General features: G+C 37.9%; 2 protein-coding genes across 2 annotated transcripts in view; one reads left to right on the top strand and one right to left on the bottom strand.

Moving 5' to 3' along the window:
* Window positions 1–948: 948 nt before the first annotated feature.
* IntS9 (integrator complex subunit 9) lies at window positions 949–37607 on the bottom strand. Its single transcript, XM_083127606.1, has 13 exons — window positions 37435–37607; window positions 34418–34609; window positions 33333–33535; window positions 29029–29230; window positions 28322–28455; window positions 25171–25283; window positions 23842–24022; window positions 14493–14625; window positions 7867–7969; window positions 6643–6848; window positions 4132–4317; window positions 3009–3194; window positions 949–1136 (listed from the first exon to the last, which is right to left on the bottom strand). Exons 1-13 carry the CDS (start codon window positions 37441–37443, stop codon window positions 1017–1019), a joined length of 1968 nt encoding a protein of 655 aa, XP_082983732.1. The 5' UTR covers window positions 37444–37607; the 3' UTR covers window positions 949–1016.
* An 11940-nt stretch (window positions 37608–49547) lies between these two features.
* LOC145991851 (protein yellow-like) overlaps window positions 49548–52072 on the top strand; it is a 4345-nt gene continuing 1820 nt past the window's right edge. Inside the window, exon 1 of the mRNA XM_083127891.1 lies at window positions 49548–49558. Coding sequence (XP_082984017.1) covers window positions 49548–49558 — 11 coding nt within the window. The remainder of the gene's footprint in view (window positions 49559–52072) is intronic.

Below are 52072 nucleotides of genomic sequence, written 5' to 3'. Positions count from 1 at the left end.
AAAGGGACCTGCACAGGATGTACAAAATACATTCAAATGGTAAGGACAAACTTCCTCAGCAAGAGTAAGAACCCTGACCTTCTCATAAACTAAAACCGTTTGTTAAAATATGTCGCCATCGCCCATCATACCATAAATTGTTGGGAAGATTAAAAATGTGTCTGAAGAAAGTACAATTGGCACATTTGGTAAGAATATGCTGCACGTTTGATATTACATTACATACACTGCACATTGGAGAGTCCAACCCTTGCAGCAAATGACCATGGATGAGACAGCTGTGCCCAATTGAAATTAAAAATGATATTTTTCTCATGGGAGGGATGGCACGAGGAATGTCATGCACCAATGGCGGGTTTGATAGCACGAAGCTTGTTCCCTGATGCCTTGTCCCCTCTTCCTGCTCCATGTCAAGAAGGGAAGAATGAAATGCATTCTGCAGATCCCTGGCTGGCAGACAATTACATCGCCATCTGCATCAGCAATCGTATCCATCCATTTTGGCAATAGTGCCACCTGTCTAATTTCATGCCCCCGAGTGTAATGGATGGTAGGCAGCTTCAAACATTCCTTCTTTGGAATATACAATAGGATTTGGAAAGACATTGAAAAGATATCATCCACATGTACGTGCACATATGTGACAGAAATTAACAATTACGTCTGCGATGAATTTTCCTTCCCCCCAAGAACTGCTTTTTCATTGAATTCCATGTGTAAACTTGCCATGAACAAATTAATGCAACTGCTACTTTCACCTAGTATGTCTGGTTTTGGTCTGCCCTCTGATGTTTAACCACTTTTACCAAGGTAACTTATTTGTGTGGGTTCCTGTGACTTTCGGAATGCACTCTTAATTATCTGGAAACTATAGGAAACTGTATTCCCAGTATGTAATAATACTATGAGAAAATATGTAAATTTAAACAATTAAGAAAGATATATATATATATTTGCAGAATATTTTATTATAAAAATACTATTTACACAAAGATAATACTGTGGATAAGACATCTTCAAAATTTGTTCAGACATTGAAATAAAATATCTCTAAGCTTATGCCTCAGAGTCTCTTCTCCTTCACAGAAAATGTGAGTCGCAGCATCTTCAACTGTCATCAGAGTACCCTCATTTTGCTGAAAGATAATAGTCATATTAATTTGTACATTTTTGCACATGAATGTACAAGCTAGGCTCGGAAAATTCTGTGTCATTGTAATTAAATAATCACACAAAAAATTAAACCAAGTTCTGTGGTGCAATGCTGCCAAGAGAGTTCAATTGCTGCTGTTTTCAGACTTTTCATGCTGCGGTCTGTAACTATTGCTTTCCAGTAGTTCCCCAATGTCCTTAAAATGTTCCAAAATTTTGGAGTTTCCACCAAGATAGAACCTTGGACCACTGGTACCAAAGGTGAGAGCTCTAACCACTAGACTACATACTAGCTCCATTATAATTTAATGAGAAATGGCAAACCTGGACATCTTTATAGCAATTGAGGTGAATCACTTAGGCTGGTTTTGAATAGGGACTAAGCAGTCAGGCCCGTACCCATAATATTAAAAAAGAGAGAGAGAGAGAGAGAGAGCACTCTGCATTCCGCAAATGAACAATGTTTTCAAATTTCCTCCATTTTCTTAAGCGAGCATCATTGAAAAGTCATGATAATTCTATGTTTAGAAAATAAAAGTAAAGTAAAGTGTTCCCCTGTGCTTAGCACCATGCCATGAAGGCGTATAGGGGGTGTGGGGGTAACGCCCCACACTTTCTTGATACGGTCGTGAGTGGGGGTGATGTGATCAGCATCACGCCCCTGACCGCCTTTACCCCCCAGGGTTTCCCCCAGGTACCCATGTTATTCGACGCTGGGTGGGCGCCGGGGCAGCTTCCAACGTTAGAAAATTTCCTGGATTTGAACCGGCTGGGGATCGAACCCGGGACCTCTAGCATGGTAGTCAGATGCGTTAACGACATTCTCATCTTCGCGATTAGCCGAAGTGGTAGAACTGTGAAGTAAAATAAACCAAATAAATCAATGCAAGCCACTCTATTCAGTCAGGAAATAAACAGACTTCAGTGTGTGGTTTTGATCCTTTTCTTTTAACCTTGAACATAAGCAGGTACGAGGATGATTTTATCAGGTTGCCATTACTGATGACTGTGCACTTCTCATTCTTATAAGTATGATCAAAATTTTAATGTTATCTTGAATATTTCTGGCTATTCGGCTGGCAGAATGAAGTGTATGGTAAAGTGTCACAACTCTGACGTGAAATCACCCTCAGAGCTTAAGTAAGAAATTTACACGAGTAAAGGTTTATAGGAGATACATGAATGTCTAAAAAACTTGATGAGTTTGTCACTCAATTAACATATCAGATGTGTTTTTGTATAATTTATATTAAGGTTTTTTCATCATTTGAAATTGGTCAAACCTTTTTGGAACACCCTATATGTTAAAAATCATATTTAACCGCATTAAATTATTACAGCTTTCAAGCATCAGATTTTGCAAGCGCAGCAATTTGAAGAAAAATAACCACAAAATCTTTAGCATTTTTGTTAAAATGTAAGAGGGTCATCCAGAAAATAAAGACCGTTTGGTTATACAAAATGAAAAACACAATATTTATTGGAAAAAACAATTCTGTTACATACTTGAAGCTTCCTTCACTTCTCTACATAATCACATCCTACATTTAAACATTTGTTGTATCTGGGTACGAGCTTCAGAATTCCCATATTATACTCTTCTGCCGCCAGTTCATTAAGCCAGGTGGTCACTGCATTCTCCAACTCCAACATGGGAATTCTTAAGCTCGTGCCCAGATACGACAAATGTTTAAATGTAGGAGGTGATTATGTAGAGAAGTGAAGGAAGCTTCAGGTATGTAACAGAATTGTTTTTTCCAATAAATATTGTGTTTTTCATCTTGTTTAACCAAACGGTCTTTATTTTCTGGATGACCCTCGTACATTGAATATATGAAAAAAAAATATTAACTTACCAAATGAATAATGTACCCAGTTGCACTCGGTTCTACTTTAGCATCTGTTATGCCTTCTTGCGTTACCTTTTGAATGAATTCATCAATGTCCAATGATCCCCAAGGATAACTTGGGGGCTTTTTCTTCAGGCTCTCATCTCCCTTTTTCTTCTTGTTCATGAAGGCTGTCTCTGCGTCAGACAGGCGCTAAGAGAGAGACAGAGAAAAGGTTGTTTATGCCATAAATGTCATAACTGATATTCATAAATATGTACATATATAGATGCAGTGCTTTTTCACTTTGTGGTACAGTAGGATACACAAATACTGCTGAGCAAATGATCCATGACTATTTTCATTAACTTTTTCTCTTACATCCTACATATTTTTAAGAAATTGATTTTTATGTATGCTAGTGTGGAAGTTGTCAGCAACTTGTCTGGTGTTTTGTTTCAATTCCTGAAAGCTCTAGTTGTGTAAAACACAGAGAAAAAACATTGTGATGGACAATTTGCTTGGTAATACTTATGCACCTCACTCTACACCATATTGGCACCCTTTATCATAATGAAGAATTAAAACTAAAATAGGAAAAAAATAGGTATTTTAGGTACTCTTCTGATTAAATTGGCATCATTACTATTTCTTACTTACGTGAAATTTAAAAGATTTCGTAATTCCGCGTTGCACAATTTAATGGTTCGATCCTATTAATTTCGAAGATCCACTGTCTTCATTCACAAAAGGGTATGGCGTTTGAAGCGGAGATGGTACCGCGTCAGACTGAATATATGTAATTCTACAAAATATTAGCAAATAATATGAAAGTATATGTTTTCAGTTCATAATTCAATTTTCAAATGCATACTTTAGTACAAAATTCAAAACTTATAATCAATAGCATTACCATACATGATTCAAGTAGGGACATATAGGATGGAAATGTTGGGAAGGTTTCAGTATGGAAAATGTTCAAGATTTCCAAACACTAGGAAAATCTTGAATTGAGTGTTCTCTTTGGTAGTTTTTGCAATTTCTGCAACGAAACAGCTTTTGATAATAAAATATGTAAAAATGTCCACAATTAATAATAATCAATGTGATGCATGTAATATATTAAAAATCTTGGTTGGTTTATCCTTACCTTCAAAACATATTTATTGTCCTTGACATGAAGAGATCCAGTAAGTGTTGATAAAGTAACTCCTGGTCTTACTTCAGTGGGAACAAGTGCCTTAGCTAATTCTGGATCCAATTCAATTTTCTCCTGATGCCGTCGTATGGGCAAATTGAGAACTTCAGCCCGTTTAAAAGGTATTGTTGTTTTCTCCTTAAAATAGACAATATGCAATGTATAATCGTACAGCAACAAAGGAGGTAAATGTAAAATATGTACTCAAAATATAGCAGAACAACAACATTAATATTTTTTGGTGAAGTATATTTCCTTTATCTGGGTCTTGACTGTTTCTGAACACTTTTACATGTTAACATTTGCATAGTGTTTGTTTCTTCTAATTTACAGTTGTTAAAGCAATTTAAATGCATATTCTGCAGTGAAAAATATCCGACCACACCACATTACTGAAATGTGGTCAAAACTGATGTCTTTCACTTCATCAATTCATCATGATCATGAACTTTTCAATGTAATCTGGCATATTACAATTTGATTTTAAAATAACTTCTTAATTTTTTCCAATTCTATGGGTACCTAATAAAATAGCAGAAGAAGGAAGAATATGACTGAGTACTATGAAAAATATTATCACATATTTTAATATACAGGGTGGGCCAAAAGTCAGGTGACAACATTGTCATAGGAAAGGCTGGTGTGTTGGCAACGTGTGATGTTTGAGGGGTGGGGCAAACCCAAGGACACATGTTACTACCCCAGGCGCCATCTTGAACGCAACGTAGGTTTCTTAAATGGAACCATAGGCATGTGGCATATCATTTCCAATTGTTTTTTCGTCAGGAGTTCAATGCCGCAAACCGTTTTGTCCTATCATGAACCTTTTCCTAATTATGGCCTGTCTTTCCCTCTTTGTGTCTCCTCACAACACATGCTCGAAATGACCACCCTCGTGCACAATGGTTTGTGGCACACGCCTTTTCCAGTCCCCATGCACAGCCAGCAATGTCTCCAGAACACACAGCAGCACAGGCATTCACAATCCGCTGCACCAGATGATGTAAATTCTGGATTTTCACGGCGTAAACCATGGCCTTGAGGTGGCCCCACAGGTAGAAGTCGAGAGGCGTGAGGTGCGGTGACCGTGGTGGCCATTCTACCGGTCCCCGAACTGCTGGTCCAGGTAGTCTCGTACACAACATCCGTAGTGAGGAGGGGCTCCATCCTGCTGGAAGAACGTTGGGTACGAACTGTCCTCCGACAAAACCGACGGAAAAATCTCGTCATCCAACAGTCGTTGGTAGTGGTCGGCGTTCAGCGTGCCGAAGATGAAAAATGGGCCAATGATCCTCGTGTCATAAATACCACACCATACCATAACCTTCTCGGAACCAACGATCCGCGGTGCATCAATCCAGTGAGGGTTGTTGTCACTCCAGTAACGGTGGTTTTGTTTGTTCACTTCTCCGTTTAGGTAAAAAAGTGCCTCATAGGAGAACAATGCCTGCAAGGGGAGATCCGGGTTGGTCTCCAGTTCCTCCGTCGCCCATTCGGCAAACTGTACACGACGGTCAGGATCGCCCTCTGTCAGATGCTGGTGCATCTGGATTTTGTATGGGTGCCACTTGTTAACGGCAAGTATCCTCCGTATGGACGTTCGGCTAACTCCAGATTCAAGAGCGATACGTCTGGTGCTACGTTGGGGGCTTTTTGAGAAGGATGCGAGGACAGCGACAGTGGTTGCCTCATCTGTTGACATTTTCGGGCGACCACTGCGTGCTTTATCGGCCACAGATCCCGTCTTTCGGAATCTGATGATGAGTTTGGCCACACCATTGTGGGAAATGGGCTCCCTATCGCGGTGTAATGCATTAAACTCTGCAGCCACCACACGAGAGCTCCGATTTCCACACATGAGGATGATCTCCAAACGTTCTTCAGTCGTCAGCACCATTATTCAGTCGGTGATACCGCAAAGATAAAACAGGCCATAATTAGGAAAAGGTTCACGATAGGACAAAACTGTTTGCGGCATTGAACTCCTGACGAAAAAACAATTGGAAATGATATGCCATATGCCTATGGTTCCATTTAAGAAACCTAAGTTGCGTTCAAGATGGCGCCCAGGGTGGTCACATGTGTCCTTCTGTTGTTTGCCCCTCCCGCCAAACATCATATGTAGCCAAGGTGGACCTCCAACACACGAGCCTTTCCTATGATAATGCTGTCACCTGACTTTTGGACCAAACTGTACTTACATATTTTTTCCATATTTCAATGAGGAATGCACTGACAGTATTTTTCAAAGAAAAAAGTGCATCATATGGTCCACAAAATACGGTATATTAGATGGAAAAAATTACTGAGATAACCAATATTCCTATATCAGCCAACAGCGATAGAGTACGGAGGGGAATCTATTTCATCCCTACTATTTCCGCACATGTATTCACATACAGAAACATTTGTGTTTTGTTACCTTTCAAGATTTCACATGTAATTTCTACCATGTTAACTTACGCATTCAATGACCAGGTCGACTCTATGTGCAGCACTTGTAGGAGGTTGAGTGTACTGCTCTGGAAGCACCAGCGACTGTGGTTTCAGGTCTCGAATGAGTTTGTTCGCCTGCGTGAAGTTGAGGCTTGTGTCTATCGGGCAGTGAATTGCTTTCATGGCAAGAGGCTGGAAAGGTGCTAGAGCCTCCAAGTATGGAAAATCTGGTTCTGAAAGAAATATGTCATTAGTCATAATTTCAAATTTCAAATTTTCTTTATTGAAAGGTGATGTTCAGCCTGTGGCTGCTCTTAATTAAGATACAGTCACGGACACTTCTGGGTTGTAACAATTCCATTCACTTTCAATACAATTGTTACAACCCAGAAGTGTCCATGACTGTACATACAGTTTTGCATAATGTGCACTTTAATTTCATTCGTTTCAAATAAACCTGTTACAACTTCTATGTATTTCTTATAGATAATAAAAATGCTTATAATTCAATGAATATTAATGACAATGGTTCTACATTAGAATACATACAATTTTAATTGGACATATCAGCTACAGTGGCATGTACAAAGAGGGGGGGGGGGGTTGGTGGGGGTCATAAAGCCCCATTGGTCCAGCATTACAAAAAAAAAAATAACATCAAAAGCAGGAAAGGTTTGCAAAATGATGTTTAACTACTAAAAAAAGTATATGTAACCCCCTACCCTTTTCAAAATCCTAGGTAAGCCACTGATATCCATTGGGTATTGCACTTTTAACTATATGACTTCTATCTACAAAAAATACATACAACTATTTACATTTAAATACCATTTCAAAGTTCTACAAATATTTATGTATATATCAAAGATGGCTATGATTACTGTTACAATCATGCAAAAGTTGTTGTTTAATGTTTACAATGTATACATTCAGTATTAACATAGGCAATTTTCAATAATGGACAATGTTGTAATAATTTTGGATGGCAATTTGTGGCTCCAAATCTTGCGGCTAGACAAGTGTGGCACACTATCGACTGATGCATATTCAAAAGTTACAATTAAAATTAGGAAAAATAATGACTTCACAAGAATTTTAATTCATCATAGAAATCCAATAAGGAGATTCACGAAATGGAAAACTTATTATTTTAGTTCTAAACTACTTCTATGAAACACACGCAAAATTCATTTCAGATTCTTGTAAAAAACTAACGAGATCTAGTAATTATATGGAATGAAAATAACTTACCAGTGAAAATAATAGTGTTAAGAGGGTTTGATCCCCACAATTCCACAAAATGAACAGAATCACCAAAGCGAAGACTTGGATGACCACAAAATACAACACATGGCTGAAAAGAAACATGTTTCGATTGTGATTAATATCGCCTACTGCAAAACTGACAACTTAAAAATGAAAAGAAACTGGTTTGATTTTCACTCCCCACAAACACACAACGAAATAGCAAACATAAAAATACATTAACACGTTGCAACCTATAGAAGCACTTGTACATGTATGTACCTTTACTTCTGTTTGCCATCAGATTCTGAGAATACATAATGCACATCCTTTACTTTCAACATTTAGTTTGGATTTCAAAGTTCAAGATATGTATGTTTGTAGGTTCACAGAGTTAATCCTCTTTGGTCCTCGTATCAGATTTGTATATTGGGGCAGAAAAAGTTAACAGTATGAGCTTAACGTATTGCTAGGAGCAAAGTGTTTGTCCCCCTTTCATATATTTTGGTGCATAAAGAAAACTAATATCTAGCTGAACGTGTAAATATAAACTTCAGAAAGCCGGACCCTGTGGCTGAGTGGTTAGCACATCGTGCTGCAACGCCAAGGGTCCCGGGTTCGAATCTCGCTCGGGCATGGTTGTTTGTGAATGTCCATTCATCAATTTCATCATTTCATCACTCATCTCCATGTTTGCAAATTAGCCAAGAGGCACAAAACGCAAAGTAAAATAAAATAAATCAACTCAAATCAAATAAACTTCAGAAATTACACGCTAGGTGGTACTTTTATAGTAATTTTTCTTATTTGGTACCTGTCAAATTTTCCAATAGATTGAATACGGAGTACAGTTAAACCTTGTTAATCTGGACTTCGCTTAATCCGGACAGGCTCCCCTGTACAACAATCCCCCTTCCGCTCTTTCACAATTTCACAGTGATAAAAATCTCCAATGCACAAACTGTCCTCATTAGGGAACTACTGGAGACACAAGTTTCACTCTTGCCTTTTTCCACCCCTTTCCCTCTCACATCCCTTTAAAAATTCAATCTTTTCCCATTACAATTTTCTATTCAATTCACAAATGTGGTTTGATAATGAATGTCATAATCTAATAGAAATAAGAAATCAGGCTAGACTTAGATGGTTAAATAACTCGGATGATACAAATCTAAGCAATTATAATAGAATAAAGCGAGAAGTTAACCGCACGTTTAGAAGTAAAAAAAGAGATTACTTGAAAAGCAAAATTGACGAAATTGAAACAAACAGCAAAAATAAAAATATCAGAGATTTATATAAAGGTGTAAATGAATTTAGAAAGGGGTGGCAACCTAAAGTAAACTTGATAAAAGATAAAGACGGTGATTTTCTAGCTGACCCAAGCGATATTCTAAATAGATGGAAGAACTACTTTAATGACCTTTTAAATGTCCATGTAGGAGATAAATCAGAAGTAAATGAAGTCCACACAGCAGAACCTTTAGTTCCAGAACCTAACTTGACGGAAGTTAAAGATGCTATTAAAAGGCTAAAGAATAACAAAGCACCTGGCATTGATTTAATACCAGCTGAGTTAATTAAATATGGTGGAAATTCATTAATATGTCAAATTCATAAATTAATTTGTTTAATATGGAATAAAGAAGAAATCCCTCAACAGTGGAAAGAATCCATAATTGTTCCTGTGTTTAAAAAAGGTGATAAAATGAACTGCAATAATTACCGTGGAATTTCTCTACTCTCAACAACATACAAAATATTGTCTAACATTATTTTAACAAGACTAACCCCATATGCTAATGAAATTATAGGTGATTATCAATGTGGATTTAAACGTAACAGATCAACTACAGATCAAATTTTTCACATCAGACAGACACTTGAAAAAAAGTGGGAATATAATCAAAATGTCCATCAGCTATTCATTGATTTCAAAAAAGCATATGATTCGGTCAAAAGAGATAAATTATATAATATATTAGTAGAGTTTGGAATACCTAAGAAGCTTGTTAGTATGATAAAAATATGCACCAGTGAAACAGAAAGTAAAATTCGTGTGGGTAATAATATGGCATTTTATAGGTTTGTCGCGTGTTACTCACAAATCCAGAATATAAAAAAGGAAAGTTAAAAATTTGTACTTACGTATGTGAGTATAGTGCTCTTATTGTAGAACGACGTTTCAGAGATTGACTATCTCTTTCCTCAGGTTCGTATAAAAACTAAGTACTTGGCATAGTACAGCGTCAAAAATGTAATATGAGGATTGTGGTTAAGGGTTGGTTAGGGTACATTTAAAATATTAAGTTTTTGCTATTAGAAGTACGTAAAAACCAAGCCGTTCCCTAATAAAACTTGTACAGTAGACCTATTCACAGGTAAAAAAGTTAAAAAAAGTTAAAAATCTAAAAAACCTGCATAAAACACAATGCAACCTGCAGGTTTGGCCTTTCCTACCCAACTGTGCTTATCCATCCACATGAAGGTCAATTCACAACGAATATTTCCCCTCCCCTTAATTTTCTCGTTTCCCCTTATTACATCACAAATCCAACGTGAATTCACGTTCCTCTCTTGCAGCTTGCATAACTTCCGGAGTGACGTGGAAACCGATATTGGGTTCAATCTTCCAGGCTTTATCCCATTTTTTGAGGAAATTGATCCACCCTTCTTCCAAATTTCCTTCGTCCCTATTAAGATTATTCTCCCCCCCCCTACAAATACTCGCTGTTTCATACACGTTTCTTCCTAATTTCCTCCCCTCTTTTCTGATTATCTCTTTTTTTGCGATTCCATGCCCACTTTCCAAAATGTGTTCTGAGAGACCCGTTTTGGGAACTTTTTCCCTTATGTCCTTTTCATGCTCGCTCCATCTTTTACCCATATTTCGGCCCGTCTGTCCTATGTACTCCTTCCCGCATTGGCATTCTATTCGATAAACCCCCTTCTGTTTTTCCGGTATTTCCCTAGTTGTCTTTCCTTTCTTATAATCTGTGAAGTATTTTTCTACATTCTTTGGTGCTTTCATCTCGCAAACGATTCCAAAATCTCTCGTTATTTTTCCGATTTTTTCCGATACGGATTGATGGTAAGGGATGCCAACGTACTTTACCCTCCTATTTTCGATTTTTTCCCCTTCCTTTTGATCCCCTTCTTTCCTAATAATTTTCCGTGCTCTCTCCGCTATCTTATCCATTTCTCTATTTGTGTATCCGTTTTTTAATCCTGTTTTTCTTATCCACCGAATTTCGTTGTCTTTTTCTTTTTCATTATTGCATAGTCTACCGGCCCTAATAAAAAAGTTAAGGAATACGTTTTTCTTTGTTATTTCGGGGTGCGCCGATTCCTTGTTAATATATAAGTTCCCCGATAGGGGTTTATGATGTACTCCTGTTCTAATCCTATTCCCTTCTTTCAAGATACTAAGATCCAGGAAATTGATTTTTCCATCGCTTAAGTTTTCCCTAGTGAAGTTTATTCTTTCATCTTGTTTTTCTAATTCTTCAAAAACCTTGTTCAGTGCTACCCCCTTTCCTATAATCAAGATATCATCAACGTATCTCCCATAATATTTAATACCCATTCCTGTTTTTTCCAAAGCTGCCTTCTCAATGAAGTGCATAAAAATGCTCGCTACTATACCCGAAATGGGGTTTCCCATCGCCAAGCCTTCTTTTTGTCTATAAATACTGTCATTGACATAGAAAAAATTATATTCCGTTACAAGGTTATACCATCGTACATATTCCCAAGCAGTTAGGATGTCTATTCCTTTTTCTAACAGCCACCTTAGTAAACAATCTCCCGCCCGCCCCCTCGGTACACTTGGGTATAAGTTAACAACATCAAAACTACTTATTGTATCCTCGTCATCAATTTCCAGATTTTCTATACATTCTTTAACTTCTACGGCATTCCTAACGCTATATTGGGTGTTCTCATTTACCTTCCTTATTCTTTTTACCAGCATTTTTGCTAGCCCATATCCTGGATGTTCGTATGTTGGTATAATAGGCCTAAGTGGTATGCCTTGTTTGTGTGTCTTAGGTATTCCAAAAGCAATTGGTATGTTGCCAACTTTAATTTCCTTAATAAGGATTTTCTTTTCGCTTGTGCCCAATGTAATGCTTGTCTCTACCCCTTTTTTGATCTCTCTTCTAATCTTATTAATAGGGTCTTTCTCTATTTTCTCAAAATCGTTACCTTTAAAGCTATCTTCTAATTTTTGGTGATATTCCTCTCTGTCCATGATAACCATCTTGTTTTCTTTATCGGACCTAATTAGAAATACGTTATTCGCCTTCACCCATTTTCTTACATTTTTTAAATCGCGTCTCAGGTTTTCGTTTACTTTCTCTTTCCGTGTTCTATCTCCCCCTTTCGTGTTCGTTTCCTTTTTAATTTCTTTTTGCAAGTGTTGTTCTACAATATTACGTATCCTTTGTCTAACCTCAGTTTTATCCTCCCTTTCGTCAATAGTTGTTACGATCTTTTCTGCTGCTATTATGAATTCCTCTTTTTCAAGTTTCTCTACCCCTATTGCAAATTTCTGCCCCTTGTTCATAATCCTAATCAACTCTTTAGGTGGTTCGTGGGTGGTTAAATTTAAAATGTTCTCATTATTTCCTCCCTCCTCTGTTTTTTGTTTCTTATTCTCTAGATTATCCTTCCTATTCAATTTTAATTTCATCAATTTCCTCTCTATAGTATTACTATCCCTAAATTTGGCTTTTTCCACAGCTCTAAAGTGTCTCTCTTCAATGCGGTTCCACGTCACTTCGTCTAGTTCCCCACTAACTTCCAACTTAATATTTTAAATGTACCCTAACCAACCCTTAACCACAATCCTCATATTACATTTTTGACGCTGTACTATGCCAAGTACTTAGTTTTTATACGAACCTGAGGAAAGAGATAGTCAGCAAAATATGTGCAAGGTAAGAACGATTAAACAGTTTCCTTCTAGACTCATCATTATCATTAGGAGAATTAAATGCTCTCTGTGTATTAAAAAAAACAAAACAGAATGCAATGTTTTAAATGTGGCTAGAAGTCAACAAGAGAACTTCCCATAGAAAAGGCAGTCAACCACTGATGAAATTCTGTTTCCAGCAGACTTTGTACTCTACTGTACTGTATAGTGTATTTACGCCTATGCCCTTTAAGTACACCATAATAAACATGTTTTGTTACTATAAACAGAGTTTTAATGGACTTTCTACTGTTCTTTTAGGTTATTTCAGTTAATCCAGACTTTCGTTAAACTGGTCAACTTATTCCCCCCCCCCCCATTAGTCCGGATTAACGAGGTTTTACAGCATTGAGTTTGACTTTTAAGTGCACTTTATGCACAGATTAGCTAATTGTGGCTGGACTCACAGTTTAAAAGTGGGATCCGAAGAGCTATGTGCCTTCACCAAGTATTGAACCTGAAACCCTTTGGTTACCGCTATACCATCAGAGGTGCCCTAAATTTCCAAAATTCAAATTTGAATTTTAAAAAAAAAATGAAAATGTAGTATATTCGGAAAAAAAATAGCAGCAACTGTTTAGTCTTAAGTGTTATGTAATTATTACCAATCTTATCCAGAACAAATCCTCGTTATTGCCCAACTACACGAGAGCACTATCAAATGGGTGTAATTTAATGTGATTCTTATTATTGACCGACCTTTATGCATATATCTTGTAAGACCTGTTACCATGGTAATTATGGACTGTGTTTTGTCTTTAGTTTTGGCTTTGAGTTTTTGTTGGTGTGGTATTATAACTGAACAAAATTGCAAATGTGGTAATGAAAACACACATGCCCAACATTTATTCTTTGAACGAATCATACTCTACAAAGGATTACAATGATTGAAAATTCCATTTCCTGTCAATCTCTTTCCTTTTTGCAGAATTATCTACTCCACTCGTCTGGCTTCCACACGGATGTGCACGAAAATGTAGACTTGAAATGTAAAAATTGCTCACAATGAAACAGAGCAAAAATAAAAGTGATTTACTTATATAATTGATTTCAATCTGTCAACAGCGTATAAACGTTGATAGGGTCATATAAAAAAAGAAGAATAATAATTTTGATTTTGAGTATAAAAAAGAGTGGTTAAGCTGAATTGTAAGATGCTGTTATTTCTTTGACTCCAATGGAATTATGGACATCAGTATTTTTCTTGCACAAAGAGTAAAATATACTTCTTTTCCTTAGTAAAAACTTGATTTTGTTGTTGTTATTTGAACAACAAACGAAGAAGTATTACCCATAACCTGAGAGGCATCTAATGAATGATATGAGTCCTCATGTGAACTTATTCTTGTGTTTGATTTAAATAATATTCTTTGGATAAAAGAATGTGTCAATATATTTGTGAAATAGGGCAAATTCCTCCAGGATACAAGGATACATTGGGTTGCCATAACTTGAGGCTTCAATGTGTTAAAATCACAATCGATTGGGAAAATATTGCACAATCAGCTGATAAGATACTAAACACAAGTAACGTTGTGCAGAACAACCGAAAGCAGCTAATGTATCAGATTCAGTTAAACCAAAGAAAAATCAACAACAAATTTTTCAATGTGACATGTGTATTAAGCACATAAGTGACAATGGAAATATTCCTCACCTGCCGATAATCTGTACTGAAGCCTTCTGCATAGAGGTTTTTAAAATGCTTCAACCTTCCAGTCCTCACCAAGGTGGCATGTGGAAATGGTTCTTCTGGCAAGTATACTTTGCTCTGCTTCGCCTGGGAAAGCCTGAAATGAAACAAAATGAAACTTCAAGTGCTCACTCAGATTTCAACATCATTGTTAAATGGGTAACTCCTAGAATAAAAATCCAAATACAAACAAATATTGCTCAGTTCCGATTCCCGTTTCATTCTTTGCCAGAATACATGAAGAATTACGAGGGAGGGTTAAACGAAAACCTTCATTAGGCTTTTGTCTCTTGTCTAGTACAGTGGTTCTCAAACTTTCTTCTCATTGTACCTTTTAGTCATAACTAAACGTCATAGGTTGTCTCCGAATAGAGGGTTTTGGGAATTCTTGTTTGCCTGCCTGATTGGTGGGTGTTTTTTATATGTTGGAAGAATGGATCTGTAATAGAGCAAAATACCATTCGGGTTGTATGTGAAAAGATGGTAAACATATAAACATTAGAATCATATGTTTATTATTTTATTGGGTGTTCCTACGTTTATAATATTTATGATTAGTTACAAAAATAAAAATGTGAAAAACATGCATGTTAAAAAATGCAGTACAGTCTCGTTTATCCGACATACCACCGGAAAAAAAATCATCAATCGGCAACAAGAAAATCCAAAGAGCCTTTAAAACAGTTTCAAAAAATGCTCTTCCTGTAAAATACTACAGTCAGAAAAATGCATGGATGAGCAGTGAAATTTTCAAAGACTGCTTTTTTAAGGTATTCATTACTGTATTAGGTTCGTAATGTGTAAAATTATAATATTAGTTTGACGTTTAATAGCTTTTTCTTAACACCTCCCTATTATCCGACATTTTTGCTTATCCGACGTTCTGCCGGCCCGTTTATGTCGGATAAGCGAGACTCTACTGTGTATAAAAACTTTAATTTTCATATATTTTTCCAGAGTTATTGAAAAAAAAAAGTTTGCAAACAAACTGTCAAGCACAATTTTGGAGTTTTCATTGTAAATCCTCAGAGTTTCTAGTGAGAAGGATGGCCTGACATATTCTTGATGTCAGGTTGTGCACTTGAAACTTTCAAGCGGAGATTCGGCTCTAAATTTAGTGATTATAGATTTTGAATGAGTATTTTGTTTCAAAACATGTGAAAGTGTGTCAGTGACAATATCAGCCTTATTTTCCTGTTGAGTGTTAAAGCTATGAAGTCTGAAACAATGAAGTCTGCTCTACACACCTGCAGCAAAAATGTTGTATTGTGGGTATTCTCGACATTTCTTGTCCCAGCCGATCACGTAGCCCCTTCAAGTCGTTCATGTACCCCTGGGGGTACACATACCACAGTTTGAGAATCACTGGTCTAGTAGATTTCTGCATATAGAGTTGCACAATATTGCAGCATTTTAGCACAGTCTCATTGATGATATACATATGTATTCAAACAAGTGTTCTTAGTTATCAGCTAGATTAAGTCAATGTCAGCATCATCAAACGAGCTGAAACAGCCAAATTCAATTATATATATATTGATGTTCTCATGGAAACTTGTTGATATATTATGGAGTTAAATATAGAAATGTTCAAACACATGCATTTTTTTATATATTATATAAATTGTGTTAGTAATACACAATAATAATATTTAAAGAAAGTAAAGAACATAATAATAACTTGGCTGATAACCTGAGAATGCTTGTTAAAATCACGTTGCCAGGAAAGCTACAATTCCTATATATGAAAATGTAGAGTTGGTTAAAAAACAATCTGAAACCATCGCAACGTGTCTGCTTCAAATAGAACAGTTAAAAGAAGAGAATATTGTTATAAAAAAGAAATTAAATGAGTCACAATTGCAATTAGACGAATTAGAGCAATATGGGAGAAGAAACACATTGGAAATATGTGGTGTTCCTGTTAATCAGAATGAAAATTTGTTTGAAGTTGTAAAAAATGTAGGGCGAGTGTTAGATATTGAAGTAGATAATCAAATGATAGACACCTGTCATAGATTAAAGAAGCCTCCTCAACAAAAATCTGCAGCCATCATTGTTAAGTTTGTTAGGCGAGTAGATAAGGATAAATTTATGGAAAGAAGAAAAGTAAAAAGAAATCTAAATTGTCTTCATTTGGGTTACACTAACAATGATATGGTATACATTAACCAAAGTCTCACCCCCCTTAGAAGGAAATTATATAGTGAAGTCAGGGCAATTAAACGGGAAAGAAATTATGCCTACGTGTGGGTTGATAATTCTGGAAATATAAGATTGAGAAAGAGAGAGGGTGACAAGGATGTATATGTAGTAAGAACAACTGATGACTTAGATAACTTGAAACAATAAATGGCTTCGGAAAAATGTAATGAACTATCTGTCTACTACCAGAATGTTAAGAGGGTTAAATACAAAATTACACAAACTATACTCTAGTATATCCCTCGAAAATTATGATGTAATCATACTAACAGAAACTTGGTTAAATGTAGGGGTATATGATGGCGAGTTCATAGATAACCGGTACAATGTTTATCGTCAAAATCGGGTCCATAAGGGAGGGGGAGGTGTCTTGGTTGCTGTAGCAAACAAATATTCTGTTGAGGAAATTAAAATAACTATAGAATATGTAGAAATAGTATGTATCAAACGTATATTTGAATATACAAGTTACTTTTTTTTATCAGTATATTTTCCACCAAAATCACCAATTAAGAAGTATCAGGATTTTTTTGAATTTGTTGAGGAGATTGCTAACCAGCATAGTTTTAAAGTAATTATTGTTGGTGATTTTAATATTACCACAATAATAGATGATCAATATAATTTATTGGAAGGTGGACCTATTAGTACCTCTCTTGCTAATTTTTTATCAATGGGAAATCTTAAATCTCTCAATCATGTAAAAAATAAAAATGGGAAAACCCTTGATTTATTATTGACAAATATAAGTGATAGCATGACTCTTATTAGAAATTTACACCCGTTGCTTGAGGAAGACCACCACCACCCGTCACTACATATTCAGGTCTTTTTAAATAAAAAGGTTACTAGTGTTAAATCAAATCCAGTTACTGTATACAATTATGCAAGGGCAGACTTCTACAATATGTACAAACACTTGGAAAATGAAAAATGGGACAATTTAGCTACTTACAAGAATCCCAATGAAGCCTTAGACTATTTTTACAAGGTAATTAATGGTGTGATAGACATATATGTGCCGAAAATATCAATATGTAAAAAAACGTTCTTATCCATGTTGGTTTACATCTGATATAATAAGAAACTTAAAAGAAAAAGAAACATACAGAAGAAAGATGAAATATTCAGACTATTATCAAACTAAATTTGTTGAATTACGTAGAAAACTAAAAAGAATGATAAATATAGCATATAAAACATATGTATCAGAAATAGAGAACAATTTAATAAGCAACATTAAACCATTTTGGAATTTTATAAGAAACAAGAAAAAAACAAATAGGAAACTAGCTTATATGATGTATAAGGGTAATAGATTGGAAACGAACGTATTAATTACTAATGGTTTTGCTGAATATTTTCAAACAGTGTATGCTTCAAATCCTTCAACATATAACATCATTGAATCCTCTGACATGATAGTATCTCAGTCGTTGGTGGTAGATTCGATCACCAACGCAGAATGCAATGAAGCAATAAAAAAACTGAAATCAACCAAATCTAGTGGTCCCGACCAATTGCCAACATACATATTCAAAGGTTGTGCCGAATTATTATGCACCCCTTTGTGTTATATTTACAATATTATTTTAAAAACTCAAATTTTTCCTGATCTTTGGAAAATCAGTAAAATTTGTCCTGTATTAAAAAAGGGAGACCCATTTCACTAATCTCAGCTCCTTCAAAAATATTTGAATATATATTATATGACAGGATATACAACCATATTAAACCTTATATATCAATAGATCAACATGGTTTTTGTCCTGGAAAGTCTACTTCAACTAATTTGGTCAATTTCACACACAGTATATCCGATTCCCTCGATGATAGGAATTCTGTTGATGCAATATACAGGGTGTTGCAAAATACCTGTTACAACGCTTGGGAGGTGATTCGACAAGTAAAAACAAGGAAAAAATGCCATGTGAAAAAATGTCGAAATCGGCACCGTTTGCGAGTGACAGGCGTGCGAAAATCGCCTCACACCATGTGTAAAGTACAATAACTCAAGAAGGAAGAAAGATATCAATGTCGGATTAAAATAATACAAAGAAAGTTGTGCCTGACGAATACAATGGTGCATCAATTGAGGCCCAGTGTAAATTGTGCAAGGGGACTCTCATAGAAAGTGGGGAATCCCCTGATGGAAAATATAGGAAATTTACTACTATTTTCTACATAATGTTGAGATCGGAATGTAGCCAGTAAAAAATGACGACGTATGTCCACATGTCCCACTACTGCTGGGACACAGTCCCACACTCGGGAAATAGCAAATTCACTCCAAAATGTCGCTATGCCGTCAAATTACGCTCAGATTGATTTCAGCTAATTGATACAGAAATCCCCACTAGAGGCGCTGTGAGTGTAGGTCACCTGTTAGGTATTAGTGTTGGTGGATACTACGTAGAGAGTGTAGTCGACCGTTGTTTTTCCTGTCTTGTTCTGCGTCTCGCAGCGTGGAGTTTAGTCTGGCGCCAAGGAATATTGTACGTAGAGTACGTATTCCCGTGTTCTTTCTCGGTTTGCAACAACTGCGTGGACACCTGTGTGACATTACGTGGGTGCTAATCACGGTAATTGTGATCCGTCACTCGGAGGGAAAGTGCCCCTGTTGCTGGGCAGTTTTCGAACAGGACAATGGTGGAGTACTCTACCCACGAGCTTGCTGATATGCATCTCGTTTATGGAGAGGCAAACCGAAACAGCCGTGAAGCACGGCGTTCGTATCACGAACGTTTTCCCAATAGGCGGTTACCAGCACATGCACTCTTTCAAAGACTTGATGCTCGACTGCGTGAAACTGGATCTCTACTACCCCGTAGGTTGGATTGTGGAAGACCCCGCACTGTGCGCACTGTGCAATTTGAAGAGGACGTGTTGGACGCGATACGAGACCGTCCTGACACCAGCACACGTATCATTGCTCGTACTCAACAAACCCACCATAGCAATGTGTTCCGCGTTATTCAGGAGGAGGGATTGTACCCATACAAATTGCATAAGGTGCACCACATACTGCCCACGGACTTTCCCCTACGCATGGATTTCTGCCAATGGCACGTGCAACAAACTCTTGCCATTCCAGATTTCCCAACAAGTGTTTTGTGGACCGATGAGGCAATATTCACCAGGGACGGCATGTTCAATAGCCACAACAGCCACGTCTGGGATATGGACAATCCGCATGCAATCATTGTGCGCCATCATCAACATAGGTTCGCAGTGAATGTGTGGTGTGGCGTAGTAGGTGACCACTTGATAGGCCCGTACATTTTGCCCTCTACTTTGTGTGGTGGGAATTATCGGGTGTTTCTACATGTCGTATTACCTGAACTTTTGGAAAACGTGCCACTGGCAGGTAGACAACGTATCTGGTTTCAACACGACGGCGCCCCCGCACATTTCGACCGGGGAGCCAGGGCCTTACTCAACGACATTTTCGGCGATATTTGGATTGGCAGGGGTGGACCTTTACCGTGGCCACCTCGTTCCCCCGACCTCACACCACTGGATTTCTTTGTGTGGAGAGAAATGAAAAGGCTCGTGTATGAAACCCCTGTGGAAAGTGCTGAGGATCTCGTTGCTCGTGTTAGTGCCGCTGCTGGGACAATTGGTGACATGACAGAGGTATTTGCGCGTACCAGACAATCAGTGCTTCGCCGATGCCATCTTTGCCTTGAAGTCAATGGCGGACATTTTCAACAACGTCTCTGAGTATACCGGTGTTTGTGAGCCCCTATCAGCACCGCATAGTGTCCTTTAGTGAAAGGTGCGAGTGAAGATGCTGGATATCGCTGTACTTCATACCGTCGATCTGCATGTGCGGAGGTTGTGCGCTTCTCAGTGGAATCCCTTCCAGATGTGCTGTGCCTGGAAATGTTACATGCCATTGTGTGCGTTTTCTCGCCATTCTCCGTCTTCATTCCTTCGAGGATTACCCACTTTCTTTGGGGAGCTCTCTTGTAGTATATGTACAGCCTGACGACATGTGGCCATTGTTTAACTTTTCTTTTTCGTACTGCAAAGTAGTGTGTCAACATTAAGGGATTGAAAACGTTTTTTTATGATTTTCCAGTATTTTTTTCCATTTGGGATGGTGTCCCAGCAGTAGTGAGACATGCGACAAATTGGTTTCTTTTCTTCTTCGTAGCGCAATGTGAACCGTGTACAACAGGAGATTTGCAGTTATTTTCCTATTTTCCGGATGTGGGACGGTGTCCCAGCAGTAGTGGGACATGTGGACATACGTCGCCATTTTTTACTGGCTACATTCCGATCTCAACATTATGTAGAAGATAGTAGTAAATTTCTTGTATTTTCCATCAGGGGATTCCCCACTTTCTATGAGAGTCCCCTTGCGCAATTTACACTGGGCCTCAATTGATGCACCATTGTATTCGCCAGGTACGATTTTGTTTGTATTATTTTATTCCGACATTGATATCTTTCTTCCTTCTTGAGTTATTGTGCCATAAACATGGTGTGAGGCGATTTTCGCACGCCTGTCACTCGAAAACGGTGACGATTTCGACATTTTTCCACATGGCATTTTTTCCTTGTTTTTACTTGTTGAATCACCCCCCAAGCGTTGTAACAGGTATTTTGCAACACCCTGTATATGGACTTCGCCAAAGCCTTTGATACTCTTGATCACGATGTATTGTTAAGTAAATTGTCTAAGTTTGGTCTCTCTCATAACTTTCTTACGTTAATATCCTCTTACCTATGCAATCGAATGCAATTTGTGACATACAATCAAGCTAAGTCATACACTTACAAAGTCTGTTCCGGTGTACCACAAGGCTCCAATCTTGGACCATTATTCTTTCTATTATACATCAATGATCTACCCACAATTTTTAAATACTCAAAATGCTTACTTTTTGCTGATGACTTAAAATTGTATAAAGTAATGAAAGATTCAAATGATGCACATAAGTTGCAAAAAGACTTGGAAAATGCACAAAGATGGAGCATCGAAAATAAATTAAACTTTAATGTCACAAAATGTTTTGCAATAACTTTTTCCAGGCAAATCAAACCCAATATTTATCAGTATACAATGAATAATCGTGCATTACAAAGAGTAAATCAGATAAATGACTTAGGAGTTACATTAAATAATAAATTATCTTTTGGAACACACATTGATCAGATTTGTAATGATGCTTACAGAACGTTAGGGTTTCTAATTAGAAGTTCACAAGACATGCATAATGAAAGAGCTCTGACAAGCCTGTTTAATTGCCTTGTTCGAACCAAATTAGAATATGCAAGTGTAGTCTGGTCACCTTACACTCAATGTAATAGCAAAAAGATAGAAATAATTCAGAAGAAATTTGTTCGTTACTTATATTACAAAAAACACAAAAGATCATCTTTTCATGATCAGGTATCATATAAACAACTACTCAGAGAATTCAATGTTACACCTCTGTACGAAAGGAGAGTAGTATCACATCAATTATTTTTATATAAGTTAGTCAACGGGCTGGTTGACAGTCCAAGTCTCCTCCAAACATTAAAATTTAATGCTAAGAAGGACATGTTGCGGTTCAGGCAGCCTTTTTATTGCAGTAAATCCAACTCAACAGAACACCAGAATTCCCCCATTCTAAGACTATGTATTAAACATAATGAAATAGTCAGAAACGGTGGAGACTTGGATTTCGCTATGCCATTCATGCAATTCCTGTCCGTCCTTCGAAGAATATCATGAATAAATAATAAATAATTATAGATGTTTTCTGTGTATATGGGTATGTTTGTAAATACAATTTGCCTGTATGTGTGTATATTTGTTTATATATGAGTATTTACATGTGTATAGTTATAAATGCCTCAGTCTGTATATAGATATGTACCTTGTTCTACCTCAGTGAATATCATTTTTGGATTTATGTTCTCTAGAATACTTGTGCTGGTGTTCTTTATGAAACGATTATTGTAGTTTTGCTCTCCTTTTTCTTCTATTGTTTTTGTATTGTTGGAATTATAATTTTTTAATTGTTTAAAATATATATATGTAAGCCTATTGTAATTGGAGCGAAAGCTCTGTTATAGGTGAAATAAATAAATAAATAAATAAATAAATATATATTCAATCTCAGTGCCTGTATACCTCGTGAAGAATAATCTTTTGTAGCAACACACAGACAACTAAAAAATGCAGAAGACAGGTGTACACGGGTAGTCATTAGTGATTTCAGGAAAGCAGTCAATGTAATGGTATGAACTACATATAGATTGTAAAAAGGTGAATTTTTCACTCAAGCTATTGTAAAATAAATACAGTACAGACAATACTTTGCAAATTATCCACCTCTTACATTGACACATTACTATAGAGGCAAATATTTTTGGTAAAAAAAAAGATAAAGTCAATTTCGGGTTCCAAAGTGGTAAATAAAATAAAATTTTGTGTTTTAGCAGTGAAAAATCGGATCAAAAGCTGCATATAAAATTACATTTTGGTTTAAAATTGTGAATATAATCCTAAATTTAGTTTAAAAACTGCACTTATTCCACAAAATAAACGTTTCTCTTTTAATAGCACATTTATGTAGTTACCAGAGTATTAAGTTTATTCCTGTACAAAGGGGTCCATTTTTGCTACTCAAATATTTACAGTTCGATACCCTGTGGAGGCACATAGTGGTTTGGATCCCACTTTAAACTGTAGGTCCACTCCCAATTAGCCTTACTATGCATAAAGTGGACTTACAGCACCAAATCAATCAAATATTTACAGCAGAATTAATCAATCTTCCGTGAATTGCATAACTCACAGGATAATTCAAATTTCAGTGTTGAGTCTATAAATAAACTCTAAATTTTGTGTTTGAGAGTCTATTTTGCATCATTTCGTGGCAAAACAGGGTAGGAAAATGCACCTCACACCTTTCATAAACATGAAAAATAAACATTACAGCATGTTATTTCAAATTTCGTATTTTCATCAAAAACAAAAATACATTACAAACACACAAAATATATCAAATTTTTGTCAGCAGAAAATCTTCTGGCTGATGAAATAATGATGAAAGCAATGGCGAAAATGCCAAATTAAAGGAACACAAATTAAGTGTTCTGTACTTACCATTCAGCAAGTATATTTGAGTATGCCAGTGAGCTATCAGCAACAGGGGATATGAAGAACATGGGAATATGACTGACCCCTTGGTTATCCAAATGACTCGAAAGGCATTCAAATAGATCGTACACAACTCCTGATGGATAACATGGAATGAGAACACTTCCTCCGCTCCTCAGAGTGACAGCTGCAACAAAGCATAAATACATTATCATCAGATCTCAGATATTTGCCTAAATGCCTATTTTGTTCCTGTGAATGAATTTGTGGCCACATTACACTGCTTTACAGTGAAATTAGTACTGAAACAAAAATAAACATGTTTTATTACGCCTATGCTGGTACTGATGCATTAGTATCAGAATGCATCAGTCGGAATTTACTTACTGATTTCAGCTTACACTTTTCTGACATTTTGGTCTTTCACAAGGACAGCAAAAATACAACACTACATTTTTGCAGTTAATTATCCTGGAAACTTTGCAAAATTCAAAGTTTCCATTTAATATCCATAGGTATTGTGTGAAAAATTTCATTTTGTGATTATATAACATGTATCCTAATATTTTCATGTACCAAAACTCTTGGTAAATTGATGCACATATTGGAGTGGAATATGTACAAGCTAAAACAGTGGAACCAGATTTTATGTTCCCGGATTTTACATTTTCCCACACTATACATTCAATCTTGATGGTCCCAACATAGCAAAATGTTATAAAATTCTCCTCATTTTTACATTTTTCCACATTTTAACGTTTTCCAGCTTGTCTCCTGAAAAACGTAAAATCGAGGTTCCACTGGAGAAACTTTAAATTGTTAACATTTTTCAAGCATTGGTATCGGTTACATTTACTTGTATAATGTAAACATTTCCAAATAAATTTCCATGCCATTTTCTTGGCACTTCAAAACACCTATCAAAGTAAATTACTGTTTATGAGCATGAGAAACATTCATATTCAAAATACATATGGCAATCACTTTCAGTATTGCCTGATTTTTTCACCTTTTGGATATTTTTCTCACTTTCTTAGTCATGAGTAGATTTCTCCATCTTGTCATGGATGTCCAGGACAAGGGGAATCATGAACAAGCATAAAGGTAAAAGGTAAAGGTAACCCTGGGCATGTGCAGACATGGCATGAAAGCATATGGGGTGATGTGGAGGTAGAGGTCCACATATTCTTGATCTCGGCCGTAGTTGGGATGATGTGATCAACATCACCCCCGGCCCCTTTACCTCCCAGGGTTGCCCCCAGCCCGTTGATATGAGGCTGGTTGGGCCTGAACAAGCATTATATAACTAAATAAACAATAAACAGTTTCTCTTACCAACTGTCATGCAGAGTTCACCTAGCATTGAGTCAGGATTAGCAGTTGGTGTCTGTGTAAGTCCTGTAAGCAGAAGGATGTCTGCATTCTTCAAAGCACCTTGATCCATGGGCCTACAAAAAAAGTACATGTATATAATATTATTGTGTGACAAGGGTGTTAACGAGGTACGAGGAATGTCACTCAGTGATGTAGCAGCAACATGATGTTCAACTGGGTTTTGGAGGTCCTTGGCTTGGTGAAGATGTAAGGAAGGTGGATGAGCAAAGCACACACACATAATTGGGTGCAACCCCTCTGGCATCTCTAACTGATGACGATCACAGCACGAGCGAGGCAGTCACCCCGGATAGCAGGCGTTGGATGTCAGCACCTGAACGGTGGCATGTGTCGGCTGCGCGTGTCTCGGGTACTTATCCGACTCTCCACCTGCTGTGTTTCTGATGAGCTTGCAAGCTACGGTGCCACTACTTCCCTCTTTTGATCAGGAAGAGCAACCCAGTAGTTGCAAGCTGGATTCTGTCTAGCCAGACGAATTTTGTTATTGTCGCTGCCTTGATTGGGTCAGTGTGCTCCAGTTAAACTTGCTTTTTATGCTTGTTCGCCTTCCCATGGCAATATATAGTGAATGGACAAAAGATGGCCACAAGGGCTTAATGGCAAATAAGAAGGAAATAGGAAACACTCAGCAGACACTGGAAAAATTTCAAATGTTCGCAGCCTCAAGCCACAACTTGAGTGGTAATGAGTATTTGACCTCAGAGTTGGCACGTCTAGATTGCATATGTAGTGGTAAAGAAAAACTTGGTTCTTTAGCCAGCCACAAAAACTGTCAATGGTAGGGAAGTTACTGGGTGGGATGTGATTGCACTCATGGCTGATATGTAGGCTCTCTCTCATCTATTACATACTGAGGTGTTGTTGGATTGGGGTGAGCGATGGATGATCGCTACCCAGAAGCAGTCACTGAAAGGAATAATGTGATGTTTGGTATGAATGACAACAGTAAAATCCAAGTTTTGAGTGAAGGAGTGGTGGTTAATCTGAGGTTGAGGACCATGGATTTTTCCCTCAGGAAAAACAACCACAGATGTTACAAGTGTGGATATTGTTTGAGTTGGTGTTTTAAGTCCACTTTATGCACAGTAAGGCTAATAGGGACTGGACCTACAGTTTAAAGTGGGATCCGAACCACTATGTGCCTCCAACGGGTATCGAACCCGGGGCCCCTTGATCACTAGGCGACGACACTACCACTGCACCATCGGGGAGGCCCCAAGTGAGGATATAAATGAGGTTTGAGGTGTTGCAGACCCCTTTGAGGTGGAGGATAATAAATCTGCCAGTGTGAATCTGAAGGGTGTGAGAATTGATAAAAACGGAGTAGGTTTTGCACCTTGGGTGGTTGCATTTGTGAGTAGGGCGTATCGTGAACAAGGATGTTTTGGAGATTGGGGAACGTTTGAAAACAACTCTGGGAGGAGGGAACGTAGGGTGGGTGGAATTGATATTGGGTGACAAGTACAGGGGGAGGGTTCAGGTTTCTTTGTTGGGGGGCCCTTTTGGCCCAGCATTTCTAAAAAAAGGAACATCAAAGGTAGGAGAATATGGCAAAATGAGGACTGACTACATAAGAAAAGTACACATAACCCCTCCCTTTCGAAAATCCTGGGCACGCCACTGAGCTCGGGGTATTTGTTTTGTAACTAGGGTGGAAGTATAACCAAGGTTAACCAGGGCTTGGTGTATGCAGAGGTTGATGTTCTGTTGGGAGGTGGGTGAAGTGTTGAGGCATTGTCCCCTGAGGGTCAGGGAGAAAGGGATGGCTTTCTTGGTGTAGAATGTTAAAAGGACATAACATCAGTCTCTGGGAATAATACTCAAGATTTGAGAATACTTGGTCTGGACTGTTATATAGATGCCATGCTTAGAAAGGACTGAAGGACTGACTAGGTGGGTAAGAGGGTGAGCTAGTGTTAGTGGCAAGAGGTGATTGGAGGATTGTTTTGTGTGTGTGTGTGTTTGGTGTGGAATGGCTGAGAAGTGTAAGTACTGCATGTGGTTGGTGGGTTTGATGTGGATGATTGGCAGACTGAACTGGTTTTAACCAGAATTATCTGCTACAGTGGAAGTGTGAAGTGACTGGCATAAACAAGTGTCTACTACCACTTGCATGAACTTCATTTAGAGCATGCCAGACTGTGATGTTGATGACAACCACCTCCAGTATGGCTCATATCAAGAATGTTTCGGTTTGAGTTGGTGTTTTAAGTCCACTTTATGCACAGTAAGGCTAATCGGGACTGGACCTACGGTTTAAAGTGGGATCCGAACCACTGTGCCATGTGCCTCCACCGGGTATCGAACCTGGGATCCCTTGATTACAAGGTGACAAGGCAATATCCGAACACCCTATTTGCCATAGTGCAATGCACAGGCTTTACATTTAGTTACTACTACTACTTTCAATTACTAAGGCTGAGACAATACCACTATGGCCTGGTACTGGTGTCAATGCTGACATTCTTCCATATTTTCAATGATAGCAATGCCAAGATTTGAAAATTGAGACAAATGAAAGTAGTAGCTCTTATTATGTATAAATTTTAAAATATATTTGGATCTAAGCCACATACATCTATTAGCTTCTTGCCTTAAAATATGGATTTTGCATAATTTCCATGATATTTAGACTTGATGAAAGTGTCCCCTGGTATTTTTGCAAACCCCACAAAACTCCAAAAAACGTACTTGCCAGAATCAGTGAATAAATTTGAACTAATGCTGTCTAACAACATTACTAATACATGAACATCAGTATCAGGTCACTTCTATCAAATAAGATTACAGAATTAAGTAACAATCCAATGTCATGAAACTGAAAACTTTGACACCACAACCCAATAAAAATTTTCTTAGCAATGAAATAATCCATGTCCTTTATTATAATCCAATCAAATTACAAATGAGTCCAGCAAATATTATTTTAACCTGTGAGGTTCCCAGATTATATTAGCCCGATGACAGTTTCATTACTGCAGTTGAAACTTTACAATTTAAAGTAACTTTTTCTGATTTCATTCGTAATTAAATTGAACACAGCAAGATTGAACCAAGAAATAGATACCATGAAGAAGAATTACAGATTTACCTTGGATGAGTGGTTAATGTTGATGAGCCGCTCACATATGCAATCTTTTCATATTCAGATGTAATGATCCAGTTGCTGCTTCCTAGGCAATAACCAGAACTTACAGGCATCACTCTTAAAGCACCATACACATCCTAAAAAGAATGATGATAACAAAGATGACATTGTTAATAATAGTATTATAACTACAGTCCCGCCGTCCTTTTATCTGGCGAGGAGACCATCTTTATGGCAATGACCCTTTGTTGCCGCATTTACCTAAGAAGGAACTTGCAGTCAAACAACCAATGAGGCCTACTGCTTGGGAAAGCGGCAACATTAAAAATCCCCCTCCCCAAAGCAGCCAGAAGGGGAAACACGATTTTGTCAAAATAACCGTTCTGCGCTGTGATTGGACACTGGGAGATACAACGGCAGGACTGTAGACGAACGGAGTTAATATCGCTTTGAACAATTTGCAAGAGTAAATACTTGAATAGTGTAAAGTCACATTAAAAAGGTAAAAAAAGTTAAAAACAGCTTTTTAGGCATTTTTCTTTCCATTTTTATCCTTTTAATGCAACGTAATTGGATAACTCTGAAGAAATATCCGACAATGAATCTGAAATATTGGCTGTAGAAAGAATTTTATAAGTCACACGTAAATAAAATCTGTATTTTATCTTGAATGTTAGCAACTGTGGTTATGAGAACATTTAAGAAATTACCATCTTTTCGTTGTAGCCAATCATTTGAATACGAGCTAGGCTCGCATTTACTGTTTTCATATTGTAGAGTTGCTTCCATGATTTGGGCTTCTGAGCATCACAAAGGGGTGGAGGCAAAACATGAAGCAAGTCTTTCCAGTGAGTTGCATGGGAAGCCTTCGGTGTTTGCTCGATGTACTGGACCAATTCCTCCATAAATAACCTTTAATACAAGGACAAAGAAAGCATTATTACAATAAAAATATCAGAAGCAAAGAGCCAAACTAACAATTTTCTGCAGAAAGCAATTAAATTGCAATAAAGTGAGGAGAAATTTTCTGTTGGGGACTTGTTGAAAAAACATTATGAAATTTCTACCACTTACATTATTTCCTGAAAAGAAAAAAAAGAACCTTGCTTTGGTAAGTGACTTTTGATTTTTACCACTACCTGGCATCTGTAGTAAAAAAAAAAAAGGTTATAAAATTTGTATACCCGTACATTGAGTATGGCACAGTGATTTGGGAAGGGGGCGCCATTATAGTACTGAGAGAATACTTAAACTACAGAAGCGTGATGTCAGAATAATGTACAAATTGGGTTACAATTCACCATATAGGCAGATATTCAAAGAAACAGGCATAATGACTATCTATTCATAAGTACTGGTCAAATTATAAAAAATAAAGAAGTACATAGGTATAATACCTGACAAAAAGCAGATTTTCACATTGAAACTTAACATAACCAATTCAGCTCCAACAAATCCAGGTACCATATTCTACAACAAATTACCAAACAACATAAAGTTAATCCCTCAGAAAAATATTCAAATCAAAGTTATCAAAATGTATTTAACTGGTAGAGCTCTGTACAATGCAAGTGAGTATATGGAAGAATAATATACAGGGTGTCATTTTAATGGCGCCCACGGACCACGGAAACGTATAGAGGACATAAAAACAAACAACTTTTCTCACTAACATTTTTCTCGTTGGTGCGTCGTTTCGACGCTACAGTCGTTCGAAAAAGCCTGTTTTGCCGCCTGAATGCTGGCAACCACACACAACATTTAATAGCATTTGTGACGTCATATCCCGTCGTGAAGCGATACGTTCCAGGGTTGCCAGGAACACACATACTCTGTGAAAAATGACATAGCTACAATCAGCCACATTATGTACCGTAACACAAAACGAGAAAACACGTTCTGTAACCTAACAGGAAGTAAACAAACGATACGAAAAATAGTAGAAAGAAAATAGAATTCAAGTGGAAGTGGTCATATCGAATTTTGTCTCAGCTTCCATGTCAAATATTTGCAAATCTAGTTACCAAGTTGGCATCTACAATTTAGTCTATCCACTTCGTCCTTCTGATACTAGTTGTCTGTGACACACTGAACAGATGACAAAATACAAATGAAAGAACTCAAAATTCCAAAGGTAAGCAACAGATAATATATTGTATATTCAGAGCATTATGAGGCAAGTGGCAAAAATGATTGAAAATACAGGGATATAAGTAGTAGTAATACAAGCTCTAAGATGACTATGTGCTTATCTATGCACCGGATACACATGTAATAGTTTGCAACTGTGAACAGCGCAGTATATTTGCTACTGATTCATCATTACATTTTTACTGTGGTTGTACAGTGGGATCCTCGAGTATTCCCGTGCAAATTGTCCATCATCATGTTCGTGCACTTTATTTGACCCATTAAGAGCTATAAGAATTAAAAGAAAACTCAAAACAAACTGTTGACAACTTCTGCACCAGCATACATAAAAATCCATCGCTTAAAAACACAATCGGATGCAAGATAAAAATTAATGAATAGTCATGGTCAATTTGCACGGTAATACTCATGGATCTCACTGTACGTGTTCTAGCCGTAATGTAACAACGTGAACCTCGGATACTTCCGTTATCAGCACAATAGTACCGCATGGCATCTGGACACAAACCTGTAGATATCAACCTTGCAACGAGATTTGCGAATATTTGACATGTAACATAGTTGGGCGTAAACAGCCACGTGTAAGCTCTAAGTCCAATAAAATTTATTGTTGTTGATATTTTAGATGTAGGCTGAGACAAAATCCGACATTGACATTTCATTTTGAATACGTTTTTTACCATTTCTCATATCATTGGTTCACTTCGCCCTTCCCCTGAGATGATTGCTGATCTTCTGACTGGTAGGCTATGATGTTCGGTTTACTGGACGCGTATCTCGCTTCGTTTTACAGCTAATAATGTGGTTGGTAGTTTGTCATTTTTCACAAAATTTGTGTGTTCCTTGCAACCCTTCCGTGCGCTGTTTCGTCGCAGGAAATGACATCACAGATACGATCAAATGTTGTGTTGGGTTGCCAGCATCCAGGCGGCAAAACAGTCTTTTTTGAACGGCTGTAGCGCCGAAATGATGCACCAACGGGAAAAATGTTACTGAGAAAAGTTGTTTGTTTTGATGTTCTCTATACGAATCTGTGGTCCGTGGGCACCATTAAAATGACACCCTGTATAATACTTGACTATTTCTTACTTCAAAGTTATGTATGATAACATTTTTTAATATTATTTTTTTTTCAAACTGTCAAACTATAAAATAATTTTGATGTATTCTAACATATGTAATTACTAGAAATGTTCAAACCTTGTAATAGTGTGTTGATATATGTAATTGTAAATGAATTGACCTGTTCAACATCATGTACATTATGATATAATGAACGGAAAATAAATGAATGAACGTTTTAATGCTTCTGTAACAACAGGAATCTTATTTTCACTGCACAATTTAATTTTGAACACCACTTTTATTTTTATGTATGTGAGGGATATTAACAAAAAAATAAGTTCTGTCTGCAAATATTGGCACTGTAGCACTGTGGTCGGTGTACTAGCGAGCTCCTTGATTCCTTGGCAACAGAAATATACCATTTGCAAAACATTTGAACAGTGTTTAGAAATTGAACTGCATGTTTATAATGCATTTCTTGAATGCGAGGAACATGAACCTGGTTCAAACTTACTGTCAACTTTGTGAGGTGTATGGAGAACATGCCACAGAGTGATTAGACTGTGGTGCATGACTATTTGGCTGGGAATAATTTGATCATCCCTCCTACATCCCAGACCTAACACCAAGTTATGTCATGTGTTCCTTTCATCCGAAATCCTTCCTTGCCTGTTGTCGGTTACAAGATGTTGAGGTCAAAGAAGCTGTTACCGTGCAGTTTGCATCAGAGGCAGCATCATTCTATGTTGAAGGGTTCCAAAAACTGGTGCACCTACAAGTGCTTCAACACCCCATGGCGCAGTGGTTGCGTCATTGCCTTGTAGTCAAGTGGTCCCGGGTTCGATACCCGGTGGAGGCACAAGTGGTTCGGATCCCACTTTAAACTGTAGGTCCAGTCCCGATTAGCCTTACTGTGCATAAAGTGGACTTAAAACAGCAAATCAAACCAAATCAATCAAGTGCTTCAACAATGGTGGCAACTCTGTTGAAAAGTGGCGTACAGTATGTACATCAAATGGCAATACAAATACTTTGTAAAGATATTCCGTTTTCTTCTTAATAGCCCATTAGAACTTAATTTCTGGATAAGCCATGAACATTGTCCAACCCAAGCTCATTGCTCATGGACCTGGCTTTTGTATAAAATGATCGTCTACCAATTATGTCTCTGTAGCAATCAGACATTCTTTGCAGCTTCCACTAAGCAGATATGGTCAAGACATCAAGTATTTATACTTTTAAATCCATTTTAACTTTTTAAACCATGTTCAAGACTCACTCTTTTCTCCCCTCCCTGAAGAATGATTGAAGTTTACAAAAATTTGGAGGTCAAAACAAGGTAAAGTAAAAAAAAAAGTGCTCCCCTGTGCTTAGCACAACGCCATTAAGGCATATAGGGGGTGTGGGGGTAATGCCCCACACTCGTGAGTGGGGGTGATGTGATCAGCACCATGCCCCTGACTGCCTTTACCCCCCAGATTTCCCCAGGTACCCATGTTATTCGACGCTGGGTGGGTGCCGGGGCTGCTTCCAACGTTAGAAAAGTTCCCGGATTTGAACCGGCCGGGGATCGAACCCGGGACCTTTAGCATGGTAGTCAGACGCGTTACCGACTGAGCCACCGCGGCCAGTTGGTCAAAACAAGGTACATGTGATTTTATCGCAGTTTTTAACATGTGATGTGAACACTACCTATTATACTACAACATTTTGTAATATGATCAGTATACTATTAAAAAATGATACAGTTTCCTTATTTAATGGAAATATTTTAGTAAAGATAAACTGAAAGAATTACCTGCCAATTTGGAGCGTAGGCTCCGTAGCATAAACGACACCTTCGAATCCTGTCCCTTCTGTTATAAACGGCAATGCTAGCATACATGTGTAGTTGGAGATAAGAATAACATCAACTTCAGAGAAGTTCACTATCTTGTTTTGAGGCAGGGCAAACTCAGGGGGCAGGTCTATGAACACTCTTCCCATGCATTCCTTCAGCTCCTGTGCAAACATACAGTAGGTAGAGATAATAAAAATGCATGAACAATGAGAAAAGTACAACAAAATGATGTATGTAGGAAATGACTAGTAACTCTGTGACACTATGCCAACTACACCAATCAGTAATATAGTAGACCACTTTTATTCATGACTTTTTCCTACCCCTTGGGTTCATCACTATGAGGATGAAAGATGAACTTCAGAGTTTTGGCTTGTAGCAGGTTGTACTGACTATTCAACAAGGGGATTTTCTATCACGTTCATGAGGATACACCACGTTTGTCTAGTCCAGTGGTTCTCAACCTTCGTGAGCCCACAGGTCGGTAAAATTGTTTTTAAAAGTTGATGGCCGAATCCCAACAATTTTACTTGTAAAAAGCTTACTAATTTTTTTAACTTCATACATTAATTAATATGTACCCTTCAAATTTAATATTAATAAATACATTATGGCATAGATAATCATAGAATAGTTCGATTATGTCTAGGTTTTTTGACAAAATCTAAACTTTGGTTTAGATTAGTTGACAACAACTGGATTTAGTAGAATCTTTTAGTTTCTCCAGCCAATATCATTAAATTAATTTGGTAAATACTGATTTTCATTGGAATGTTCCATTTTGTGGACACTGAAAAATTCAAAATAATCAACCCTGGGCCAGAGCATCGTGCTGATCTCACACCTACAAAATGGCAGAGATCAAGAATGATCTCTATCTTCACCCCCACCCCCTACATGTGCCTTCATGGTACCCTGCAATGTGCACAGGAAACTATACCTTACCTTATGAGGATAAGAATTGCATGCTTGTTACACAGCAAACAAAGAGCGACAGTCGCATTTGAGAGTTGTAATCACGAATTACAAACACCAACACTTACCCCTTCCAAATGTGCATCAGAACAATCACGTGGCATCCAGTTTGGAAGATTGTTTAGTCGAGCATTTGGTACTAGAGGAAGGGGAAGGAAGTTCAACACTGTGTGTGCACAAAGACCACAATCCAGCATTATGGTTATTCCTTTGAATTTCAGGATATGGCATGGCTTGTTTGGATGACTACTCAAACAATACTGAAAGAATATAAAAGTATATTAATATTCTACAAGATTTTCATTTCATAATCCATAATTTCCATCTAACATTCATATTTTTACTTATGTAACTTGGACCAATATTCAAATGCTTACTAGTCAAGAGATACCAGCAAGTGCAAGGGTAGAAATATTTATATTCATATTTTTACTTATGTAACTTGGACCAATATTCAAATGCTTACTAGTCAAGAGATACCGGCAAGTGCAAGGGTAGAAATATGATATAATTATCGCTTAGATGGAAAACACCCCGGTGCCACTGCGGAACATAGTTCAAGGTGCCATTATGCTTTTTACACGGAAACAAACACAATTTTTCACACAGAGAGTAGTTTTTGTTATTCCTTTTCTCGCTTCCTTAACACACAATATGGCGGACACATGTTGACTACCGTAGTCGGTATGCAGTGTTTCAAACCTTCTTCACCGAAAAATACCTACTATCGTGTTCGTCACGTATGCAAATTGTACATTATGCACGGGTAACTGACTGATAGCCCCACGAACCATTTCCGATAAGGTTCGGTTAGGTTTGGTTAGGTTAGGCAAGCATAGTTAAAAAAAAGGGGTTGGAAACACTGACAGGGGGTTACATCATCAAACGTATGCAGCACCCGGTTTACGTAGTGAAAGCAATGGCACTTGTGCATCGGTGAGATATTTCTCTTGAAAAATACATGATTTCCCGGTCAAATATATTCCACGATGAAAGAAAATACCTCCACGAATGTTGGAAACCTTAGAGAAACTCATTTCCGTAAGTTTTTTCGGTAACAGTATGGTATAGGGAAAACACATTTCACTCGTTCATTTAGTCATTTTTTACATTCGTACTTACCTATTATGCATTGCGAAACATTGTTTAAGGTGGGATTTCGCTTCTTTCACGAAAATAGCTTCAATTTTCCACATATCGAGTAATTATTGTTCGTTCCTCTCACACACAATATGACGGAGAAATCTTGACTAGCGTTGTCGATGATCAGTGGGTTTGCAGTGTTGCAAACTTCTTCACCGAAAAATACCTACTTTTGTGTTACTCATTTTGTATTTTTTCCGGGTTTGCATGCACGTGTAGCCACACACACCATTCACGGATAGCCCGACGAACCATGCACGGATAGCTCCACAAACCAATCATAAATACGCAAACCATTCATAAATAGCCCCACAAACCATGCACGGATAGCCCCATTCATAAATAGCTCCACGAACCATGCATGCAAGGTAGGTTAGGCAAACATAGTTAAAATTGTCATGTTTTGGCAAAACAATGGCGATTTTGGAAACACTGACCGGGGGTTAGGCTAGACTCATCTTTACGTCCTTATCTGCATGGTGATTGCTTCTTTGGGTACTATTATCGTATGAGGGAAACACCTACGAATCATATATTTCGGACTTCTTTACATTGCTAACGTAATATTTTGGAATGCGGAACATTTCTTAAGGTGAAATAATGCATTTCTAACTAAGATAATGTCTATTTCTTCTATTTATGAGTACGTACTGTTACTTTTTGTTTCGAATCTGTAACACAAAATGGCCGTGATAGCGTACTGGTTTAGGAGGCGTTCTCAGAGCGTTTTGTCGATTTATGCAGTGTTGCAACCTCGTTCACCGGAAAATATCTACTTTCGTGCCCGGATTTGAAATTATGCTAATACGTCGCAAACCATTGATGTTAGCCCCAAAAACCATTCACATTAGCCCCAAAAACCATTTTTCGTAAGGTTAGGTTAGGTTAGGCAAGCATAGTTAAAAAAAAAATTAAAAATACTCGACATGTCATGTTCTAGTGAAAACACGGCGAGGCTGAAACACTGGCTACGGGGTTGCATCATCTTAACACACGGAACATTGCACTCTCGTGCAGAAAGCAAATGGCGAGAGCAGAAACAGCGTGTCGGACAGAGATTTTCGCAGAAAACAACACGCATTCACATTAAAATGGATCAAATCTACATTCAGGAACTTCCACAACGCTAAAGAAAATGATTTCCATAAGTACTTTCTCCTGTAAATTTGAAGGAATCCGTTTCCCTCATACGATAATGTTACCCTTCTTTGCGTTCGTGGTGCGGCAGCCGGCATCTCTCTGGGTAAGTACCTTTTTCTTTTTACACTTTCTGTTCACGATAGCCCCACTAACCATTCACTGGGACGAGGTATGCCTACGAGGATAGGTTAGGCCTGTTAGGTTAGGTTCCATTAGCACTCATTTCACCCCTAAATATGTGCTTAATCATCGAAAAAAATTCCTCAGTACGTTCAATTACGCATACCCCGGACAACATCGGTTTTTCTCGATTTACTCCTCCAGGAAATTTTTCCTCGCTTTGGGATTTACGTTGTTCAATTCCTTATAAAATAAGCTTTCCAACGATATATGACCCGTATTCCTTAGGAAAAGGACGTAAACTAGAGTCTTGCCGGGGGTTACGTCATAGAACGCACGGAACATTTGGTTCACGTAGTCGAACGTAATGGAGGTAAGAGCGTTTGTGCATCGGAGAGAAATTAATGTCGAAAAATACATGATTTACTGGCCGAATAAGTTGAACGAAGGGAGAAAACATTTCCACGAGCTTTCAAAAGTCTACAGAAACTCAGTTCCGTAAGTAGTTTCTCCAGTAAATTTGAAGAAATGTGTTTTCCCTATACCATACTGTTACCGTAGTTTCTTCTGTAAAAATGAAGAAATGTATCTCCGATATACGGAACTGTTACCAAACATTCTATTTCATTTTATGCTAAAATACATAAATATGCATATGATTAATCGGTTTCCAGTTTCTTACCAATTTCATTTTATGAAGTAGGAAGGTTCATAGACAAATCTGAAGATTCCTCTGGGTACACGTCTTATGTAATAGATGTTAAACGTCTTTAAAATTATAAAAAGTACTTCTAAATTACATATTTTTAGTAGCGGCGTAAAATACACTTTTGTTGAGTCAGGTGGAGCATAGCGTTTCAATTGTTTTATTTTGTATACTTCCTTTAACAACACTGCCAGGTCTTAAATTTAAAATATTCTAAATTAAATTCAGATACCACTGAAACGCATGAGGGAGGTGGCAGGCAAAACCTGGCAGGCAAGGGGCACCCATCATCCAGATAGCTGTTAAGCTTACGATGTGTCTTAAACCATCTAAATTACTGTACTCGTCCTCCTCCGCCGCTTCATCAGCAAAATAGCTGAACCTCGTGATTGTGTTCTACGTGATCTAATATTGCATATGGAAGTTATTACTTACTACATCTTTCAAGTGATAGGTGTTTACAGTGGCGGCGAATGGGTCCCAAGACCTTAGGTGTCAAGGTGCCAAAACTGGGGGAGGGGGGGCAAAGACAGTATATTTCCCTTTGTAGATAATGTTTAACATAGTGGGGGGCAACCGCTTCCCCTAATCGCCGCCACTGGGTGTTTGTATCTCTAGTCCATATTATGGTAGCTCATAATTTGTACTTTACAACAATGTACTTAGTTTGGACTTTAATCTAAAATCCTGTTTAAAACGAACCAAAAGCGAACACACACTGTGTATTGTGGACTCAATATGACCTACCTAGAAATATATCGTGGAACATGCGCAAATGTGACATTTGTTGCTCCTATGTTCACCTGGGAGTCCCTAAGGATGATGAAGGACCTTTCATTTGCCCAGACTGTGATGTGTAATCCATGGTTTTCTGGTGACAAGTTATGACACGCCACTTCCTTGTTTATTGGTTTGTAACGATGTTATTTCTTTCTATAATCTCATTATGTCGTTATGTAAATAAAACACAAGTGTATTAATATACTTATCTACCTATAAAAATATATTCTGGTACCTTTTATTACAATTTCTGTTGCATTTTTTGATGTGAAAGAACAAAATATATTACTAAACGTAACTTTTTAATAACGTCTTCCCTGCACCCATGTTATTACTTAGAATCGGCTGTAATTTTCAGTAAACGTTCAGAAATGATCCCTCTTTTGAATCTTTCGATTAGTTTTACCTTTCCGACTTTGTACACCATTAGAAATAATCGCGAACCTTAGGTAGGCCATATTGGGTTCAGGTACCTTATGTGTAGTATGCAGACCTCGCAAGGAAATTAACTTCATAACTATTTATTATCAGTATTATTAGGCCTACTTATTCAAATTCGTTAATATTAAAAACTTGACACATACACGGGTTGTTTAATATTGTGGATATATTTTAATGCGAAGTATTTGGCTCGATTAGGTTGGTTGATTTGGGGTTTTAAGTCCACTTTATGCACAGTGAGGCTAATTGGGACTGGACCTACAGTTTAAAGTGGGATCCGAACCACTATGTGCCTCCGCCAGGTACCGAACCCAGGACCCCTTGATTACAACGCAACCACGCTACCACTGCGCCATTGGGGAGGCCCGTATTTGACTCGACCTGGACCCGAACACGTTCTTAGTTCAGTGCGCTTCGAAAACAGGGATCCCGGGTTCGAATACTGCCCTGGGAATGAGTGTTCGTTGTGAATGTCTCTACATCAATTTGACCATATCATCAGTCATTATCATCTTCGCAATCAGCCAAAAGTGGCAGAAAAGGGAAGTAAAATAAATAAATCAAATCAAAAATCATGCAATGATCGTCAGAGTGTACATGCGGAGTACCGGTTTGGAGTCCTGGTTGAGCCACATTATTCGCTAAACAATTAAAATAGTGGACTTATAACTCCGGACACATTATAACCCATCCAGTACATGTCATTGACATGCATGATATCTTAGTTCAAAGCAGGACCTAAGCTTCTGTAATACTTTATTGCAGGCCCAGAGGTTGAAATTCAAAATTCCCATTAAGATGTGCGACCTTGACTAGGAGTATTCCGAGTCATTTCAAATGAGCTGGGTTCATTAACATCTTCTGCCGATAAAAAAAATAACTATCCTTGAAGACCAACTCTTTCAGATCAGTTTCAACTGAGCCAAGGAAACGGCATTGACATAATTTCTATGAACCTGAACGAACAAAAGCTAGCACTAATCTATTGTTTTAATCTTATTCCTAGGATTATTTAATATCTCGAATTTTTTAAAGTTTTTTCTCTTTGTTTTAGCCATAAGATGTCAGACATACGTTTTTTGCACCCTTATAATTTGTGTAACATCGGAACATAGTTAGGCAATTAGTTAGAACTACATTTCATGTGTTGTATATTATATAACTTAATATTCCGAATAAATTACAGTACAGTGTATTGTTTTTTACATATTATTAATAATAATTATATAGCATATTAAACAGGCATGCTTAAATATAATTTATGTGCCTTATTATAAGATATATATTTCGTAGGGGGGGGGTTATCCTTATCAGCCAGCAACTGTGTTACAGCTACGTAACAATTATAAAAATCGACTGGTTTATATGCGAACGACACATTTGTAGGGTTTCGGAGGAGGGGGGGGAGCTTCAGCCTCTCTGGAAACATGCCTGTAGTATGTGGGGGTGTGGAGGTAGGTTTCTACACAATCTCAACATTTGTGCAGGTGAAGTTATCAGCAGCACACTCCGGCCACTTTTACCCTACAGGTATCTATTAACTATAGTCAGGGTGAGCTTCAGAGCCGTTCCGTCAGGAATATTGATGGAAAAATTCCCACCTCAAATTACCCACTCCGGGAATGGAACCCGATTAATTACAAGTGACAAGTCCAATACGAACACATCAGCCCCTAAAAAAGTCAAAACTGGGCAGTCAGATTGCCTACCGAGGCAATATAACAGTAACATAACATTCATTATAAATTATTTATTATTTCTAGTCATGCATTTTGAAACTGGTGTCATATGAAGTTTTCAACAGAGAAATTTAAAAAATGCATTGTTCCTCCATTTTCAGTTTTAAAAAAATAGTTTTTTTTAATAATCAGTGAAATACAAGGGTTGGATAAAAAGTAATGGCAACACTGCTGTCCCGTGAAAGGGGCGAGTCACAGCGCCACAACCGTTTCGTGGTTGATAAAGGAATGTCAGACGAGGAAGTATAGTGAGTGGGGTGCGATTGTATGTTATTCAGTCAAAGACAGCAGTGCTCTGAAGCAGAGGACGAGAGTGCAAGCGCCCTAACAATATGTTTAGGCAAGAAGAACAACGTCTCTTAGGCAGACGGTCAACGCAGCCTACTACTGCACCTTCTTGCAACACCATCTTCGTCTCGCATTAAGAAGGAAGCGACGGCACGTTCTGGCACGGTGTCCCATCATCCTGCTTGACAATGCAAAGTGTCACACTGCGAACACTGTGACGGCGCTCCTGCATAACTGGTAGTGGGAGGTACTGGAACATCCGCCGTATTCACCGGTATGAGACCGTGTGATTACGACCTTTTTGCCAAAATGAAGGAACCACTGGGCGGGAAGCACTACGACACGCGCGAAGCCATCATACGTGCTATAGGGCGGTCACTGCGGGACATCGACAGAGATGGACGCGCTGACGGTGTAGGACGCCTTCCATACGTGTGGCAGAAGGTCGTAGAGATGGGGGGCGATTACATTGAAGGAATGAAACACGTGCTCCTCTGCCAATACAGTCAAGTAGCAATTATACCAGTGTTGCCATTACTTTTTATCCAACCCTTGTAATTTTGGGAGAGCCACGTGAAAGTTTAGGTGTCCATGCCCACCTTCAACTCCCTTAATGATATTCCCATCCAACGCATCGAAGAGCTTCACTGTCTCATTTCCAATAGCCGGACCCTGTGGCCGAGTGGTTAGCACATCGCGCTGCGACGCCAAGGGTCCTGCGTTCGAATCCCGCTCGGGCTTGGTGAATGTCCATTCATCAATTTCATCATTTCATCACTCATCCCCATCTTCGCAAATTAGCCAAGAGCCACAAAACGCGAAGCAAACTAAACTAAATCAACCAATCAATCATTTTCAATATTCACCCACCACCGAAGATTTCAGCTTCGAGTCTCGCTGTGGGAATGGGTGTTCTTTTTGGGTTGGCGTTGCCACAGGCCGGACAAGGGTGGACTTTCACCAGTAGCGTGCCCAGGATTTTCAAAAGGAAGGGGTTACGTACACTTTTTTTTGGTAGTGAACCCCCTCTTGTCATCTCTTCCTACCATTGATGTCCTTTTTTTTAGGAATACTGGGGCCAAAGGACGGGTTATGACCCCCACTAACCACCCCTGTACACGCCACTGGCTTTCACCAGTAATTTACGTCTACTGTCTACGTGTAGTGAAGTGGCGTGGCGTGACTTTTTCAAAAGTGTTACCGGCTACAGTACGACAATTATGCCTGCTAGACGTTATCACCCCCCCTCCCTATCCGGTAAAGAAAACATGTCTTCGAGCTAGATATTTGTTCATTTCGTTCTTGTTTTGCAACCAGCACAGTGATTTAGCGACAAACACGCCTAGAAAGAACTACAACTCATGAGACAGTTACCACGAAAATCCAACGAATAGTGGTAGACCCTTGTCAATTCTTCATCTGTCTCTGTTTCTTTGCAATGAGGTGCGAAGGGGAAGAAGAAGAACCACACTTTTCTCGGGTCAGTTTGACGTTTGTGCAGCACTCTGGTTTGTGTGGTGTACTTTTAGTAGTCATTCCTGAAGTCCTCATTTTGGCATCTTTTCCTGCCTTTCTTTCTTTCTTCATTTTTCTTTCAAAGAATATTGAGCCTAAAAAAGATTTATGATCCGCACCACCCCTCCCTGAGCACGCCACTGGACACTCGGAAGAATCTTGATGACTCCAGACAAACCCTGCCGTGGTCGTAAACTTGGGGATGGAGGCTGAAAAAAGGGCCTGTTATGACCTAGACCTTCAAGAGTGGGGGAAAGTACAGGTCGTTGGACCTATCTGCCTGTTCGGAAGCATTCGGCTGTTCTCGGCACCTGCAGAGACCAGAGAGATTCGCACCATTCTGCGATGAGCTGGGCCGACGAACATCATTGCCTTCAATAGGAAGCTTGGCGGGAGGGTTCGGCGCGAGGGGTAGTACTGGGCCCTTATTTCGATGCGCTAAGATTAGCGAATCTCTTGCGTATTTCGAGCTGTTTCATGCTGTCGCTTGGCTTATTTCGCACAAATATGCGAGTATTCTGACTTCTTATTTTTACTGCTTCTCTAAAATATATAAAATGAAATATTTTTATTCTTTTGCTTGGTCATCGCCGCATCTTCCGATGAGTTGTTGTCAGTCGTTGCAAGAAGGCCAACTGATAAGGTTATGCCAGCCTTGGTATTACCAGCAGCTGTATTGGCTAGATTAACAGATATGGTGTCTAATATGTTATCGTTCTATTTCCTGTAAACAGACTACCGTAGAGAGATGTTATCTTCCAAGGCTAATGTTCAACCTTACTTGAATCCTGGTAAGGGTAAAAGGCTATTTTGCAGGGCTATCTTAATAGCATTGATCTTTGCTCAGTTACTGCAGCACGATGTCTAGAAGTGGTCTCCACGCGAAACTGTACCCAGCTGTTACCAAGGCCCTGCCATGGCTATAGATAGCCACTCCGAAAAACACAATCACTCGAATTCATGGGCGTAACTTGAGTCTTAATATTTTTTTTGGTTGGGGGCAGAACCCATCTTGAGCCTTAACTTTGGAGCAGCAGGCTCGAAAAGTTTTATTTTGCTCCTCAGTTCCGACGAGATTAACAAAATTAACAAATCTGAATTTTAGGGGTTAGGAAGGGGGGCAAGTGCCCCCTTACCCCCGCCAAATTATGCCACACGTATGCTCGAATGGCTACTTCGAATGTGACACGTCCTTTCCCATTGCACTAATCTTTATTGTTATTAATTATCTTTTCTAACTAACTAACTCCCTAACCTTCTTAAACCCGAAGGTTCATGGCTGCAGCAACACAGGCCTTCCATCTTTCCCTATCTTGAGCAAGTTCTATATACTCTTTTCCATCCCTACCGATTTCCCTTGGGTCCATCTCAACGTTGTCCCTCCATCTTCGTCTTGGCCTTCCTACAGGTCTCTTACCATCAGGTCTCCCAACAAGAATCCTGTAAACTCCTCTTTCCTCTCCCATTCGTGCCACATGGCCTGCCCACATAAGTCTTATTGATTTAATTAATCTAATAATATCTGGACATGAATACAAAGTATGTACTTCTAAATTATGTAACCTTCTCCACGCACCTGTCTCCTCATCCCTTTTAGGTCCAAATATTTTCCTAAGGATCTTATTTTCAAATACTCTCAATTTATGTTCCTCTTTCAATGTAAGGGACCAAGTTTCACATCCATATAATACTACAGGCAAAATTACTGTTTTGTATATTTTAACTTTTAGTTTCTTAGATATTAAACGAGAAGACAAAAGTTTATGAAGAGAGAAGTAACATGCATTTCCTGAATTAAGCCTACTTTTTATTTCCTCTTTAATATAATTTTCATTTGTTAATATTACTCCTAAGTATTTGAATTTGGAAACTGGTTCAAACGAGTTGTTATGAATAATTAGATTTTGATTATTACCTAACACTTGGTTTCGACCTGTAAGCATATATTTAGTTTTCTCTTTGTTAACTTTCAAATCTATCTCTTTAGCAGTTTTGAAAAATATTTTAGCATTATTCTTAATTGTATTCACATCATCCCCCAGTAAGTCTACATCATCTGCATATGCTAACAACTGAGTCACACCATTTAATTTTAGTCCTTCTTTAGTTTCTTTTACCTTCCTAACAGCATATTCTAAGGCAAAATTAAAGAGCAATGGAGATAATGCATCTCCTTGTTTTAACCCATCATGAATTGTAAATTTGTCAGACATATTAATACCCACACGAATTTTACTTTCTGTTTCACTGGTGCATATTTTTATCATACTAACAAGCTTCTTAGGTATTCCAAACTCGACTAATATATTATATAATTTATCTCTTTTGACCGAATCATATGCTTTTTTGAAATCAATGAATAGCTGATGGAAATTTTGATTATATTCCCACTTTTTTCAAGTGTCTGTCTGATGTGAAAAATTTGATCTGTAGTTGATCTGTTACGTTTAAATCCACATTGATAATCACCTATAATTTCATTAGCATATGGGGTTAGTCTTGTTAAAAGAATGTTAGATAATATTTTATATGTTGTTGAGAGTAGAGTAATTCCACGGTAATTATTGCAGTTCATTTTATCACCTTTTTTAAACACAGGAACAATTATGGATTCTTTCCACTGTTGACGGATTTCTTCTTTATTCCATATTAAACAAATTAATTTATGAATTTGACATATTAATGAATTTCCACCATATTTAATTAACTCAGCTGGTATTAAATCAATGCCAGGTGCTTTGTTATTCTTTAGCCTTTTAATAGCATCTTTAACTTCAGTCAAGTTAGGTTCTAGAACTAAAGGTTCTGCTGTGTGGACTTCATTTACTTCTGATTTATCTCCTACATGGACATTTAAAAGGTCATTAAAGTAGTTCTTCCATCTATTTAGAATATCGCTTGGGTCAGCTAGAAAATCACCGTCTTTATCTTTTATCAAGTTTACTTTAGGTTGCCACCCCTTTCTAAACTCTTTTACACCTTTATATAAAGCTCTGATATTTTTATTTTTGCTGTTTGTTTCAATTTCGTTAATTTTGCTTTTCAAGTAATATCTTTTTTTTACTTCTAAACGTGCGGTTAACTTCTCGCTTTATTCTATTATAATTGCTTAGATTTGTATCATCCGAGTTATTTAACCACCTAAGTCTAGCCTGATTTCTTATTTCTATTACATTATGACATTCATTATCAAACCATGGCTTACTTTTTCTCGGTTTATGGTATCCTATACTTTCTTTAGCTGCTGATTCTATTGCATTACGTATGTGCTCCCAATTCTTATTTACGTCTGTTTCATTTATATTTCATCATCATTTAAATCCTGCAAAACATCAAATCTATTTGACAGTTTAATTTGGTAATCTTTCTTAATTCTTTCATCAGTAAACTTTCCTGTATCAAATTTTAGAACTTTTAGATTTTGTTGCTTATGATTTATCACTGAGAGTCTTTCTCTTAATTTAGCAATTACTAAATAATGGTCACTGGCACAGTCAGCACCTCTATGTGTACGAACATCAATTATACTAGTATGCCTTCTCTTATCAATGAGAATATGATCTATCTGATTATGAGTTTTACCATCTGGAGAAGACCAGGTATATTTATGGATATCTTTATGTTTAAAAGTGGTACTTTTCACAATTAAATTCTTTGAGGTTGCAAAATTAATCAATCTTATACCATTATCATTACTTAATTCATGAAGACTTTCTTTACCAATCGTGGGTTTAAATGTCTCTTCTTTGCCAATCTGTGCATTACAGTCACCTAACAGAATTTTCATATCATACTGAGAAAATTTATCAAAGACCTGTTCTAACTCTGTATAAAAATCATCTTTAGTATTATCATCTTTATCTTCCGTTGGTGCATGTATGTTTATTAAAATAATTTTACACCACCTACCCTGTAAAACTGCATATGATATCCTATCATTAATAAATTCTACCGGTAAATTTCTCGTATCGGACAAACGGATTTCTTCAAATTTACAGGAGAAATTACTTACCGAATGCAGTTTCTTTAGACTTGTGGAAGTTCGGGGAAGTGTTTTCTTGCATCGTTCATTGAATTTTCCCGGTAAATCATTTATTTTTCGATATAAATGTGTGACCGATGCACGAAAGCTCTTGCATCCATTTACTTCCATGTGGATGTAGCCTGTGTCTGATGACGTAATCCCGGTCAGTGTTTCCAAACACATGTTTTTATAACTGAAGAAGGTACGTTTCCACAAATGGTTTGTGGGACTATGTGTCAATGGTTCTTGGGGCTATGTGTCAATGGTTCGTGGGGCTATGTGTCAATGGTTCGTGGGGCTATGCGTCAATGGTTCGTGGGGCTATGCGAGAATGGTGTGTGGGGCTACGCATATTTTTTTCGAAACCAATTTTTCACTATTGTAACCTATAGTGACCCTACATAACCTAACCTTACCGGAAATGGTTCGTGCGGCTATGTATGAATGGTTCGTGGGGCTATGCATTAATGGTTTTTTGGGGTTACGTAGGTATTTTTGGGTGTAGTGGGGAGGAAACACTGCATGCCGAGTACAGTAGTGAAACTGTGACCGCCATTTTGCGTGTTACTGAAGGCAAAAAGAAACGAAGAAAACTTACTCGATATGTCGCAAATAGAGCTTATTTCCGTGAAATAAGCGAAATGCCACCTTCAGCAATGTTTCTCAATGCAGAATACGTAAGTACGAATATTCAAATTAAATGAAGTAGCAAATTTCAGCCGTTTGTCCGATACGAGAAATTTACCAAAAAGGCTGTTCCAAAATTATGATTTTCAGTACCACCATAGAAAAAAGTATAATTTTTAGTTTTACAATTCCCTTCTCCTGGCCACCTAACTTCCAGGACAGCTACTACATCTAATTTATACTTAACTATCTCATTAACTGTACACTGAAATGCCCCAGGCCGATAGAGGCTCAGAACATTCCAGGTGCCTAATTTAATATCCTTATTCCTAACGTAGATCTTATCCTTAGTCCAGGGACCTCCCAAAGTAGTCCCCACTCGCAGATCCGAATGGGGGACTATTTTACCTCCGGAAATCCATGGCCTTATATTGCTGTTTCTTGACATTATTTTTTTACAGTGCAGAGTTGTCAGCTCTACGCCTAACCCCCAATATAAATGGAGGAACTACTACACAAGACAAACACAAACACATTAGACAGCACAATTAGTACACAAGACGAACACAAACACATTAGACAGCACAACTACTACACAAGACACACACAAACACATCACAACTATAACACAATATAAACACAAAAAAGGTAAAAAAGGTAGTGTTCACCTGTGCATAGCACCACGCCATGAAGGCGTATAGGGGGTGTGGGGGTAACGCCCCACACTTTCTTGATCCGGTCGTGAGTGGGGATGATGTGATCAGCATCACGCCCCTGACCGCCTTTACCCCCCAAGGTTTCCCCCAGGTACCCATGTTATTCGACGCTGGGTGGGCGCCGGGGCCGCTTCCACCGTTAGAAAACTTCCCGGATTTGAACCGGATGGGGATCGAACCCGGGACCTTGATCATGGTAGTCAGACGCGTTACCGACTGAGCCACCGCGGCCACATACAATATAAACACAAACACACCACAACTACTACACAATATAAACATAAACAAACTACACACCACAACTACTAAACAAGACAAACATAAATAAATTAGACAGCACAACTACTACGCAAGACAAAACAAACATACTAGACAGCACAACTACAACACAAGACACATACATATACATCACCGATACTACACAAGACAAACAGAAATACATTAGACAGCATAACTACTACTTATTAAGATAAACACAAACACACTAGACAGCACAACTACCACACAAGACAATCCCAACCACACTGGACAGCACACCTACTACACAAGACAAACCCACATACAAGCACACCAGAACTACTACACAAGACAAACACAGACACTACACATTATCTTTTCTCTTGTACAAATGTTTGTTGTTCTTTAATCTTAATTTCTGTAATTTACCTATCACTGATGATGTCAGGATAGTAACTAACCTGTATATACTTATCTTAAAAGGGCTGTTACCATGGCAATTACGGGTGTGTTTTGTCTTGACTTTGAAAGTTCGGGCTCGGTTTTTAAATAGAGTGATCAAGTTGAATTATAAAAAGTTTAATTTCTTTGAGTGACATGGATTATATGTTAGGCATATAAGTATTTAGTTTGCAAAGAAGTAAAATAGACTTCCTTTTTCTTAGTGCAAACTTAACTTTGATTTTATTTGACGAACTAACAGAGAAATATTACCCCATACCCTGAGAGGCATCACGCGATTGCTTTCGAGTCTTTCATGTGAACTTATTATTTGCTCTTTTAGTTAAATCATGTTCTTTTGACTAAAGAACGTGTCAAATGGCAAGTATATTCGTTACATGAAATATTAACCACCCACGTAAAGTTGCTGCACCATATTAAGTGTCCCAATAAAATGTATACATCCTTTGAACGAATATAACGTCAGTGCTTATTAAGATAGTTACTTTTTTTTTATATAAATAAAGAAGGACCTATGGTTCAGTGGTATCGTCCTCGCCGTGTAATCAAGGGGTCCCGGGTTCGATTCCCTGTGGAGGCACATAGTGGTTCGGATCCCACTTTAAACTGTATGTCCAGTTTCGATTAGCCTATATGTGCATAAAGTGGATTTAAAACAACAATTCAATTCAAGATTTAAAATAATCTACAGACATGAATATTTTTCCCTGTCAACGCCTGTTTTCAAACTGATACCCGTTCTGAGAACCTAAGTTGTACGTGACCCAACCCGGAAGAAATAAATAAAACATTACCAAATTGCCTCAAAGCGATAAGTATTTACACGAGTCGGTACCACTGCCTATCAAATCGATTAAAAGTCTTGCAGGCAGCTAATTATCACAGCTCTACCATCCAATCCTAACCTTTCAATAAAATTTAAAGCATTTCCACATCGTACTTCTGTAACTGCATTATGTAAATGTAGATATTCTCGTTAAATTAATATTTCAAAGGCAAATAAAAAAGAGCTCAGTTTGAATTAATAAACGCGCGCGCGCCAACCGTCAATTTCCTTTGTAATGTGGAGTCGTTACGGAATTTCATCGGATGCAAAACTGACTTTCCCCCCGGTTCTGATTTACGAGCGTCCTTCAACTAATTGAATCATTTATGTGCTGAAATTTGGCCTACATATAAAAGTCACCTCCACATCAAGAAAGATCAGTCTACTTTGTATTTCTCTTTGTGGTCAGTGCACATTTCTTGTTAACTGCAAGCATGAAGACACGGTGAGTTAGAAATATAGATTACTTTGTACTTACTCAAAATTAGTTTTTGGAGCGATATGCCCAAGCACTAAGTGTTTTATGGTTTTTGATGCATAAAATGCCTGTGCTCCGCACCAACCGCGCCAAGTGTATTTTTCAGAGTTTTGTTTGTATCCTCTCTGGATGCTAAGGTGAGAGGATTTTCGTGCAATAGCTAGGCTTCGTTGCATTCTAAATTTAGAACATACACGTTTATTGCAATACGTAATTTCTAATCAAGACTTGGGGTGTTGGTTCGATGGCTCCAAGTTCATTCATTTGGAATGTGGTAGTCGTGCGGTAGTCAAGCAGAAAGTAATTGAATACTAAAATTGATAAACGCTGTAAGTGCCACAAGAATTCAAACACCGTCTTCCACGTTAAACTGTGAAATGTGCCATGCTTGATAATGTGGTAAACGTGAAAAGTGGCTGGTAGCCCTCTAAGTAGTTCAAAGGGCGTGTAAAAAGGCACTAGTGTAAACGTTCGTACGGGCTGATGTGCTGAACGATGCGATTTCCCAACACTTTCGCTTTTGGCACTTACAACGTTTACCACTTTTAGTCCTCAATTGTAAAAGTAACTTACAATTACTTTTCAACTACCAGTAACTGTGACTCAGTTACTTCTAAAAGTAACTTTCCGAGCACTGCATCGAGTTTAATGTTTCAGATAACATTCTGGCAAAATAAACTTGTATTTATAGTTGTATACTTATGATTATAGTAGTCACAAGTAATATACATGGTGACAGGTGTATTACAAGTTGCTATTTCAGTATATTTTCGACTAACAATTATCCAACACACTCTTCTTTCTTTTATCAAAGTTGGGCCCCACCCAAGGAAAATCCTGGCTACGTTTGTGGTACGTCGACTTGATCGATATTCCTCTTATACAATCAATACAAGACCAGTCCTCAATGATACATTGTTCCAAAATCTATAATTTTACTGAAGTTATCATGGTCGTAAAATTGCGACCATATCTCCCTTGCGACTCATACTATTCGCGATTAAAATTAACCGATATGCCATCTGCCGGGATTTTCAGGAAGTACTCTAAGTAGGATACGTTGTGTTGAAGTCGTTTAAAGCATGGTGAATATGCGAGAGAGTAAGGTCTACTGTTCAGGTTTTTTTTTCTCTAAATAGTTTTATGGGTCAGAACAAATTAAAAGTTTTCATGTGTTTCACCCCGTAGAATCAACAAAATGAAATTTGTTAATAAATCAGGGAAAACGTAATTGACAGAAGATTGGTATGGGGGATATAACACTGTAATTCGGCAAGGAAATTACGAAGAATGCACGAGTCTGCTTACTTTATTTTTCGAGAGATAAATATATATTTCCATGAAAGTAAAGTTTTAAATTGTACTTTATAAATAAAGCTTTTTTTTTTCGAAAAATCATGAAGCGTCTTACCAAATGCGTCCATGTATTACCGGTGTTACGTATGTGTGAAATTTGGAACAGGTGCAAGTCGATTAAGAGGGAAGATGAAAATAGTTTGAGAATGAATTAATGTCAAATGTAACCAGAAAAAAAGTGGACATGCTAATGTTACTGTTTCATTCAGTACGATGTCCTTTTTCAGTGAGTATAGCCTGGTCATGAAATCGTGAATATTATTATTAAACCAGTCTTTCTCTTTCGAGAAAGAACTGCAACGATATGTTCGCAATTTTCTCCCGTCCCAGCTTTTCAAGTACAGGTCAATTTCAATTCCTTTATTTTCAAATAATTTCCGAGAACCCCAGTTACAAAAAACGTGCAGATGGTACAGCACTGCTTTGGACAACCAGTGCGTATACATAGTCTCGTCTGCATTTTCCATGTTATTTTTGCCTATCATAATTAAATGCTTCGTTCTCAGTACAGCATCACGTTTGTTAGAGTACCTGAAATTCACATCGTATTCGCAATATTTAAAAATAAAGCGTAATTTAAACGTTTTCTACCATACCAGCCATGACAACGCGCTGCTATTTTGTACTACTGTTGAATGTAAACAAAGATTCATCCTACTTAGAGCGGCCATATTGGAAGCGACACTAGCGCTCAGGTGGTAATTTTAATCGCGAATAGCGCCGCGATGTCTGTGCCCTTGGAAATAAGCAAACAACATGCTTTTCAAGTAATTTAAGCACGCGATTTCTACCAGCGCTACCGTTCCCAGGCCAGAGGTGCAAATATGGCGGTGGATCAGTAAACCAGACCAATGATTGCAAAGAAACTTTTCGATGGGGTGACCCGTAATAGTGCATTCAGAAGCCGGGTGTGGATTCTCTCAGGTTGTTCAATGTCTCTATGGTGATAAAATCGATACTGAGGTATCATTCTTAAACAGGGAAGGAGGAATTTAAGTTGGCCCACATTCTAAGAAAAATTTGAAAGGTTTTCTTAGTTCCTTGTAGGACTGAAGAGAAATAGAATCACCACCATTCTCAGGGGCATTCCCTCTCCTGTCCTTACACCCCCCCCCCCTAGGTTGC

The sequence above is a fragment of the Lepisma saccharinum genome, chromosome 8 (genome assembly GCF_977018435.1).
Source record: "Lepisma saccharinum chromosome 8, izLepSacc3.1, whole genome shotgun sequence".
In the NCBI taxonomy this organism is placed as follows: domain Eukaryota; kingdom Metazoa; phylum Arthropoda; class Insecta; order Zygentoma; family Lepismatidae; genus Lepisma; species Lepisma saccharinum.
This window is presented reverse-complemented; position numbering and strand designations above follow the sequence as displayed.

Coding starts and splice junctions, on each gene's coding strand:
- IntS9 (XM_083127606.1), bottom strand. Junction 29,231..33,332: donor CCTACGCTCCAAATTGGCAG/GTAATTCTTTCA, acceptor CTTGTATTAAAG/GTTATTTATGGAGGAATTGG. Junction 24,023..25,170: donor TGAACTCTGCATGACAGTTG/GTAAGAGAAACT, acceptor GCTTTGTTGCAG/CTGTCACTCTGAGGAGCGGA.